Raw genomic sequence first — 60,948 nt, 5'->3', positions numbered from 1 at the left:
CTTTCCTAGTCCTGAAGCCCTTCGGGCAGAGGTGATTAGTTACCAAGAAGGCCACTTTCCATTAATAGAGTGCAGGTACTGCTGCCATGGGGAGCTGTGGGGCTTTGGATAGAAAACAGGAAAATGTCTGAGCCAGCATGAAAGCCAGAGACTACTTTCATAAGGAAAGGTGGGTCAGGGCGGAGTTCAACCTTGTCCTTATGGAACACTGTGTACTGGGGCTCTGACATGAGGGCCCTGAGCTCAGACACCACTTTCCAGGAGAGCTGAAAGATTAAAGTGGGGGACATAAACACCCAAAGTACCAGCTTAAGGTCCAAGTCAGGCCTGTAGTGAAGGTAATCCATGCCTTTAAGACAGTGCTCCACCGTGGATGGAAGGCTGAGAGAGCTGCCAGGTGGGCCATCTGCCAGGGAAGAAATGAGATCCTGCTGCTTCACAGGAACAAGGTGATCCCACACCTGGAGGACAGAGACAGACACAGGTATGAGGTCAAGCAGGTGACACCAGCAGCATATCCACGTAGCCAAGTATGGACTGTTTAAAGTTGCCCCCACTGGAACAGTGATACCTTTAAACAGCCCCAATAATGGCTTTCACAAGGTCGGTCACAGGCCTTCAAGCTACTCCAAACCTGCGCATGTGCCAGGGGTTGCTGACCCCTATCTTTAGATACTTGTAAAGGTTATTGACAGCCACAGCCTTGGTGTTGGTGGGTTTGCTAGTTCTCCTAGTGTCTGAGTATGTTGTCATGATAAATGCAAGTAACATAGTAAGCATTCACCTCTTCAAACAAAACAAAAAAGCAGTCAAGTAGCATTTTAAAGACCAACAAAATAATTTGAGGTGAGCTTTCATGGGACAGATCCACTTCTTCAGACCATAGCCATACCAGAACAGACTCGATATTTAAGGCACAGAGAACCAAAAACAGTAGTCAAAGCTGACAAATCAGAAAAAAAGTTATCAAGGTGAGCAAATCAGAGAGCAGAGGGGTGGGAGAGGGAGGAGAGTCAAGAATTAGATTAAGCCAAGTATGCCAAAGAGCCCCTATAATGTCGCAGAAAATTTGCATCCTGGTTCAACCACGTGTTAATGTGTCAAATTTGAATATGAAGGAGAGTTCAGCAGTTTCTCTTTCTAAAGCAGAGTGAAAATTCTTCTTCAATAAGACACAAACTCTTAAGTCATTAACAGCATGGCACATTCCATTGAAATGTAGACTAACTGGTTTGTGGATCAGGAATGTTTTGATGTCTAGTTTCTGCCCATTAACTTTGTCTGAGAGAGTTTGAAGTCTATCCAATATACAAAGCATGTGGGCATATATGATAGTTGAGGAACGTGAGAATGTGCCCATGATTCTGTGAATAACCTGGTTAGGTCCAGTGATAGTATCACCAGAATAGATATGTGGAAAAAGCTGGCAGTGGACTTTGTTGCAAGAAGTCCCAGGACTGGTGTTTCTGTGATATAGATTGTGGCTATTGGTTAAGAACATAAGAATGGCCATACTGGGTCAGACCAAAGGTCCATCCAGCCCAGTATCCCGTCTGCCGACAGCGGCCAATGCCAGGTGCCCCAGAGAAGGAGAACAGAAGACAATGATCAAGTGACTTATCTCCTGCCCTTGTACTGAAGGCTGGGGCACCATACTTTATCCCTGGCTAATAGCCATTTATGGACCTAACCTGCAAAAATTTATCGAGCTCTTTTTTTAAACCCTAATAGAGTCCTGGCCTTCACAGCCTCCTCCGGCAAGGAGTTCCACAGGTTGACTGTGCGCTGTGTGAAGAAAAATTTCCTTTTATTAGTTTTGAACCTACTACCCATCAATTTCATTTGGTGTCCCCTAGTTCTTGTATTATGGGAAAAGGTAAATAATTTTTCTATATTCACTTTCTCCACACCATTCATGATTTTATATACCTCTATCATATCACCCCTTAATCGCCTCTTTTCCAGACTGAAAAGTCCCAATCTCTCTAGCCTCTCCCCATATGGGACCTGTTCCAAACCCCTAATCATCATAGTCGCCCTTTTCTGAACCTTTTCTGATGCCAATATATCTTTTTTGAGATGAGGAGACCACATCTGCACGCAGTACTCAAGATGTGGGCGTACCATAGTTTTATATAGGGGAAGTATGGTATCTTTTGTCTTATTATCGATCCCTTTTTTAATAATTCCTAACATCCTATTTGCTTTACTAACTGCCGCTGCACGCTGCGTGGATGTCTTCAGAGAACTATCCACTATAACTCCAAGATCCCTTTCCTGATCTGTCGTAGCTAAATTTGACCCCATCATGTTGTACGTGTAATTTGGGTTATTTTTTCCAATGTGCATTACCTTACACTTGCCCACATTAAATTTCATTTGCCATTTTGCTGCCCAATCACTCAGTTTGCTGAGATCTTTTTGTAGTTCTTCACAATCCCTTTTGGTTTTGACTGTCCTGAACAACTTGGTGTCATCTGCAAACTTTGCCACCTCACTGCTTACCTCATTTTCTAGATCATTGATGAACAAGTTGAACAGGATCGGTCCCAGGACTGACCCCTGGGGAACACCACTAGTTACCCTCCTCCATTGTGAAAATTTACCATTTATTCCCACCCTTTTTCTGTCTTTTTAACCAATTCCCGATCCATGAAAGGAGCTTTCCTCCTATCCCATGACCACCTAATTTACATAAAAGCCTTTGTGGGACCGTCTCAAAGGCTTTCTGGAAATCTAGGTATATTATGTCCACTGGGTGCCCCTTGTCCACATGTTTATTAACCCCTTCAAAGAATTCTAATAGATTAGTTAGACACGACTTCCCTCTGCAGAAACCATGCTGACTTTTGCCCAACAATTCGTGCTCTTCTACATGCCTTGCAATTTTATTCTTTACTCTTGTTTCTACTAATTTGCCTGGTACTGATGTTAGACTTATCGGTCTAGAATTGCCAGGGTCTCCTCTGGAGCCTTTTTTAAATATTGGCGTTATATTGACCGTCTTCCAGTCATTGGGTACCGAAGTGGATTTAAAGGATAGGTTACAAACCACTGTTAATAACTCCGCAATTTCACATTTGAGTTCTTTCAGAACCCTTGGGTGAATACCGTCTGGTCCTGGAGACTTGTTACTATTCAGCTTATCAATTAACTCCAAAACCTCCTCTAATGTCACTTCAATCTGGGAGAGTTCCTCAGATTTGTCACCTAAAAAGGCTGGCTCAGATTTAGGAACCTCTGTAACATCCTCAGAATCCTCATATGGTTGGGAGGTTGTCTGTAGGAGAGATCAGGCACGTCACCTAGGGCCTTCTGGAGTGTGGCATCCTGATTAAGGATAGGTTGTAAGTCTTTAATAATTCGTTGCAGTGGTTACCTACACATTTCTAGGTTCCATCCTGCAGACGTAACTAGATCCATTGTTTACAGTCAAGCCCTTAGGTACAATCACACTTGCTCTGATCCAACTGACAGAGACCAAAAACTACAAGATCTCTACCAAATATTCATAAACCTGAATTACCCACCAGGAGAAATGGAAGAAAAAAAAACAAAACAAAACCCAAATCGACAGGGCCAGATGAATACCCAGAGACCAGCTACTCCAAGATCGGCCCAAAAAAGCCAAGAACAGAACACCACTGGTCATCATCTACAGCCCCCAACTCAAACCACTGCAACAAATTATTAAAGACCTACAACTTATCCTTAATCAGGATGCCACACTCCAGAAGGCCCTGGGTGACAGGCCTGTTCTCTCCTACAGACAACCTCCCAGCCATATGAGGATTCTAACCAATAGCCACAGTTTATACTGCAGTAATACCAGTCCTGGGACTTTTCCTTGCAACAAAGCCCACTGCCAGCGTTGTCCACATCTAATCTGGTGATACCATCACTAGACCTAACCAGGTTAGTCACAGAATTATGGGCATATTCTCATGCTCCTCAACTAACATTAGATATGCCATCATGTGCCAACAGTGCCCACATGCTTTGTATATTGGACAGACTTCAAACTCTCTGACAAAGAGTTAATGGGCACAAAACAGACATCAAAACATTCCTGATCCACAAACCAGTTAGTCTACATTTCAATGGAGTGTGCCATGCTGTTAATGACTTTAGAGTTTGCGTCTTACTGAAGAAGAATTTTCACTCTGCTTTAGAAAAAGAGGCTGCTGAACTCTTTTTCGTATTCAAATTCGACTAACACGTGGTTGAACCGGGATGCAAATTTTCTGCGACATTATAGGGGGTCTTTGGCACACTTGGCTTAATCTAATTCTTGACTCTCCTCCCTCCCCCACCCCTCAGCTCTCTGATTTTGCTCACCTTGATAACTTTTTTTCTGATTTGTCAGCTTTGACTACTGTTTTTGGTTCTCTGTGCCTTAAATATTGAGTCTGTTCTGGTATGGCTATGATCTGAAGTGGGTCTGTCCCATGAAAGCTCATCACCTAACAATTTATTGTTATAGTCTTTTTAAAGTGCTACTTGACGACTACTCTTTTTTTGTTTTGATAGTGTATAGACTAGCACAACTCCCTCTCTGTTACTCTTCAAACAAGAATGAACTGTTTGTAATCCATGCCCATGTCCCCAATCTTGCTGTTTCTGGCACAAGCAGGAGTGCAACAAAAAGTACCTATATTACAAGAGAATTTGAGGAACTGCCTAGGCAATCAGGAAGCCAGTGAGAGAGGCATTATTTAGGGGTAGGAATGTTTGACTGGGTGTGGTGTTTTTTTTTTTTGTTTTTTTTTTTTTTGCTTCACTTGTGGGGAGTTGTATTCAGAACCTGGCATCCACTGTAATGCAAATCTTTTCTCATGAGCCATCTTCTATTCCAGATACAGAAATTCCCTTAGGGGAGGGAGAAGCAGAAACATTCCTAATCAGATTTAATTTGTGCTGAAAGATGGCTTGTTCTGTATATGGTGCAATATCGGGAGCGATACTTTCCAAGTGACTGATCCTGTGTCTGTGGTGCTTGTAGCCCACAGACACAAGTGGGTGTTGTGCTGTCAAGGTGCTCCTAGCCAGAATTCTTCATGGAACAGATGGCTGTCAGAGGATCCCTTTGGTCTGGGAAATCCATATCAATTTACAGGAAGGCAGCTGATTCTCCTGCAGCACACTTCTGCTTGAGCGCATGTTCCCCTGAGACTGGCAGCAGGAGAAACCACAATATAGAAACTTGGGAGACTGAATTTACCATTATTTGCCTACACTTAGTGCCAAAACGATGTGGGAATGCAGTGCTGCTCCACTGACTTCTGTGACCGACCTTGTGAAAGCCATTATGGGGGCCTGTTTGAAGGTATCGCTGTTCCAGTGGGTGCAACTTTAAAATCCCTCCCACTGTGTTATTAACCCAGTCACTTGGGATCACACCTTTCCTCTGCTCTGTAATGCTGCACCTTGTTTCCTAAGTGCTTCAGATTCTGGTGGTTTTTTGTAGTAGGTGCATAACAGCATGGAGCAGAACAGAGAGGAATGGAGGAGAGGGAAACGAAAGAGAAGGAAAATGGGAGAGGGAGGGATGTTAAAAGCATGTTCTTTGGCCCCTGCTTTATTTACTGGACACCATCCAGGAGCTGCAGTAAATAAAGAAGGATTAATTTTCTTAATATTGCTCTCCATAGCATGCCAATGACTCTCAAATATTCTTTAATCTATTTTCACAGCTTCCATGGATGAGATTAAAGCTTTACTTTTTAAAGTGTTCAGTAAGTTTGTACATGGCCTGAGTTTTTCGGAGAACTTTTGATAATGCTTTGTACGGTCTAACAATTTACTGTCACAACATCTTTGAGTGAGGAAGTAGGCATTAGACTTCTCTTTCAGATGGAGACATGCAAGGGGGACGACAGCTTCCAGGGGCCCCTGGGCAAGGTACGTATGGGGGACCCTGGCTCTGTACCACTGGAAGGGATGGGGCCTCAAGCAGAAGTGGCAGGGCCAGCAGCAGCCAACCCTCACAGCTGTCTGGACCACAGTGCTGGGTCCTCCCCCTTCCCCCGAGAGCAGAGCTCTGGCAGCAATTTTAAGTGTCCAGGGTTCTGTCCACCATCCCTGCTGCAATGGCAGCTAGGAGCCCCAGGCCCCTCTGAATTGCTGGGCCCCAGGGCACCTGCCGCCCCTTTGCTCCCCCTGCTAGCAGACCTGGGGACATGGAAATAAAAAGGTGAAATGAAATGAATTCGTCAATACCATCCAGTGAGTCAGTGGAAAAACCCAGCACAAGATCTCAAGCTCATCAGAATCCTAATCCTGTACTCGTGTTGTCAGAGCTGCTGTTTATTTCAGTTTCAGTTGAGAGCTTGGCTTGTGCAGATCCTATCTGATTCCATATGAGCCAATAGAAAATGAACACACAAGGAGTAGCCATCAGCAAAAGCTTTGGTTTAAGAGTCTTGCCTAACATCATGTAACAATTTATTAGGTTGTCTGTCTGGATCTGGGCAAGTTTTGTTAGTCTTTAAAGTGCTACTTGACTGCTTTTTTTGTTTTGATAGTATATAGACTAGCACGGCTCCCTCTTTTGTTACTATTCATCATGTAACAAGTCTAGAAAGATGGAACTTGGTTCTCCGTAAGGCCTAGTAGCATGCAGCTTCCTTAAACCATGAACATATTCTTCCTCCTGCCATTCCCTGTTTCATTCTCTGCAGCAATAGAGAATGAGATGAAGTTACTGTAGAGATTAAAAAAAAAAAAAACTGGTTCAATATACAATCCTGTTTCTCAACCTTGGCAACCTCCATGCTGAGAATGAGTGACTCAGGAGTCCTGTGGTCATGTCACTCAAGCCAATATCAACGCATACATGCAAGGTGGAGAGAACTAAGGTTCTTCTTCGAGTGGTCCCAGTGCGTGCTCCACCTTGGGTGTCGGGCTCGCCCCGGCGCTGCAAATTGGAGACTTTCAAGCCATAACTCATCGGGTTGCGCATGCGTGCTAGTCCCTCATGCACTTTTGGTCACATGCACAATCTGGTTCATGCCAGTTCCTCTCAACCACCAATGGCTGCAGATGGAATTTGCTTTTAGCTCCAATGCCTAAGACAGATAAATACATTATTAGTTCCATATCAATTTTTCGTTAAGTTTGTTTGCTTATAAACTGTTAAACTTCTTCTGTATATAGCTTAAAAAAAAAAAAAAAAAAAAAAAAAGGGGAGAGGAGGCAGCTGCCTTCCATGCCCTGCCACCTCCTCAGACTGTTGAATTTTATCTGTATATCCTAGCTATCAGTAGCTGTTAAGTACCCCGCTAAGGTTGAAAGTATCTGAGAAATGTCTTCACTGGGGTTTAAGAAATGTGACTTGTGCTGCGAAGTTATGCCTGCCTCCGATGGCCATAGCAAGCGTATTTGCTGTTAGAGACCCGTGTCCCACAAAAATATCCTCACTGTTCCAGATTGACGGCCAGAGCAAGGAAGGACAGGGAGATGAGGCTAAAAATGATCCTATTTGACAAGGCTCTTCAGCCTGAGTCATTGGAGGTGCCCCAGGAGGAAGGGCCGTCAGGCCCCGTAAGGGGAAGGCAACTTCTGTGACCTCCTCAATCCTTTCCTGTCTGATCTGATTTGTAGGTTTTCCTCTTTCGATAAGTGCTGTAGATAATGGGCCACTTCCACCTTGCTGAATAGACCTTGTCAGCTCTGGCCCACCCTCTTACTGGGACCCCACTCTTTAAATACCCCTCTGAAACCACCACCCCCCGACTCATGTCATGAAGCGGGTCTTTGCCCACGAAATCTTATGCTCCGAAATATCTGTTAGTCTATAAGGTACTAAAGACTTTTTGTTATCCGTGAGGCTGTAATCAAACCCTTCCCCACCATCCCCTCAATGAGGCGTGATCACTGGGGAATGGTCCAGGAATGGCCAAAAATTTTTTTCCCTGCCACAGGACACCTGGGCAGGACACTCGGTGGCTTCCCCTGCTTTGTAGTGCTCCCCTTCCCCCAAAAAGCAGGCAATTGCTTACACCTTACCATGTCCACAAAGAAATGTGCTGGGAAAGTGGTGACAAGCGATGTATTGTGCAATGCACACTTGCTGTCCCATCCTTAATAAGCCATGAGTGTCCTTCAAAAAGTTAACTTTCCCAATACTAGACACAGGGACCTATTCATTGCACTTCAAAGCACATTATATGAATTGTGTCTTAATTTTGACCTTCGTTTTCCAGACCCAGTGTCCAATGTAGCAGAGACAAACTGAAGACAAAAGAAATGCAAACAAGGCCTTGTTCTGCGGCATATGGAAAAGACTGGGGCAGAGCACACCAAGTTGACAAAGGACGCTGATCAGTAGCATCATAGCACAGCTGAGTGGTGTCACTGTTGGAGTTTAAATGCTTGACCTCCAAGCACCAGTAAGCAGCAAAGTCTAGTGAGGCTGATGCAAAGCTTATATCGGCAGTCACAGAGTAAGTAGACATCCTGTGCTCCCTGCTACAGCTGCAGAGGAACTCCCACCCCAGCACTGCAGCAGCTGAGACCTGCTGGCCAGAGCCCCCAGAGGAGAGGTTGCCCACCCCTGCTCATCACGGTCCCCACACATGGGGAGGGAGAAAGGCTAGCCTGCTGCTCCAGCCCCAAAGGCCACTGCAAAAGGCTATTGGAGCACTCCTGAAGGCCTCTTTCCCCTGTGACTTAAACCTCTCGTTGCCACAAAATAAAAATCATTCCTTTGCGGGGGGAGAGAGAAACACAAATCAAGCCCAGCAGCTGAGGGAGGCCTGAAGGCACAGCTGCCCGCTGCGACTCTTTTTGGTCTGCAACAGATGCACGGCTGAGAGACCTAGGTAGCTTGGGGGCATGCAGCGGGGAGGGGGGGAGGAAACAAATCCAACCAGGTGGTTGTAGGAGGGCTGAAGGCACAGCTGCCCACCACATGCATTCTACTTACTGCAATTTAGCCCCCTCCCACCAAGTAAAGCATTAATTCATTAAGATGTGATATGGTTTATTGGTATTATGTCAGAAACACATGGGTAGCATGTGCATTACAGATAATTCATTAAGCTATTTTTTACAGCATCCCTTATTGCCGCACAGCTACTGGTGCATGGTTGTGTAGGTGGCTGCAAGTAAGCCCTGCCTAAGGCTTCTGCTTTGGAATTTCAGATTGATGGGAAGGTCTCCTGCCTGAATTCCCAAATGTTTTTCAAAATAGCGCACACTGTAATCACAGTGGGGCCGTTACCTTTGGGAAAGTCCAACTGTATCAATAAACATCTGAACCTCACTTTTAAACAGCCAAAGCTGCATTCCAGCACCACTCTGCACCTGCTGAATCTGTGATTAAAGTTTTCCTTGCTGTAGTCCAGGGCTCCTGTGTAGGGCTTCATAAGGCAAGGGAGCAGGGTCACCCAATACAAGAATAGGCATCTCCACATCACCAATCTTGATTTTTCTGATTAGGGGTGGGGAAGTCCCATCTAGGAGCTTTCTGTGCAGTCCAGAATTTTGGAATGTGTGCATGTCGGGAATCATCCCTGATCAGCCAATGTTCATGTCAGTAAAACAACCTTTGTGATCTACCAACCCTTGCATGACCATGGAGACGTACCCCCTTTTCATTTATATAGCCAAGGCCAGGGGGTCTGGGGCCATGATGGGGATGTGTGCCATTTATTGCCCCACCACAGTTAGGAAACCCCTGGGTAGCAGAGCCATCCACTATGGCCTGTACATCTCCCAGGGTCACAGTCTTCCTGAGGATATGCAGAGAGATTGCATGGGCCACCTGCATCACCATGGACCCCACTGTAGATCTGCCCACCCCAAAGTGATTTGCCTTTGACAGGTAACTGTCAGACATTGCAAACTTCCACAGCACGATTGCCACATGCTTTTGAACCGTTAAATCTGGCCTCTTTCTTGTGTTGCTCCACTTCAGGGCGGGGGCCAGCACATTCCAAAGTTCCATAAAAGTGGACTTGCGCATGCAAAAGTTCTGCACCCATTGCTGGTCATCCCAGGACTCCAAAATGACTTGGTCCCACTAGTGTGTTCTGGTCCCAAACCATGAGTCCAAAACTGCCACTCCACTGTCAGCAATGCATTCAGGGCAGCCAGCGGCTGTGAGGTCTTGGACCGCAGGCGGGAGATTTGCTCTTTCAAAACAGCAGCAGCAGCACGATTATCACTGAGCTTTGTAATTGAAGGAAAAATTGGGAGACAGCCAGTGCAGTTGCTGAAATGCTGTGTGCTATGACTTGGAGCATTCATGGACCCATGCTCGCGCTGGAATACAGCAGCAGGCAATGGTGCTGTCTCCAGTTTGTTTTTTGCATGGTTACTGGTGACTTCTGGGACGGTGCTTGGAATTCTGGGATTCAAACATGAAACATCCACAGCAATCGGGACTAAGGAAATGTGGGCTACGTACGCACAATGCACTGCTCACGCTGTCAAATTTGCACGGGGCAATGGGGACATGGGGCGGCGACATGGAAAAAAGGTGGGTCAGATTTCAAGAAGCTTTGTAGACAATTAGTTCGAGTTCATAATACTGAGGTTAAATAATCAAAGTTATTGACATCAAATTGCTCGTAGTGTAGATGCAGCCTCAGTGTTAAGGATTGTGAAGGGCACAGTCTCGGAGAGTGAGCCATGTTAGTTTGTAGCCTTGCAAATAGGATACCCAGCAGCATTTCCACTGCTGTACTCTGAGTGGTGCTGTAACTGCCAGCACTTTACATCTGCCAGTGTAGACATGGCCCAACATAACAGCACAAATACATATGCTAACAAATGTAAATAAGCCCTTTGTTTGTTTGTTTGCATGTATGTTGTAGTTAAAGGCATATAAAGAACTAATGTCCTCACTAGCCCTGTTCTTCCTCTGCAGAGAATAGCACAGCCTCACAATTCCCAAGCCCTGGAAGGGTGGGCTACCCCTAACTCTTTCCAGTAACCGGCACCCCCATAAAATCCCTTGCTGGTACTGCATACTGGTGTTTACCACCCTGTGATGGGGTTCAGAGGTCCCCATGCACTGCACCCCATCTGCTGGCAGGAGTGATTCTCACTCAGCAGGTACAACAGGAGGTTTATTAGGCAACAGATGCCCAGTTTCTTACAGAAGCGTCAGTACAGCAGTCGGAGACAGTCATTCCAACCCATCGTGGGGAGAGGAGCCTGAGGGGTGCCCCTCTGGGGTGTAGCTTTTGGCTGGCTCCTTCCAGCTCCCTCTCCCCCCTCGCCTCTAACTGCTGCCCCTGATTCAAAAGCAGCTCGGCTCCACCCTTCTCTTTGTTCAGGGCTGAGGTGTTACCTGCCAGCCTAGGTTATAGCCCCAGGGTCATCCTTAGCCACTGGGAGCTGCTCTGCTTGTCTCACACACATCCAGCCTGACTCTTACACATGCACTCCCCCCACTCCATCACACACCCTACTTGCACTCCTTCTGTCTAGACCTAAACCATGGGTGTCCAACCTTTTGGCTTGCCTGGGCCGCATTGAATGAAGAGGAATTGTCTTGGGCCGCATATAAAATATATAATATAGTTAATGTATATAAATCACATAATAATGTTAAAAGTTTATGATCTTGTGGGGCTGCGTTACTAGCTGTCCAGGGCCGCATGCGGCCCATGGGCTGTGGGTTGGACACGCCTGACCTAAACTCTATATCTGGGTGTGACCTGTGGTTCTTATTGAGGCTGAGTTGTAAACAACCTTGTAAGTATCCCACTTAAGATGTTTCATTACACAATCTGAAGCTTAATGACACACTAAGGCTGTGTCTACACGTGCCCCAAACTTCGAAATGGCCATGCAAATGGCCATTTTGAAGTTTACTAATGAAGCGCTGAAATGCATATTCAGCGCTTCATTAGCATGCGGGCGGCAGCAGCGCTTCGAAATTGACGCGCCTTGCCGCCGTGCGGCGCGTCCAGACGGGGCTCCTTTTCGAAAGGACCCCGCCTACTTCGAAGTCCCCATATTCCCATGAGCTCATAAATATAAGAAGGAAGAAACAACGTGGTGTTTGGCTAGTTTTGTTTTGGATGCTAGAGTCAGGAGTTGGGGAAGGAAATGGTAATATCATGTCTGTTCCACAACTTGTTGTTGTTGTTGTTGTTTGTTAAAGATGAGGGTAGGCCCTGTTAGCAAATTTGTAGCCCATTTTTTTTTTTCTATAGCATCATAGTTGCGTAAGTCATGGGCCAAATAAACACAGAAGTTGTATCCCTACCCAATTTACAAGGCCCTCTGCCTGGAAACATTGTTGAAATGTGGAATTCTGATTTTGTGTAGAGGACATGACTGCGTGCCTTTACCACATCATTTTTTTGCTAATTGCCCTTGTACTTTAAACTGAGTTACATGCAAGCATCGCTGGTAACGTGCTCTGATGCTAGCTTCTGATTGTGCACACACCTGGAGAGCAAGTGTTTCCCTTTAAAAAGTTGATGGGTTTCTTTAGTTTGTCTCCTACTATACTCGTATTGTTTAATTGGTTTGGAGTGAATTATTATATACACTTGGTTCCAATGTGTTTTGCCCTGGAGGAAGCTGTTGAAAGCAGAGCAGTTTTTCCTGTGTAAGCAAGCGAGCCCTGCCCAAGTCCTTCTCTCCTTTGCTCTCTTCATCTTCTCCTGTCTCAAGTTATTTAGAAACAAAAGCTGGCAACGCATCCTGAAATGAGGATGTTCTGAGATTTCAGTAAAATGGGATCAAAGGGAAAGATCTTGAAGAGCTTCCTATCCCACTTTTCTAGGTATTTTAGTGTCTTTGCACTGAGGTTTTCTTGTCTTCCACATTAATGTTAAGGTTATTTATAAATTAGAAAAAATTAGCTGTGCCCTTTTGTTGCTTTGCTGTCCTATTTTTCACACACACAAGCATAGATCTTGTCTGTGCTAACCCTGTTTTTCTTGAAGACTGTTGCCAACTGAAGAAACAGTAGGATTATGTTACATCAGATAACAAGCAACTGAAACATAATTAATCTACTCAGACTTGTTATAACTCCTCGGTTTGGCTTTTGACTCTCTTGAAGCTACTTTGCAATGCCCCAATCAGGGCACAGATTTCAACCCGATTTAAATGAATGTTTAGTTTAACAGGTTGGGTTGGCTGGTATAGTACTTGCTACCTGCCCTTCTTTCACATCTGCAGGTAGGAAGTATGGTCAGACAGCAGCTATGTCCACCTCATCCCCACTTGCCATATTGGCACTTAAGGGACTATTCTCTCCTCGTGCAATTTAGAGAACCCCTTAGGCTGCTCTTAAATTGTACTTCAGGACTTGACCCTGTGTTGGGTAGTACCAAGATCACAGTGGTGTAAAAGTGGCTGTGAACTGAGGTTTGTGAATGCAAGCACCATTATTAAAGCGTGCAGCAGTGAGATGTGAGCATCTGATGTGTTGGGCCTTTACATACAGTGTGCATTTGTATCATCAGTCTTACCTCAGTGTCTGGGAAATCATGGAGGGGATCCTAAAAGGAGTCCATTCTGGAGCACTTGGAAGGGGGCAAGTGATCAAAAGTAGCCAACATGGATTCACCAAGGGCAAGTCCTGCCTGACCAATCTGATTAGCTTCTATGATGAGGTCACAAGCTCTGTGGACATGGGGAAGTCAATGGATGTGATATACCTTGACTTCAGCAAGGCTTTTGTTACAGTCTCCCACAACATTCTTGTCCATAAGTTAAGGAAATATGGATTGGATCCATGGATTATAAGATGGATAGAAAGCTGACTTGACAGTTGGGCCCAACAGGTAGCGGTCAATGGCTCAATATCTGGATGGCGGTCGGTTTCAAGCAGAGTGCCGCAAGGCTCGGTTCTGGGGGCCAGTGTTGTTCAACATCTTTATTAATGACTTGGATAAGGGACTAGATTGCACCCTCAGCCAGTTTGCTAGTGGGAGAGGTAGATATGTTGGAGGGTAGAGCCAGGATCCAGAGTGACCTGGATAAATTGGAGGACTGGGCCAAAAGAAACCTGATGCAGTTCAGCAAGGAGAAGTGTAGAGTCCTGCACTTGGGATGGAAGAGTCCCAAGCATTGTTATAGGTTGGGGACTGACTGGCTAAGCAGCAGTACAGAAGAAAGAGACCTAGGGGTTATGGTGGATGAAAGGCTGGATATGAGTAAACAGCGTAATGGCAAATTAGGGTGCACGAGAAGAAGCATTTCGAGCAGATCTAGAGAAGTGGTTGTTCCCCTCTGTTCGGCATTGGTAAGGCCACATCTGGAATATTGTGTCCAGTTTTGGGCCCCCCAGTATAAAAAGGATGTGGATTTGCTGGAGCAGGTTCAGCGAAGGGCAACCAAAATGACTGAGGGACTGGAGCACAAGACCTATGAGGATAGGCTGAAGGATTTGGACTTGTTTAGTTTACAGAAGAAAAGGCTTAGGGGTGATTTAATAGCAACCTTCAACTTCCTGAAGGGGAGCTCCAAAGAGAAGGGTGAGAAACTGTTCTCAGTGGTGTCAGGTGGCAGAACAAGGAGTAATGGTCTGAAGTTACAGAGCAGGGGGTGTAGGTTGGATATTAGGAAAAACTACTTCCCCAAGAGGGTGTTGAAGCATTGGAATGCGTTGCCTAGAGAATTGATGGAATCTCCATCCCTAGAGATTTTAAAGTCTGGGCTTGACAAGGTCCTGGCTGGGATGAGTTAGTGGGGGTTGATCCTGCTTGAAGCAGGGGCTGGACAAGATGACCTCCTGAGGTCCCTTCCAGCCCTCGGATTCTATGGTTCTGTGATTATGATCGCCTAGTGTAAGCATGAGAAGAAAAATAACACTGGATTTGTGCATGTAAATGCAAGGGTTTAATTCTACACTGTAAGCTGCTTGGCACTGGTCATAGTGCGCTACCCTAAAATTAAACTGTCAAATATATATGGGTCGTGCCCAGTGTTCCCTATAATATTTTCCATCCATAGGCAGAATAAATTTTGTTGTGTGTGTGTCAAGGCATATGCAGATGGGCACCACCAGTAGGAATACGTGCGACCCACTGTGGATGACTGTGAACACTCTGTTAATCAGCTGGGTGGAACCTGATAATATCCCCCAGCTCTCTTCTATGTGTGGGCACAACACTGGCGTACATAAGAACCCTCAGGTTGTGGTGTTGACATCTTTGCTGCTCTTTACCCAAGTGCTTCCTTAGTTCACTAGGAACGTGTGATGGGTGGATGGATTATGGATTTGCTTTTGCAGGTCTGCAGAACTGGTTTTCCATTGGCCTGAACGTGGTTGCAATGTTTCTTTCCAATTCTTAGAGGTCTGGCAGGCAGCTTAAAGACAATACTGATCTGTTTTGCTTGACAACATTGAAGGTGCGTCTACAACAGAGCACTATTTCGAAGTAGCAGGCACAACTTCAAAATAGCGTGCGACGTGTCTACACACGCCATGCGCTACTTCAACGTTGAAATCAAAGTTAGGCACAGAGACATTGAAACCACTATTCCTTTGAGAAGATGGGAATAGCGCTCTAGGATGTGTGTAGCCGATCCATGTCCCACTACTTCAAAATAGCGGGGTCCACCATGGTGGCAATCAGCTGGGATGTGGAGCCACACTGTGCAGCCCCTGAGGGGCTCCATGATCTCCACGGACAGCAGCTCTTAAAACTCCACAGACCCAGAAACCCCGTAGCAGGAAGCTGAGACCATATGGGCAGCAGTTGTGCCACGAGGTGCCCCTGCACTGGCCAAACAGAGGTGATGGCAGCCAACCAGCCCCCTGAGTGCTCCTAGAGCTGCCCCTCTGAGCCATCAAAGGGTTCTCAAGCCTCCAGCCGGGGTGGGCAGGAAGCTGGCCCCCTCATAGAATCATAGAACAATAGACGTGAAAGAGACCTAAAAAAGCATTGAGTCCAGCCCCCTGCCCTAAGCAGGACCAAACCCATGAGATCAGCCCAGCCAGGGCTTTCTGGAGGCAAGATTTAAACACCTCCAGAGACGGAGACTCCACTACTTCCCTGGGTAGACCATTCCAATGCTTCACCACCCTCCTAGTGAAAAGGTTTTTCCTAATGTTCAACCTGGACTTTCCCAACCGCAACTTGAGACCATTGTTCTGTGTTCTGCCATCTGTGACCACTGTGAACAGCCTCTCTCCAGCCTCTTCGCAACCTCCCTTCAGTAAGTTGAAGGCTGTTATCATGTCCCGCTTCAGTCTTCTCTTCTGCAGACTAAACAGTCCCAATTCCCTCAACCTTTCCTCATGTGTCATGTGCTCCAGCCCCCTAATTATTCTGGTCGCCCTCCGCTGGACCCTCTCCAGTGTATCCACATCCTTCCTATAACTGGGGGCCCAGAACTGGACACAGAACTCCAGATGCGGCCTCACCAAAGCCGAATAAAGAGGAATAATCACTTCTCTGGATCTACTGGCAACGCTCCTCTTGATGCAACCTAATATGCCATTAGCTTTCTTGGCTACAATGGCACACTGTTGACTCATGTCCAGCTTCTCGTCCACTACAGCTTCCAGGTCCTTCTCTGCAGAACTACTACCAAGCCAGTCGGACCCCAGCCTGTAACAATGCTTGGGATTCTTCCGGCCCAAATGCAGGACTCTGTACTTGTCCTTATTGAACTTCATCAGATTTCTTGCAGCCCAGTCTTCCAATTTGTCTAAGTCAGTGTGGACCCTATCCCTGCCCTCCAGCATATCTACCTCTCCCGCTAGCTTAGTGTCATCTGCAGACTTGCTGAGGGTGCAATCCAACCCCTCATCCAGGTCATTGATAAAGATGTTGAACAGAACAGGACCCAGAACCAAACCTTGGGGCTCTCCACTAGAAACCGACCGCCATCCCGACATTGAGACATTGCCCACTACCTGCTGGGCCCAATCTTCTAGCCAGCTTTCTATCCATCTTATCGTCCATTTATCCAATCCACATTCCTTTCACTTGCTGACAAGAATATTGTGGGAGACCATATCAAAAGCTTTGCTAAAGTCAAGATAAATCACATCCACTGATTTTTCCCCTATCCACAGAGCCAGTTATCTGATCATAGAAACTAATCAGATTGGTCAGGCATGACTTGCCCTTCATGAATCCATGCTGACCATTCCTGATCACTTTCCCCTCCTCCAAGTGCCTCAAAATAACTTCCTTGAGGAGCCCCTCCATGATTTTTCCAGGCACTGATGTAAGACTGACCGGTGTATAGTTCCCTGGATCATCCTTCTTCCCATTTTTAAAGATGGGCACTACATTTGCCTTTTTCCAGTCATCCAGGATCTCTCCTGATCTCCACGACTTTTCAGAGATAACGGCCAAGGGCTCGTCAACAACATACGCCAACTGCCTCAGAACCCTCAGATGAATTAGGTCTGGGCCCATGGATTTATGTACGTTTAGCTTTTTTAGATAGCTCCTAACCTGTTCTTTCCCCACCAAAGGCTGTCTACCTTCATCCCACAGTGCACCCCTTGTCGCATTAGTCTGGGAGCTGTCCTTGTCCGTGAAAACAGAGGCAAAGAAAGCATTAAGTACTTCAGCTTTCCCTGCATCATCTGTCACTGGGTTACCTCCCTCATCCAGTGGGGGCCCCACACCCTCTCTGATCACCTTCTTCTTGCTAACATGCCTGTAGGAACTTTTCTTGTTATCCTTCACAGTCCTCGCAAGTCGCAATTCCAGTTGCACTTTCTCCTGACTGACTGACGCTGAGCTCCGTGACCTGCTGGGGCTCTGAGGTGAGGAGGAGGTGCTCCATGTGCAGCGGGGAGCAAGCAGTGGAACGTGGATGCATTCACCCAGCTGGCCAAGGACCTGACCACCTGGGGTCACCCTGCCCGCACTCCTGACCATGTCAGTACTAAGGTAAAGGAGTTACGGCAGGGTTATGCCTGGGCACGGGACTTGGCCAGCCGGTCGGGGACTGCCCTTGCCCCTTGCCCCTAGTACCAGGAGCTCAGGGCCATCCTGGACCCCCAGGACATCACCCAGCTGTACTCGACACCATGGCCGAGGAACCCCAGCAGGATGTGAAGCCAGACTCAGGACTGGAGGCCAGCACTGCACCCCCAGGCCCAGAGCCAGAGCCACAGCCACAGCCAGAGCCAGCCAGGGAACCATCCGAGTGGCCCAGCGAGGAGGGAGAACTGGTGATGGACCTCCCCTTCCACAGCTCCCACTGGGCATGTGCCCGACGGGCGTCCCCTGACTGCAGCAGTGGGACCCTTAGGTATGTACCACGTGGGCCACACACCCATGGGGCATGGGGAAGGGTTACCATATATGACCAGAGGCCCTCCACACCCCCCAGCAGACCCTGGCTCACCAGGGCCCAGGCAGACCACAGCCCTGGGACAGCAGCATGGCCCCCCAGTGCCCATCAGCACCCGCACTTGCAGACAGTGCCGCGCCCACCCCCCGGGAGGAGCGGTGGGGTGGGGGGTGAACCACATGAAGGGGCCACCCACAGGGACAACCACAGTCATGGATGGGGGATGGGATGGGGACCCGACTCACATAGGGGGCATGGGACATGGGGCAGGGCTCGGTACTCATGGCCTTCATCTATCTTCCCCTTTGTTGCCACAGGTGCACCATCTGAGGGCCAGGACAGCATGGCGCCATCCGTTGTTCTGGCCAGCGCTGCGCCCCACCCACCGCCCCAGTCCACTGACCACAACCACCCAGGGGCACTGTTGGCACCACGATGGGCCCATCCCCCACTGTGGCCGGGGCAAACCAGCATGGACCCCGAGATGGCCACCACCCCCTGGTGCCAAGCAGACATCTTGGAGTGGTGGCTGCTTTTCAAGGAGTGGGAGGCCACGTGGTGCCGGGAAGCCTGGGGGGGTCCTTTATGGCCACCTTTAAGAGGGTAGCTGCCTCCTGTGAGGAGCTAGTGGCCTGGCTTGCCGCACCCCTGCTGCCCCACCTGCCAGCTCCTGCAGGGCAGAAGCCTGCTGGGGCCAATCACTGGGCTGAGGATCTGTCTGGCTGTACCTCCCAGTCCTCCCAGCTCCTAATCAGCCTCACTGGGAACCCCGGAAAAGGGGGGGGCCTGTGACCTGGACCCAGTGGGGGTTGCACCCATGCACCCCTGCCTTGGAGTGATGGGCCGACTGCTGGCCTATCCACGTGCCCCCCCACGTATGTATTTATCTCTCCCCCGCACCCCCGTGTATAGTTTGAGATAATTGTTGCTCTGAAATTATGGTCACCCAGTTCAATTAGTTACCAATAATTCACAGGTTCATTTTTCCCAAACCCCTGTGTGACATGTGCTTGTGGAGGAGGCAGCGTGCGGGTGGTGGGGGTAGTGGCCAGGGCAGCACTCACTGGGGCCTCTCATCAAAATATTGCTGCAGGGCCTCACAGACCCAGACCCGCTCCTGGTGAGCCAGGCGGCTAGAGGCAGCGGCCGGCTGGGGGTAGCCCATTCTGGTCTTGACCACCCACCCCCGCCCAAAGGCCTCTCCCTTGCTCTCCACAAGGTTGGGTAACATGCAGCATGTGCCCACAATCTGGGGAACATTGGGAAAGCCAATTTCCAGGTGGGTCAGAAGGCAGCGCCACTGGCCCTTGAGGTGCCCAAAGGCCTGCTCAACTAAGTGCTGGGCGTGGGTCTGCTGGGCATTAAAGTGCTCCTGGCTGGCAGTGAGGTGGCCCATGTAGGGGTGCATGAGCCAGGGCTATTGAACGTATGCCACATCTGCCACGAGGCAGAGGGGCATGGTGGTGTGCCCCAGCAGGATCGCCCTCTGGGGGATTTAGGTCCCTGCCTCCAGCCAGCAGCACAGGCCCAAGTTCCGGAACATGCGAGCGTCGTTGATGCAGTCGGGCCAGCCCACATACACATCCTGGAACTGGCCCCGGCCCTGGCTGTCCACCATGGCCTGCAGGACCACCGAGTGGTAGCCCGTCCTGTTTATGAAGCATCCACCACTGTGCTCCAGGGCACGGATAGGGATGTGGGTCCCATTGAGGGCCCCAAAGCAATTTGCAAACCCCATGGCAGCAAAGCCTGCAATGGCCATGTCCAGGTCCCCGACTCAGCTGACCCTCTGGAGCAGCAGGGCATTGAGCACCCGCATCACCTGTGGGGAGAGGACATAGGCTGGTACTCCCGGCCCCCGCCGGGCTCTCTCCCCGGCCCCCCAGTGGGTGTGTGCCCAGGCCTCCTTACCTCCATCACGCCAGCCCCAACTGTGGCCTTGCCCACACCAAACTGGTGGCCCACAGAGCACTAGCTGTCTGGAGTGGCCAGCTTCCAGAAAGTAATTGCGACCTTCTTCTCCACCATGAGGGTGCACCACATCCAGGTGCCTGGTGCCTCAGAGCAGGGGTCAGCCATTGGCAGGTATCCAGAATGTCTGCTGCCGCATGTGGAAATTCTGCAGCCACTGGTCATCATCCCACTCCCCCATGACCAGGAGGTCCCACCACTCAATGCTGGTGGGGTGGCTCCCGAGCCGGCAGAGCACCTGGGGGCAGTGGGGTCGGGCAAGAGGGCCTTATGGTCTGGGGGCGTTCCCTTCTGCCGCTGGGGAGGGCTCCCCTTCCAGGAGTTGCTGGGCAGCCACCCATGCAGCGCTTAGCAGGGCGCCTGCTCCTTGAGTGGTGGCTGCAGGATATCGAGCTGCTGCTGCTGCTGCTCCTGCTCTGGGTCCCTGGCTGTGGGCACTCTGTCTGCAGGGCTTGGAGCAGCTCCACAGGCCTCGTGCTGTGCAGGCCTTGTGCGTTTGGCAGGGGCCCCTTAAAGGAGCGGCTTGCTGGTGCCCTGGAAGTGCTTCTCCACCCTGTGACCCTGGCCACGCGCTGTTGTGGCCCCTTTTTTCAAAAGCGTCCACTTGTGTGTGTGTGTGCGTGTGTGTGTGTGGGCATTCCCGTTTGCTGTCCACGTGTGTGTGTGTGTGTGCGTGCGTGCGTGTGTGTGTGGGCATTCCCGTTTGCTGTCCGTTTGACAAGCTGTGTCGCTATTTCGACGGTGCACGTCGACGGCACCAGTCCTTGCAGCTGTGGCGACACTGTGTCAAAGTACTGGATTCTGCTGGCGCTACGTCGACGTAGTACTCTCGTGTAGGTGTAGCCTTAATGTGGTACCGTAACTTACTATGCAAATATGAAGGTAGCAGCACAGCACAAAATTACAGAAATTAAGTGTCCTGGCAAACATGCTCCATTTTATATTAATCTGTAAAATATGATAAATGTGTCCTAAACTCCTTGGCTGGGTCTACACGTGCCCCTTCCTTTCGAAAGGGGCATGTTAATGAGCAGGTTTGAAATATGCTAATAAGGCACTGCAATGAATATGCAGTGCTTCATTAGCATAATGGTGGCTGCGGCGATTCGAAAGTGCGGCTTTTCTGGAAGAAGGGCTTTTGAAAACTCGGGGGGGGGGTCCTTTCGGAAGGTCCCATTTCCACGGGTGGCGCGCAATTCGAAAAGCCGCACTTTCCAATCGCCGTGGCCACAATTATGCTAACGAGGCACCTCATTAGCATATCAAACCTGCTCATTAACATGCCCCTTTCGAAAGGAAGGAGCACGTGTAGACCCAGCCCTTGAGTTTCCCCAGGTTGTTTCTGTGGGATACATAATTCACAATATCACTGGCAATATAAGGAAATTATATTTATTTGAAACTGTTCTGTAATAGTTTAATTGCTAACAAATTGAGATTAGATCTCAATCAGGCTGTAACTGTAATTAACACCTATGAGAAAAGCCAATGTTCTGACCAATCTTGAGGCCAAGATTCAATATATAAAGTCAGTAAAACACTAAAGCAAATATACTCCCCATTTCTCGCTTGAGGCAGGAGACAAGTATCAGAGAGGTAGCCGTGTTAGTCTGTATCTTAGAGAACAAGAAGTCCTGTGGCACCTTGTGGATTAACAGATATTTTGGAGCATAAGCTTTTGTGGGCAAATCATGCGATGAAGCAGGTCTTTGCCCATGAAAGCTTATGCTCCAAAATATTTGTTAGTCTACAAGGTGCCACAGGACTTCTTGTTATTCTTGTTTCACACTCCATACCAGGCAACCAAAAATGCAAGAAGAGCCATTTTTTCCCCATTTGGTTAAAAACTCAGTAATTCAAGAGCCACACTGCATGTGAATACGAGATGATCCTTAATAAATAACATCAAACCATACTTTTTGTGACCCCTATTTTAAGAACAGTGTGCACACAATGATTTGTAATGCAATACATGTTTATTGCAGGAAGTTCACACACTTTTTACTTATTCTATTTCTTCACACTTTATCAAAACCAAAAAGCAGTCCGGTAGCAATTTAAAGACTGACAAAATAATTTATTAGGTGGTGAACTTTCGTGGGACAGACCCACTTCTTCAGACCATAGCCAGACCAGAACAGACTCAATATTTAAGGCACAGAGAACCAAAAGTAGTAATCAAGGTTGATGAATCAGAAAAATGTGTGTGTTTGCACCACTACCTTCCTGACTTCCTTTCCCAAACCCTCTCTCTCCCTCTCTGGAGGATGACAGGTGGAGTTATATGAGAGCCCACAGTTATTGATGATGATGATGATGTTCATTTTTGGTTTTTTAGAGGTTCACTTTTTATTGAAAATAACCAGGAGGTTTGTTTTTCACGTGATAGTTACACTCATCCCTCACTATACAAGCACAATTGGTTCCCAAATTTCTGCCTGTAGGTGAAAACTAAGAGCGACACTAAATTCCCATTAAAATACATGTAAAAGTCTCCAATTCGTTCCAAGGGCTTGTAACTTGACATCGACCAGTTGAGTTTAGGTACTTTTCTGATGTATTTGAATAGTTTGGCACCAGAAATAGGATGTAGTTTATGTATGTAGAGTAGAGATTCGCAACCTATGGGCTGGGACCCAAACATGGGTCCCATTAATTTGTTAAAGGTCGCCAGTTGGGCAGGTCCGAGCTGCATGTGGTTGTTAAAGAAGCCATTTGCAGTTTCTTAACACTGCTGCCTCAGGCGGATATAGGTCAATAGCAAAAGCTGCTGGAGATGGCAGCTCTCTCTATCACTAGGGATAGCAATTACCTTTTGCCTCAGTGCTGAAACCTTAACACTGAGTTAATTGGTTTTAAATGACTGTTACCTGTTGGGAGCAGGACAGCTGGGGGAGCCACCCAGCCTAGCAGCCCTGATGAAGAGGCTGTGTGGGGGGCAGGAGGGGAGGGGAAGAGGAGTGTCTAAGGCTGGGGCCATTTAGGGAGATGCAGGGGCCGGGGGTCTAAGACTGGGATGTCCGGGGTTGCTGGTGGCAGTTTGGGGTTGCTGGGCAGTGTAAGCCTGGGGGCAGTGTGGGCTACAGGAGGACTCTAAGGCTGAGGGCAGTTTGGAGCTGTTGAGGGGCTCTAAGGCTGGGGGCTGGTTTGGGGGTTAAAACCTTGGTGCAGGGTTAAAACCTGGCCAAGGATAAGGTCTATGGGCGGGGTTGGGGGTGGGGGTGGAACTAATACAGTAAACCCTGGAGTTATGCAGGGGTTGCTGGAACAACCCCTGCATAACTTGAATTTTCCTGCAAAGGGAGAGAAGCCACAAACTACCAGGGCTGGTCAGTTTCCTGGCTCCCAGCATGGCAGGAGCTGGGAACCAGGGGCAGGCTGGTTCCAGTCTTCCTATGGCTTGTGGGGCTGGGAAACTGATCAGCTCATGGCTGGTCAGTTTCACGTTCCCACCAGTGCAGGGGAAGGAACCAGACTAAGAGCCTTCTCCCTTTCTCTCCCCAGCTGCAGGGGTGTCAGATAGCTGCATGTCTGACGGAAGGGAGGGAGAAGGCTCCAGCCACATGGCTGTGGGTCTCCTGCCCCCTGTCAGGGACCCTGCAGGTGGAGCAGAGCCATCCACAGGGGCTACTGTTTTCCCTGTGCCCTGGCCAGGGACCCCACAGCTGGCTTCACTCCACTCATTTAGTGAGCAAAGGTTAGTATGTGTGCCCCTCATTTTAGTGAGTACTCATAAGTAAAATACTTGTTAAAGGAGGGATGAGTGTATAGTGTCAGGAGCCCCAAAGAAGTCCTTCAAGATTCGCATGTGGCTCTGGAGCCACAGGTTGCAGTCCTCTAGTCTATACTATATGTTGTTGCATTTGTTCTAGAATAAGAATCAAAAGTAGAGAGGAAAAAAAAGAAACACAAATAGAGATACTTGAGATTAGATAAGGAAATACTGTGCAAGCAAGAGAAGTCACCGTTATTGTAGGAGCAGAGAAATGAGCTATTGTTCTCTTATTTTTAGGAGAATTTTCCTGCCTTGCATTTCACAAGGACCTTCAGAATGAAAATGTACTAACTTATAGTCACTGTTATCACTGTGCAGGGGAAAATGCTTTTAATGTTAGTGCAGAAAAGCAGGCTTGACCCCAGGAGCTGAGACATCACAACTATTGAAACAGAATCACTGATCCAGGGCTACATTAATCATCTCAAACCCTTTAACGTAGGAAAACTTGTCACAAGAGAAGTCCACGTGCAGCTGCACCACACCACTTCTGTGGGGAGTAAATTCAAAGTAAATCTGTGATCGTTCCCTGGGGGCCAGTGCCGCCACACTAAAACAAAGAAAACATCAGTGAGTTCAAGCTTAAGTAGGAAACTTTCCTATTCTGTATCCCAGAGGGGCCCAAGGAAGAATCTCAAGTGGAAGGGAACAGCAAAGCCACCTACAAAATGTCACATCAAAGAGAGTTTGGAATGCTGAAGGGCAGCCCTGTTTCTGGGGTCTTAAGTGGGTGCAAGACTCTTCTGTGGTCAGGAAACAATAAATGCTTTACCACCTTGATTTACAAATGGAGTGCTACTGCGCAACTCGATTGGGATGTGGCACAGCGTTGTCAACTGTTCAGGTTTGAGATTGCTCTTTTGGGTCCTCAGAATAGACACAAACTCACATTTTAAAGATCATTCATTTGCCTTGTACCTGTTATTACTGATACCCCTTCTGGCAACATCATCATTGGCTAGTAACTGATTGGGTGGGGTTGGTTTTCTCTTTCCTCTGAACTGGACTGGTAATTAAGAGGTAATGGTTTTCCAGGGATGACCTGAGCTATTTCATTTTCCAGAGCCCTATAGTTAAGTGAAGGGACTGTTCTGGTTCCCACAGATAGCATAAGCCAGACGGCCATGTTAAAACATGCTGCTACACCCACCATGAAATGTTCACCTTCATGGCTTCTTCACTTGAGTTAAAAAAAAAAAGCCCAGCAAAATGATACTTAATGGGGCACTCTGCTCACATGATTTAAAAACGGCATATTTTGCCCCAGCTTTCCATTCCCTGAGATGTATTTATTTTAAGAGACCAGTGCTATTCTGCTTGATTTTCTCTACTGTGTCTTGGACTCTTCATTGTAGTATCAGCAGCTCCCATATATTCAAAAGTAGAAATATAAAGCTCTATTCCAGGTGCCTCACTGAAGCCTCACCCACCATACTACTACTGTCAATGTTTTAAAACAAAAAGTCAGGAATAATAAATTTCGCCTGAACATGGGAAATCTCCCAAAGTTTTACTGCTTTTTTACGTCTTCCACTAAAGATTTCTCATTGCCTGAAAATCAAATGTTCAAGACCTGATGGCACGCTGAGAAGAGACCCAGCAGATCTGGAAATTAATGAGTATTTCCTAAGACTTGCAGTTTAATGCTTAGGTTAAAATGCCTATTGAAGATGGAATGAATGTAAGTGTTCCAAGTCTTGCTCACAAGAAACCAAGTTCAGGACTCATTGTTAGTCTTATCAAAAGCCATGAATAGATTATGCCCCTTTACTTACCCTATCTTGACCTCTCGATTCATCAGTTTTACAAGCACCACACAGTCCTTCACAGGCTCAGGGAGAGGATTGGCATAAGAGATCTCTACAGTAACAGGCTTGTTCACCACAACCTGTGCAGGAATCTAAATGGGGGAAGAGGCAGGAGGAGAAACATTCCTGGTAATTCACAATTCTTATGCCCTTTTGTGCCCGCTTGCAGGACATTTACACGTGAGCCGTGGCTACACGTGCCCCAAACTTTGAAATGGCCACGCAAATGGCCATCTGCTCATGGGAATAAGGGGACTTCGCAGTAGGCGGGGTCCTTTTGAAAAGGAGTCCTGTCTGGATGAGCCGCGCGGCGGCGAGGCGCGTCAGTTTCGAAGTGCCGCGGCCGCCCGCATGCTAATGAAGCGCTGAATATGCATTTCAGCTCTTCATTAGTAAACTTCGAAATGGCCATTTGCGTGGCCATTTCAAAGTTTGGGGCACGTGTAGACGTAGCTGTGAACAGCCAAAGATACAGTGAACCCCCAACTTACACCTAGGTTGCCTTCCCGGGCAACCATGTGGAAAGCCAAATTTTGCGCAAGTTGGGGGAGCCAGGAAACTGACCAGTGCTGCTGCACTGGTCAGTTTCCTGGCTCCTGGGACTGGTGGGGAGCTGCAAACCAGGTGGGAACCAGGAACTGACCAAGGCTGCAGTGGTGGTCAGTTTCCCGGCTCCCAGGACTGGCAGGGAATTGCGAACGAGGCCGCAGCCTGGCTTCTGGCTCCCCACCACTCGTTATTTTGATTTGCATTAATCCAAGTAACATGCAAATCGAAACTGCATACATAGGGGTTTTACTGTATTAACCTTCCTAGGAGGTGTCCACAAAAACAAGGAATCCTGTAGTACCTTAAAGACTACCAGATTTATTTCTGCATGAGCTTCAGTGAGGAAAAGCCCATGTCATCTGATGCATCTGACCAAGTGGGGTTTTGCCCATGAAAGTGTATCCCTAGATAAATCTGTTAGACTGTAAAGTGCCACAAGACTCCTCATTTTCGCAGATACAAACACAGCTCCCCTCTGACGCTTGAATGAGAAGGGGTGGCAGACATAAAGCAGTTGTGGATGGAGCGTACTTCTCTCTTAAGGGCTGGATGGGCTATAGGTAGAATAATGGAATTTAGCTCCTGGTTGATATGCTTCGCCCCTTCCTCTGCCTTTCCTTGGTGCTGAAGTTGGGCTAGTCTGAGCTATGTAGTTTAGCTGAGGCAGGGAAATATATACATCTAAAATATTTGAGACTCAGGTTTATTCAAGCATGTCATATTAAATTGGTTTGTTCTTTAGTTTACTGTCTGTTTTTTCTGACCTGTACTACAGTGAGCACTTAACATGCTCTTGGTAGTGATTAAAGATGTAAAACAGTATAAATCACCTTAACGTTAGCATGAATTCAGGCCACAAGCCTGTAGTTCAGGACAGGGCAATGCCATTTGCGAATAGTCAGAACACTTTACAGTACAAATGGGAAAATTATAACGAATTCACACAAATGATCTGGTGGCACTTGACTTGGAAAGTGACTTCATGGGAATAGTGCATAGGCCAGTTTGTACCATAACAGAGAAAATGCACAATAAACAAACCAAGGCTACGTCTACATGTGAAGCCTACATCGAAGTAGCTTATTTCGATGTAGCGACATCGAAATAGGCTATTTCGATGAATAACGTCTACACGTCCTCCAGGGCTGGCAACGTAGACGTTCAACATCGACGTTGCGCAGCACCACATCGAAATAGGCGCTGCGAGGGAACATCTACACGCCAAAGTAGCATACATCGAAATAAGGGTGCCAGGCACAGCTGCAGACAGGGTTACAGGGCGGACTCAACAGCAAGCCGCTCCCTTAAAGGGCCCCTCCCAGACATAGTTGCACTAAACAACACAAGATCCATAGAGCTGACAACTGGTTGCAGACCCTGTGCATGCAGCATGGATCCCCAGCTGCAGCAGCAGCAGCCAGAAGCCCTGGGCTAAGGGCTGCTGCACACGGTGACCATAGAGCCCCGCAGGGGCTGGAGAGAGAGCGTCTCTCAACCCCTCAGCTGATGGCCACCATGGCAGACCCCGCTATTTCGATGTTGCAGGACGCGGATCGTCTACGTAGGGCGCTATTCCCATCTCCTCATGGGGTTAGCGGCTTCGACATCTCGCCGCCTAACGTCGATGTTAACATCGAAATAGCGCCCAACACGTGTAGCCGTGACGGGTGCTATTTCGAAGTTAGTGCCGCTACTTTGAAGTAGCATGCACGTGTAGACACGGCTCAAGAGACGTTTCAAGAGCAGTCTCTGATTTTTGCATTCACAGCTTGACACCTTCAAGGTTTTCAAGTTGGGCAGCAAGAACTCAGTGGCCACTTTTGGGAAACTTGGTCTGGATTTTCCCACTTGATCCCAGAATTCCCAGCCTTTGGGCTGAGCTCTGGCCTGAGCACTCTGAGGAGACCACTTCCATTTGCTTCTCATTCGGGGCGGAAGGGAAACAGCTCTCTACCTTGACGAAGAGCTTTGGAGGCTCTAAAGTGATGGTCTTCTCCACCAGCAGCTTCATGTCCTGCGTGCGCATGACTCCTTCACACAAGGCGGTCACTAAGATCTTCTTATCATCAGTAAGGGACTTCTTGTATTTGGCATAAGAAATCGTTACTGGAATCCGTTTCTCTAAAATGCAAATGTTGGGGAAGTGTCAGATTTCACAGATGCCCCAGGTGACTGTCTCTAGTCTTCATGGTAATATGTGTTTATGGGATGGCACAGGCAGAGAAAGTTTGGTTCCATGTGAATCTCTTACCAGCAACTCCCTGCTCTGCATCGCTCCTTGGAGGCTGTTGCAGACAGTTCTACTGTCTGACACGAATTCTGCTTTGCTTCAATTTAACCTCATTGCCTTCAACAGAAGGCATATTGGTGTAACAGAAAGTGAATTCGATCCTCTAACTTTCATTATATATCTGTTATTTTTCTGACAACTTGCTAGGTAAGACAGGTCTCGCTAGGTCTATGCCTCTGTATATCCTTTTCTTGATTTTATCCCTGCTAACTAAGTGAAAGATTGGTTCAGTTATCACAAAGACCCTTGTAGAGTAACCCAATCCTCTTCCTCATTATCTCATTCTTTTAAAGTCTTTCTGAAATGTATGGAAAAGGAATAGCTTCTCCCTCTGCAGCCCTCTGGGACTGAGAAGTTCTGTATATTTTCAGCTTCATAGACACAGAGAGCACTAGAACCGGAAGGGACCTCAAGAGGTCATTAAGTCCAGTCCCCTGCCCTCATGGTAGGATCAAGCACCATCTATATCATTTATATAATTAAACTTGTTTTATAAGTCTTAACCTTGTTAAGAAGACATGGAGCTTTGCTTTTATTGCAAGTATACCCTCCTCCATTAAATTCTCTAAAGTAATCCCTGTTGACTGAAAAGGAGAGAGAACGTCACCTAGTCTTGCAATACTTTGTATACGGTGAGTAATTCCTTTCTGGATATCTTTTTTTTTTAACTATAATTGTCACCCTAATAAAGGGTGAGCAAGAAAATTTTGTTCCTGAGCAATTTTGCGAGGCCAGCACTACTGACATATATATGCATTTGGTGACTCTTCCTCCTATCTATCTAACTGTGAATAGTTATTTGTTAGTTTAAGAACATGGTTTTGTTGCTGTTCAATCAGATGAAAAGTTACCTTCTTTAGAACCAAGATCAACAGAGGTGGCTTCTTGAAGAATCTCTGCCACTGCTCTCCTTGTGTACAGGATAGTTGATGCACTTAGGTTCACCTTTACAGGCTTATATTCATCAGACAGATTGGTGAGAATTAAGATGAGGTTGACATCGTTGCCAAACACAGGGATTTCAACCAACTTGAATACCCCAGAAATCTCAGGTCTTCTAACTGTTTCTGAAGACGCATCATTACGAACTTCAGAGAGTCTTTCTGTGACATTTGCTCCACGTGCCTTGGCAAAGGCCTTCTTATACACTGCTCTTTCCTCAGGAGAGCCTGGTTAAAAGGGAAATGTCGGTGAGTTTCAAGCTGTGACTCTATTACGCAATCCCCAGGCTAAGGTTATAAACAGGGTACTGTATACCAGCTGTACACTACCCAGCAACATGAGATATTAATAGATGCCTCTTCTAGGCTACATCTACCCTAGCACTCTACATCGAAGTCGCCTATTTCGACGTCAGCATCGAGACAGGCGACTTCAACGCGTACCGTCTACATGTCCTCCAGGGCTGGTGCTGTCGACATTCAACGTCGAAGTAGCGACGGAGATCGTCGAAAGGAGCCGCCCCAAAAGGAAATGCAGAGCGTCCACACACACAAGTGCTCCCCTTCGAAATAAGGGGCCAGCAAAGCCCCTAGCCGCTCCCTTAAAGGGCCCCTCCCAGACACACTTGGCCTGCACAGCATGAGATCCACAGAGCTGACAACCGGTCGCAGACCCTGTGCATGCAGCATGGAACCCCAGCTGCAGCAGCAGCAGCCAGAAGCCCTGGGCTAAGGGCTTCTGCATGCGGTGACCATAGAGCCCCACAGGGGCTGGACAGAGCATCTGTCAACCCTTCAGCTGATGGCTGCCATGGAGGACCCCGCTATTTTGAAGTAGCAGGACGCGGATCATCTACACACGCCCTACTTCGACATTCAACGTCAAAGTAGGGCGCTAGTCCCATCTTCGGATAGGAATAGCGATTTCGATGTCTAGCCACCTAATGTTGATTTCAACGTCGAAATAGCACACGGCACGTGGAGACACAACGCGTGCTATTTCGACGTTGTGCTGGCTACTTCGAAGTAGCCGGCTAGTGTTGACATACCCATAGTGTAGTTCCTTGGATCTGGGATTTGTGATACAGTGAAATTATGTCACTAAAGTGAATTATGGTGTCTTGCTGTTAGCTGCAGGTCCATAGAGTTCCTTTTATCCCGTCTTTCACTACAGCAATAGGACTTTTTTCTGTAACTCTGTATTCCTTGCTGAGAACCAATGTCTGCACTATTTGTGGTAGATTAAAAATATGTGGCGCAAAACTTCCAAAAAGTGGGCACTGATTTTACGTGCCTAATTCAGGATGCTTTAATCTGAGTATCTGTGGGTCCCATTGACTCGAGTTTATGCTTTTGGTGCTCAGTACTTATGAAAGTCAGATGCCAAATATGTCACATTGGGTATCCAGAGCCTGAAGTGCCCGGTGCAATGGCCACGTCAGAAAATGTGTCTGAAAATCACAGATGTCATAGCATCAGCATCAGCATCATTTAAAACCAAAGGTCAGGAAGGTAGCCATTTAGCTCAGCACTGCATATCCTACCAGACTGAGGGCTTGTCCTATGAGCATTTCAGGCCATGAACAAAATTAACTCTATTCCCTCACAAATAAGCTTATTGTCATATTCCAGAGACATCATGCAGACAATTAACATTATTATACAAGCTATGTGGGGGATTAGTTATATGCTCAGATTTTAAACTTGTTTCCATTTAGCTTAATACAGTGTTAACAGGAGTGTTGTGGGCGAGACATGAGAAATCATTCTTCCACTCTACTCTGTGCTGATTAGGCCTCATTTGGAGTATCCTGTCCAGTTCTGGGCACTACATTTCAAGGAATATGTGGAGAAACTGGAGAAGGTCCAGAGGAGAACAAGAAGAATGATTAAAGATCTAGAGAACATGAGAGACGAGGGAGGACTGCACGATGTCGGTTTGTTTAATTTAGAAAAGAGAAGACTGAGAGGGGATGTGATAGAGGTTTACAAGTACCCAAAAGAGTGTTACAAGGAGGAGGGAGTAAAATTGTTCTCCTCAGCCTCTGAGGATAGGATAAGAATCAATGGGCTTAAACTGCAGCGAGGGAGGTTTAGGTTGGACATTAGGCAACACTTCCTAACTGTCAGGGTGGTCAAACACTGGAATAAATTGCCTAGGGAGGTTGTGGAATCCCCATCACTGGACAGATTTAAGAGCAGGTTAGACAAACATCTATCTGTAATTGTTTAGCTGGTTGTTGATTGTGCCATGAGGGCAGGGGACTGGACGCGATGACCTCTCAAGGTCCCTTCCATCTCTAGTGTGCTATGATTCTGTAATCCTTGAAAATCTCAGTAGCTCTGTCAGTGAAAATACTCGACTGTTTGCTGGGGGAAGCAAGACTGCTTTCTGTTTCCAGAAGTCAAGGAGGTTTGCAGCAGCATGGAGCGCAGAAAATCCTGGGGCTCTTGTCTGGAGTAGCTTTGATGCCATCTCTCCACTGGGGAAAATCTGTGCTGGTGACCTGTGTGTGCTGTTATTGTTTATGTGTATTGTAGCACAAGTCCAGAGGCCTCAGTCAGGATCAGACCCCACTTATGCAGTACAAACACATTGCTAAGACAATCCCTCTCCTAAAACACTTAATAGTTGTATTTAAAAGAAGATGAAATAAGAGGGCACAGCAAACATTTGGAGGGAATAAGATGGGAAGTGGGATAGGAACATGTGATTACACAGACTAGCTAGGCCACAGGTTAGAAAACATCATTTTGTGGGGGCCGGGGATGTTAAAAATGTTTAAATACGTCTTGACACCCACTATGACAGTGGTGTCCATTACGCTTCCCATTCACCATATGCGGCGAGCTGGACAGCAAGATGTGGCGAATGGAATGCTGCCCACTCTGTGCATGGGCCCCACCAATTGGTGGGACAAGCACCCAGCGGCACCCAGCACATCGCCAGCTGTGGGGCCCAGCGTGGGTCATGCAGCTTCAGTCACAGGGCCCGGCTCAGCTCCAGCTGCAGCGGTGAGGATGCTTCAGCCCTGGTGATGGGATGGCTCCAGCTGTGGCAGCTCCTCCAGCCCTGGGCCAGCTCTCGCCCCAATGGCATGGCTGCTCCAGCCCCGGCAACAGGGTAGCTCCAGTAATGGGGCAGCTCCAGCCACAGCGGCACGGCTCCTTCAGCCTCCGGGTGGCTCCAGCCATAGCGGCGTGGTACCTCCAGCCCCGGGGTGGCTCCAGGCACAGTGGCTCCTCCAGCTGCAGAGAGAAAGCTCTTTTGTGTGTGTGTGTGTGTGTGTGTGTGTGTGTGCGCGCGCGTGCACGTGCGCACCTGGCTGCTGGAGGGTTGTGCCTTGCTCGGGGGGGGGACGGACAGCACATGGCTGAGGCGGGGGTGCTGTGGCATTCGGGGGAATTTGTTTTGGACACCACTGCACTATGAACCTCCCCATCCCTCTATCAGGCTGGAACCACAAGGTGGTGACAGGATAATCAAGAGTGAATGTGCACAGGAGTGGGTGGGGAAATGAGTCAGTGACTAGTGGTAGATAGGCAAGGAGGGATAATTCATCTCTTCGGTAAGCAGAGCATGGTGGGATCTTGCTGGTGATATCTTTCTGCTGAGGAAAGGGAGAAAAGAGGCTAGTGGTGAAATTATGTGGGGCAAAGTGATTGAGGAACTGAGATTAGCATTTACCCATCTGAATTGCTTACTCTTAAACTTTGCTCACTGGAAATGAGACAATGGAATTGGCCCAGTTGTAAAGCAGAGTAACGAGCAGAGCCGAGCAATGCTCCAGTGGAACGCTCAGAATTTAAAGATGTACCTAGTGCACATGGGTCTGCTACGATCATTGGACTTTGATTTTCAGATGATTTCAAATGCTGTTTTGCTTTAGGTGGGAAAATGTATGTGTTAACGCTATGAAACTCTGTAGTGCAGGATATGGGTCAGTGCATTTCCCACTAAAGATCCTATTCAACACACGTACCAAGAATGTGGTACCCATTGTTTTATCAAGCAAGACCAAAAACAGTAATGCCAGAAATACGGTTCCAAACAAAGCGAAGAACTGATAAAACCAAAGCATGGCACCAGTTCTAACACTCCAATGCTGAGAGCCCCAAGAGAAAATTAATTGTGATAGTTTTCTCTTACCTTCCGGATACTTATAATTGTAAGTGACATCCACACGGGCATTACTACCCAGAGCTTTAGTGCTGATGGCCTTGCCAATTGTCTCAGTGTCACAATACACTTTTCTCCTAGTTCCATCTTGGTATACAATCCATTTGGTGCAGTCTGCATTCACCTCCGTAAACACAAATAGGGAATCATAGTCCAAGTCCACATCACCTTCTTTGATGGCTTTGACTGAAGCAGGACCACACTGGAATATTCCTAGGGCATGAAAAAGAACCAGCAAGCTTCTTAGGTACTTGGAGCCTCAGCAGAGGGATGTGATCTTATAAGAGGAACTTTATCGGTTACCGTTGCTTTGCTCTTGTGGAGTTGAATCTAGAACCTGCCATCCATTGTATGGTGTGCCCAAGTCTCTTCGAGTGAGCCAAACTTCATTCCAGACATGATAATCCCTGAAGGTAGGAATGAACAGAGATGCAGTTCAAAAGAAGGGCAGAAACCCAGCCCATCAGTTTAATGATGGGGATATGGAGAGATCCTTTGGAGGACCTACATATTGCTCCTCTGGGCACAAGAATGGTGTGTGATGTGTTTAAGCTGTTGCTGAGATGTAACAAGGAGTCTCTTGGGACTCTAACAGAGAATGATGGCTTCTCTAAGAAAAAGTGCCAGTACTTGGGGCTCAGCCTTTATAAAAACATCCAGAGTGATTTAGATACCTGGAGGAGCCCTGTGACTACTAGGAGTAGGTAAGAAGGTATCTGTGGCTCACTTAGGGAGTCTCTAGCTGGCAGCATAAGCTGAAAGGTACCTCTCAATTAAGAAAACTCAGCATACCTTGGCCCAGAAGGGACTGTAATGGAAATCTGTGGGAAGAAGGAGACACCTGTAGAACTAGAAGGTGAAACCTGGCCTAGGAGCTTGGAAATAGTGACCATAATATAATTAACAGAGAGAAAGCCGTGCTAGTCTATATGCTATCAAAACAAAAAAGCAGTCAAGTAGCACTTTAAAGACTAACAAAATAATTGATTCGGTGAGCTTTCCTGGGACAGACCCACTTCTTCAGACCATAGCCATACCAGAACAGACTCAATATTTAAGGCATAGAGAGCCAAAAATAGTAATCAAGGTGGACAAATCAGAAAAAAAATGATCCAGGTGAGCAAATCAGAGAGTAGAGGTGCAGAAGACGGGGTGGGGGAGTCAAGAATTAGATTAAGCCAAGTATGCAAAGGAGCCCCTATAATGACCCGGAAAATTCCCATCCCGGTTCAAACTACATGTTAATGTGTCGAATTTGAATATAAAAGAGAGTTCAGCAGCCTCTCTTTCAAGAGTGTTGTGAAAATTCCTCTTCAGTAAGAAGCAAACTTCTAAGTCATTAACAGAATGGCCCACTCCATTAAAATGCTGGCTGACCGGTTTGTGGATCGGGAGTGTTTTTATGTCTGTTTTGTGCCCATTAACTCCTTGTCTAAGCAAGTTTGAAGTCTGTCCAATATACAAAGCATCTGGGCACTGTTGGCACATGATGGCATATATGATGTTAGTTGAGGAACATGAGAATGTGCCTGTGATTCTGTGAGTAACCTGGTTAGGTCCACTGGTGGTGTCACCAGAATAGATATGTGGACAAAGCTGGCAGTGGGCTTTGTTGCAAGGAAAAGTTCCAGGACTGGTGTTCCTGAGGTATAGGCTGTAGTTGTGGGTGAGAATCCTCATAGGTTGGGAGGTTGTCTGAGGGGAGAGAACAGGCCTGTCACCTAGGGCCTTCTGGAGTGTGGCATCGGTTGTAGGTCTTTAATAGTGCATTGCAGTGGTTTGAGTTGGGGGCTGTAGGTAATGACCAGTGGTGTTCTGTTCTTGGCTTTTTTGGGGCCTATCTTGGAGTAGCTGGCCTCTGGGTATTCGTCTGGCCCTGTCGATTTGTTTTTTTATTTCTCCTGGTGGGTAGTTCAGGTTTATGAATATTTGGTAAAGATCTTGTAGTTTTTGGTCTCTGTCAGTTGGATTAGAGCAAATGCGATTGTACCTAAGGGCTTGACTGTAAACAATGGATCTAGTCACGTGTGCAGGATGGAAGCTAGAAGGGTGTAGGTCTAGAAAATGACAGGTATGGAGAAAGTGAATAAAGAAAAGTTACTTATTTGTTCCCATAACACAGGAATTAAGGGCCACCAAATTAAATTACTAGGTAGAAGGTTTAAAACAAATGACTATTTTTTCTCACGTTGCATAGTCAGCCTGTGGAACTCTTTGCTAGAGGATGTTGTGAAGAACAGACTTTAACAGTGTTTAAAAAAGAAGTAGGTAAATTCATGGAGATTAGGTCCATCAATATTTATTAGCCAGGACGTGGAGGAATGCTGTCCCTAGCCTCTGTTTGTCAGCAGCTGGTAATGGTGACAGGGGATGGATCACTTGACTACCTGTTCTGTTTATTTCCTCTGTGAGACTCGTTATTGGCCGCTGTTGGAAGGCAGGATAATAGGCTAGGTGGACCTTTGGTCTGACTCATTATGGTCATTCTTATGTTCCTAGACCCAAAAATCTAGTGAAGGAGATTGAATATCTGATGACAAGAGACCATTACAGCAGCAAATTGGATATGAGCATGAGAGAATGCACATTTCCTTCAGATCTGCTGCTGTTATGCTTTGTTTTTGGGAGCAAAGGCCAGAATGGTGTTGCTTGTTTTGGTAATTGATGCCCTATCACTAGGTTTTGGTGAGATGCAGAAGCTTTTATATTTACCATGAGGAGTCTCTGCTGATGTTAAGGCTCTTTCCAGCAGAGTCATAGTATTTATCTATACTCAAGTTTCCATCTGAATCGTGGGCAGAATTGAAGTTTGTAATCAAACGAGTTGGAATTCCCAAACATCTCAAGACTGAAACACAAAAATATACAGAAATGTTGCAATTGTCATAAACGCTAAACACCCTGTTTCTCAGCTGCTCCAGACTGATCAGTTTCACTAGCTGTGACTCATCAGAATTTTTACAGCTTTTGAAGCACTATTGACTAGTGTAGAATGAGTCATTTGCGCTACGTCTACACTAGCACACTATGTTGAAGTAGCCAATTTTGAAGTAAGGACATCAAAATAAGCTACTTCGATGCATATCGTCTACATGTCCTCCAGGGCTGGTGTCAGATGTTCAACGTCGAAGTAGTGATGGGGAACATCAAAAGGAGCTGCCCCAGAAGGAAATGTGGAGCGTCCACACACACAAGTGCTCCCCGTCGAAATAAGGGGCCAGCAAAGCCCCTAGTCGCTCCCTTAAAGGGCCCCTCGGAGACACACTTGCCCTGCACAGCACAAGATCCACAGAGCCGACAACCGGTTGCAGACCCTGTGCATGTAGCACGGACCCGCAGCTGCAGCAGCAGCAGCAGCAGCAGCCAGAAGCCCTGGGCTATGGGCTGCTGCACGCAGTGACCACGGAGCCCTGCAGGGGCTGGACAGAGCATCTCTCAACCCCTCAGCTGATGGCCGCCATGGAGGACCCTGCTATTTTGAAGTAGCGGGACGCAGATTGTCTACAAATGCCCTATTTCGACGTTGAACGTTGAAGTAGGGCGCTATTCCTATCTTCGGATGGGAATAGCGATTTTGACGTCTCACCGCCTAACGTCGATTTCAATGTCGAAATAGCACACGGCACGTGTAGGCGCGACGCGTGCTATTTCGACATTGTGCCGGCTACTTCGAAGTAGCTGGCTAGTGTAAACGCACCCTTGGTGTTTCATAGGGTATTTCTACACTGGAGGTAGAAGGCACAAACTGGAGCTCAAAAAGGCATACCCATGTTCCAATCAAGCCAGTATGCCAACAGAAGTCCAGATGAGGTGGTGCCAGGGGCTATGTGCCCTAAGTAGGTAGTTTGGGTCTTATTTGTATTATATTTAGGTTGGCTAGTCCCTTCCTGATGCTTGCACTGCTGGGGCTCAATTTCTACTTTTAATACACTAACTTTATCAGAGCTAGCATAGTTATATTTAATTAAGTTGGAATTTACCCCTTCCCACTCTAATGTAAACATGTCCTCATGAAGTGATGGAGCTACAGGCACCCACATTTCACCAGAGCTCTCTGTTCTAAGGTGTACCTGTGCACATCACTCCTGCAAAAACCCAGCACTGGCCATACTGGACAGGCCTATAATTTGCTTGACACCACGTCCTGAGGATCACCACACTCCCATTCCATCTGGATGGGTTTTGGTGCTCAGCAAAATTGTCATCCCAGCGTCCCTCCAACACTCCATTATCATTATCATTCCCGTTGATCTAAAACATGAGAAACACAGAATTAACCAAAGGAAGAGCCCTGCCTCAAGTTCTTCAAACACATTGTTCATACCTAGAAGATCCTGTTGGACTTTGCTAAGTTCCACTATGCAGCCAATGCTTTTTGCTGCTTGATGTGTTTGAAACCAACAGCAAATAACCCATTACGCACCATGGAACTGATCACCCGACCCACATATTTAGGATCTCCTCTGTGGGACACATCGGTGACGGGGTCTTTATGATAGTATAGGCTCATATCCAGCATAGTAAGGCAGATGTCTAGAATGCCATCTTGAAACTGCAACCAAAAAAGACAAAGCCGTGTAAGGAGTTAAATTGTCAAACAGAATTCAAAGATACATTCCCCAGAAGCTTCCTCTTTCTGAGAAATGCCAACAAAAAGATGTACTGGGACTGTACGTACACAATCGCATCTGCCGTGCTGGTTGTGTAAGGGGAGATAACTGAGAGGGCTACGTATGGACACCTGACTGCAGCAGTCTGATATAATCAAAATCGGCCAAAGTTATCCTCTATCTATCGGAGTTACATCAAGGATGAGCTGGTATGGTATAACCATATTGCTCCAAAGGCAAATAAAACAGGGCTTGTACTGATCATATTTGTGTTACGGTAGCTCCTAAGGGCTCTAGATGTGGATAAGAACCCCACAGTGTTTGGCACTACCTGAAACATGTAACACAGGGAATGTCCTTGCCTCACAGACCTTACAAACTGAGGCAAGCAAACTGACAAAGCCCAAGGGAACAAAATGTTAGGAAGAACAAGCTTTTGTGTGGTGCACTTCAGGGAGGGCAACGTTATTCTCCTCCTGAGCAAGTGTGACCCAAGGCTACTCCTGGTTAGAAACTCAGGGTGTAATCCTTTGCAATGAGTGAAAGGCTAATTCCCCAGCACACTAGCTTCATTTGCATCAAATAACCTGCACCCCATTCCTTTTTTACCCTGCTCAAGTGAGTGAGTGAAGAATGAGTGGCTAAGAAAATATGGCTATAAGAACCCCTCACCCTCATTTTGATGATGAGGTGCTTATCTATGTGCCTTTCTTTCAGGCATTACGTCTCCCTGGCCATGACGCTGAGCAGACTCATTGATACTAGACTGGGGCTCCTTTGCCCTCCTAAAAGAAAACCTGAAGTAAAGGATTGACCATAAAACTATGGTCCAAAGCATAAAATATCCTTGGAGATAAAGCAAACTCTGAACTTCTAAACTTCTGCTATCCTGAGTTACCTCATCCTGTCCTACGCAGACAGGTATGGACACCAAAGAGTCAAATGTGCATAAGAGAACATGAAATTAAAGGTGGGATAAGAACCTGGGTTCTCAAGTGAATCTCCTATACTTTATAAAATTGCAGAACTACTAACTGTAGTAGCATCACTGAAATCTGCTTGGGTACCGAAGGACTAGCTAATGTGATTCCAATGCCCCAGAAGAGATCTTGCAGATGATACAAGATTATTCAATTAAATCCAAAGAAGAATGTGAAGATCTTTCGAAGGGATCCCTCAGAACTAGCTGACTGGGCAACAAAGTGGCAGATAAAATTCAGTGCTGATAATTGCAACGCAATGCATATTAGAAAACATAATCCAAATATAATACAAAATGATGGAGTCTAAATTAGCTGTTACCACCCAACAAAGAGCTTTTGGAGTTCTCTGAAAGCATCCACTCAGTGTACAACAGTGGTCAAAAAAGCTAACAGAATGTTATGAACCTTTTGGAAATGGATAAATATTAAATCAATAAATATAAGCATGCCAAATAAATCCATGTTACATTTGCACTTTTAATGCTGCATGCAGTTCTTGTTGCCCCATCTCAAAGCAAATAGAATTGGAAAAGATACAGAGAAAAACAACAACAAAAATATTAAGGGCATGGAACACTACCTATAACACAAGAGATTAAAAAGTCTGGGTCTCTTCAATTTAGAAAAGAGATAAGGGGGAAGACTATGATAGAGATCTAGAACGTCATGAATGGTGTGGAGACCACGAGTAAGAAAGTACAGTTTATCCCCTAAAATAACAAGAACTAGCGGTCACCTGATGAAATTAATAGGTGGCAGGTTTAAAACAAAGGAAAGGAATTATTTCTTCCCACAACACATAGAGGCAGCATTTGGAACTCATTAACAGGGGATGTTGTGAAGGACAAAAGTATAATAGGGTTCAAAAAAGAATTAGATACATTCATGGAGGGTATGTCCATCAATAGTTATTAGGCAAGATGATCAGGGATGCAAGCAACCTCATGATTTTGGCATCCCTAAGCCTCTGACTGCCAGATGCTGGGACTGGACAAAAAGGATTTGATTTCTGGAAGAGTGTCCTATTCTGTTCATTCCCTCTGAACTATCTGACATTGGCTGCTGTCAGATGAGAGGATACTGGGCTAGCTGGACCACTGGTTTGTCCCAGTATGGCTGTTCTTATGTTCTCACCTGCCCATAGTACCATCCTCTAGCATTAATATAGTTGGCATTTCCAATAAAGATGATTCCATTTTCATCCAGAACATATTCCTGCCTTGCATCTTCATTAGCTATGTAGACATCATCACCTGAAAACCAAAAGTTAGATATGCTGTTGCACCTATAATTGAAGATATTGTGTGAGGGTTCCATTTAGGTTATTGATTATCAGATAACCAAGTTCAATCAATTTATTAATCAATGGTTTTACATCAGAGATTAACCAGCACTCCCTACAAAAAGGATTATACTTTACCTGGTAGAGGGAGAGAATTTGCAGCTCACTCATGTTCCAACTTTCTCTCAACTTTGGAGTTTTAAGTTTCCTTGTTTACAATATATGATTTGCCCATTTACATTATCCAGTCATATGGTAATATCACATTTGTGCTTAACATTTCCTGTACACAGGTAAGATCCATGTTCTTTGCATACATTTCCAATCTATGGGCAGTGTGAAACTTATTTATGAGTAATTTTCTATTGATTCTTTTAGCATAACTATGCAAAGCTTCACTCCATTGTGCAGGCCCATATGCAGGGGAGACGTGAATGCACCCCGCCATGTCCAGTTTCTCTCCTTTCCACCCTGCTGCGCTGTGCCGGGTGAGCCTGCAGGGCATGGTGGCAGAATCCAAGGCACCTTGGGAGCTGTAGTTCCTTGGCCAGCTGCCTTCCTAGACAGCTGACTGTGGAGCAGGGAAGGGACTACATTTCCCAGAATGCTCTTGGCTTCAGGGAGGGTGCTGAGGGAATATTGTTTTTTCACTGAGGATGGTACAGAAAGATTCCAGAAGGTAATTTCTATACAACCATTATTACTGAGCACATTTTACTATGTGTGGAAGATCACCAGCCATTACAAGAGCCTGGTGGACTCATAGAGTGTGACCCAGCATCCAGGCAGGCAGCTGGGGTTTGTTAAGAATCAGTCTGCAGCAAAACGGCCAGTCAGATACCTGCTGCCAGTTAAGGCCTCCTGACTCACTGTAAAAGGCATTTCCCCCCACCCCACCCCAGGAAGAAGTGGGGGAAAGGGGAAAGGGAGTGGACCAGGAAGGGAGGCTGAAGAACTGAGGTTTTGGAACAGAGAAGCAGCTCAGCCAGGTACAGAGGGGGAAGGTGCTAGAGAGAAGCAGCCAAGGAAAAGGCTGCTACGTTTGGGGCAGGGGAAAAGCCCCATCAGCTGCCTCCCGTCTTGGTACATGTATGTGTTTCCAACTGGTACTTGTAGGTGCAGATAGTTGATGGCTTTTCTTAAAGCTTCTGGATACATGTAATCGTAGGACAATCTAAGCCTTCTGCTTTTTTTTTTTGTTACTTTTCAGTCCTCATGGTTGTAAAGAAAAAGCTTAAAAATATGCCCAAAGGACTCCAATATTAGAATGCAAATAATTTAAAAAAAAATATTTTGAAGATCTCATGATTAAGCCAGTTTCATCCATACTGAAGTGGAAGGAAGCGACTCCTGACTTTTGAATAGTTGAGGTTCACTTGTTTCTTAAGCTTTTTTCATCACTCTAGACCCCTGATTATTTTTGGTAACTTTTCTGACCTCCTCATTTTTCAATGTGTTGTTGTGTGTAGGCTACAGTTAAATGCAACAGCATTCCAGCTATAATTGTGCTAGAGCAACAGGTAGAGTGATTATGACCTTTCTGTCCTGTCATGTGATGCCTTTGCATGTGGGGAGAGGATGGGGAACGTGTGTGTGCATGCATATGCATATGAAGGGTTGAGGTTTGGCTGCAAAATAAACAAACAAAAGTGCAACAATTATCTTATTTGATGTCCACTATAATCTTAGGCATTTTTCCATCATTATTATTTCCCAACTCCTTTGCCCCCTTCCCAACGGCCCCCAATTGAAAATATGTACGACATAAATTAAATTTCCCTGTGTTTTTGCTGTCTAATATTGTTAAATGTCTATAAGATTTTGTGTCTTAATATTTTGCTGCTTTAAATAACTGTTGGAGAGTTGCCTTCCAAATACTGATTTATTTAAATGTGTGAAATATAAAGGCCATCTCTCCTTTCATTAGAAGTATCCTTAACATAACTTAAAAAACTCATAAGAAGTTCCCTTCATTTCATTATGACTTGTGACAAAGTCCCTTGTCAGCCCCTGTGGGTCCCTGCGCCTCCTGGCGGATCTGTGCTGCCTCAGAGACTCACGGAGGCCCCCCTTTTGCCCAGGCCCTTCCAAAGGCAGGGTCTCCGCTTAGCGAGCCATCCTCATCACAGGCAGGACCAGGACAGGCAGAATAACACCAGTCCCCTTGCAGGCCCGCGCCTGCTCCAGTACAGTGAGCCCTCGGGGGAAGGGTGGGGGGAGTCCAGACCCACTCTCTACCCTGGACTCCAGCCCAGGGTCCCTATGAGAACAAGAGGCAACCGGCAGGGCCTTCACCCCTGCCCCAAAGTAGTAGCCTCACCCTGGGCCACTTCGCCCACCACTTCCCCGTGGTACCTTTTCGCTGTGTTCCTGGTCCTGCTCCTGCTCCTGCTCCTCTGGTGCACCTCCCAAAACCTTCCCCCTGCTACCAGACGGGGAGCCTTTTATAGGGAGCACAGGGCCCATCTGACCAATGAAAGCCTGGGCCTAGACAGGGAGCAGAGACGCACTGGCCCACCACCCAGTACACCGTCCTTCTAGAAGGCTCCGGAAGTCCCAGGTAAGGGTCTACCACCGGGTTTACCACAGACTAAGCAGCAATCCCTTCTCCCTCCAGCAATCCCACGGCAAACCAGGGAAATTCAGTGTAGACATAGCATCTGCGTCCTAAATATTCATTAATCATTAAGGTGCCTTGCAAGGCTTTGTGCTATTTATTAATTTTTTTTCCTCTTGACTCATTCATTGGAATGACCTTTGACTCAGAGCCCTAATTACTGATGTGGTGGCTGCTGCCCTTTAATTAGAGGAGGAAGCTGCAGTCATTTCACTTGATCCTCTCTCTTTATATTCAGGGCTTGGCTTGGGTGGTTAGGGGTAATACCCTTAAAATTAGGAGCTTAAAACTCAAGACTTAAAACTTTATACAGCTCCATCATCACTTATTTGCCAAGACCAGAGCTCAGGGCTTGGCATCTCCTCGCCACGGTGAGGCTACAGAGCTGAAAAATTAAGGAAGCAGAGTTGCGATTTCCCAAACCCTCTGTGATGAAAGTGGAGAATTGGGAAAGCACAGGGCTCATAGCCTCCTTCATGTCAGCACCACTCGGGTGATGTGGGAATTGTGGATAGCCCAGCCTTCACCTTGCCAGCACCCTCTGAAAAATTTAGGAATTACTTACATCTAGGAGTGACTGAAGGTATTAACTTCTGCAAGAGATCCCAGTGCCTCTAACTCATGCCTAGGCAGGTACTAGCACTTTCCCCATCGATTTTGGACAGCTCTCTTGGCTGAGGAAATCCAAGGATCTCAGTCCCCTGGATGCATCCTATCGGGCCACCTCTCACAACTGGCTGTTTCGTTGGCACAACTAGAACTTGACACTCAGAGGCTGGAGACTGTTTATAGTCAAATATCGGAGGGGTAGCCGTGTTAGTCTGGATCTGTGGCAGCAACGAAGGGTCCTGTGGCACCTTATAGACTAACAGAAAAGTTTAGAGCATGAGCTTTCGTGAGTTAACTCACTTCTTCAGATGCATCTGAAGAAGTGAGTTAACTCACGAAAGCTCATGCTCTAAACTTTTCTGTTAGTTTATAGTCAAACTAAATCTTTTTTTTTTAAGCTGAATTTGCTTCCTATGGCAAACTTAAAAGAGCAGGGTTAAGTGGTGAGGTCGCACTGCACGTCATGAGAACAAGAAAATGCAATGAATACCCACAGAAGTAAATATCTCAGGTCCTACCTGGACACCAAGGGTTAAAGAGCAGAACAAAGTACCCCAGGAATCTGGAGGAGATCTTATTGCCGGAGATGATCTGGAGACTCAGTCTGTAACGACCAATTGCTGCATTGGCTGGGCTGCATATTGAGAAGTTCGTGTAGTCGGACCCGCTAGGTTCTTGAACTGCAGTCCAGCCACTGAGCTCCACGTCAGAGAGGCTGAAGACAGCCTTAGTGTGATGGGCCTCTGAAGGGGCTGGCCCTGCCGAAAGAAAAGGGGACAGCGGCATTTACTAAGAATGGATACTTGCTTGTGGGTCACAGGCAGAGATGGGCGCTGATAACGGCTCTCGTAAATGCAGTGAGCGGGTTAGAGACATAGGCTTATGCAAATGTGACCTGTGAGGAGGAAGAGTCTGCCTGTGAGCAAGCAGATTGAGCTGAGGGGAGTGAAAGGGGAAAAGCTGAATCCTCTGTCAGGAGGATTATCTAGAGGAGTTACCTATTTCTGCGACAAATCTTAAGTCCTCCCCACTCTCCCTTGACCTGTTGAACCACAAGGCGATAGCGAAGGCTTGTCCTCTCCTTATGGGCAGCTCTTTACAGGCATGTCTGTCAGTATGGTGTGCTCTAGTGTTGACATTATACTGCCAGCTAATTTGTGTTGGTGTTAGATCTGTAAAATAAGAGAGAAGAGATGAAAAATAGTATACTTAATTCCCAGAGGCAGAAGCTAGTCAATGGCATCGGGAGCCCCCTGAGGCTGACAAGTACAGAAGCAAGGACTTTGCTGCTGGAGGTAGGTTGGATTGAAGGGAAGACTGTTAGGTACCTTACTTAAGCCAGTAAGGTCGACAAGGGCTTGAAGAACTTGTTTTGTTGGGTTCTCTTACAATCATGTCACCTGCTACAGTGAGCATCCACGTGTCATGTAATGAAGTCGTTAAAAGAAAAACACTGCTATGTCATTATCATTGTTCCATGTAAAGTACTTTACAAAGGTGGGTAGGTGGCATTTCAGAATAGGGAGCAGAAGGAACACTTATGAGGTCTAAATGTATATTTAGTCATGAGCTAAAAGTGTAAAAAAAGATAACTGTGTTTTGGGTAAAAAGGGAGACAGGAAAATGGACTATGAACATTTAAAATGTAGGCTATGTGTCACTACCAAGTTTTGTCCATCAAAATTGCCTTTTGGCAAGAAAACAATGGGTATTTATACTGCAATGTGGCTTTTGTTGGGGAAAATTCCCAGTCTTGACAACAAAATAATTCCACCAGAGAAAGAGAGAGAGAGATAGAGATGGATGCTTCATTGTAGTCAAAGAGCCAGTGTGGATACCGCTGTTTGTTTTTCTAGAAGCCCATTCTGTTGATGTAATTCCTCAATATCTGCCTTCATCTGCTCAGTGTTTTCATCTCTGCTGCCCTGCAGGCATGCACCTCTCCTCTTTCAAAGCTCCTGGAACTATTTAACAGCTGAGTGAGCTGCTCCATTTGGGGAAAAAACAAAGAGCAAATCATTGCTGCTGTGCTGCCTTGACATTCTTGATTTCAGTGAAAGCAGTCCAGTAACATTTTAAAGACTAACAAAATAATTTAAGTGGCAAGCTTTCAAGTTCACCACCTAATAAATTGTTTTGCTAGTCTTTAAAGTGTTACTGGACTGCTTTTTTGTTCTGATAGAATACAGACTAACACGGCTATCTCTCTGTCACTTGATTTCAGAGAAGTCACAAAGCTACTCATGATGCTGCTCCCAGCAGCTGAGGAGGCAGAGAGAACTTGGAGGGAATACTAAAATGCTCACGGATCAGCTTGGCCTTACCACAACTGCACTGTGGGATCCATACCCACAGTGCATTGCTCACGCTGTCCATGATGACAAGTATCAGAGAGGTAGCCGTGTTAGTCTGTATCTTCGAGAACAAGAAGTCCAGTGGCACCTTATAGACTAACAGATATTTTGGAGCATAATCTTTAGTGGGCAAAGACCCGCTTCATCAGCTGCATGAGCGAGGGAGGGGAGGTTCAGGGGGTATTTAAAGAGTGGGGTCCCATTAAAAGGGAGGGCCAGAGCTGACAAGGTTTATTCAGTCAGAGTGTAAATGGCCTATTATCAGTAGTATACATCAAGAGAGGAGAAACAACAAGTCAGATCAATTGGGAAGGATGTGGCCCATTGTTAGATTCTAATGTGGAGGTGTGAACTTCCAGCACAGAGAAACTGCTTTTGTAAGGGGCCAGAGCCACTCCCAGTCTGTTTAACCCTTGGTTGATGGAATCAATTTGCAAATGAATTGCAGCTCAGAGATTTCGCTCTCCATTTTATTTTTTGAAAATTTTTTGTTGTAGGACGGCTACTTTTAAATCTGTTATTGAGTGTCCAGGGAGACTGAAATGTTCTCCTGCAGGTTTGTGTATGTTGCCATTCCTGATGTCTGATTCATGTTCATCCCCCCTGACTGATCTGACTTGTTTTTTCTCCTCTCTTGATGTATACTACTGATAATGGGCCATTTCCACCCTGACTGAGTAGACCTTGTCAGCTCTGACCCTCCCTTTTACATGAACCCCACTCTTTAAATACCCCTCTGAAACCCCCACCCCCCACTCATGCATCTGATGAAGTGGGTCTTTCCCACAAAAGCTTATGCTCCAAAATATCTATTAGACTGTAAGGTGCCAAAGGACTTCTGGTTGTCCTCGAAGATACAGACTAACACGGCTACCTCTCTGATACTTGTCACCCTGCAAGGCACTGCATTTATCTGTATTGAATGGAAATCCATCAACCTCATGAAAAAACTAGCACAGATACCGACAGACATCATCTTCCTCTCCAAATGCAAACAGGAGGACATCATACCAAAAGGGCTAAAGGTGAAAAACCCACTGAAATCAAATACTGCACAGATTATAGTAAGAGATTGTGCCACACACTGTCTAAGAAACTGAGTAACCACCTGATCAGTATCCTGTACAGCAAACAGGAAAACATCAAAAAAGAGCTCTCAAATCTGGAGACCCTCATAAAAAAACAAACTTCCACACAAACCTCCGCATGGCTAGACTTTATTAAAACAAGACAGAAGATTTACAATGCACATTTCTCTTCTCTACAGAAGAAAAATGACTGTAAACTATCTAAATTCCTACTTTCCGAGTGGGGCCACAAGAGGGGTACGTTAACTCACCCAGCAATATTGTCAATCTCTCCAACTACACACTCAGTCCGGCAGAAGAATCTACCCTTTCTCGGGGACTCTCTTTCTGCCCCTCCACCACCACAAACTTGATAAGTTCTGTGGTGATCTACTTTCGCTGTCTCCAACTCAGGGAATACTTCCAACATAACACTGAACAGCGCACTGACCCACAGGTACCCTCCTACCTACGGTACAAGAAAAAGAATTCCTCATGGACTCCCACTGATGGTCGAAATGACAAACTGGACCTATACATAGAATGCTTCCGCCGGCGTGCACAGGCAGAAATTGTGGAAAATTGGCATCACTTACTCCATAACCTCAGCTGTGCAGAACGCAATGCCATCAACAGCCTCAGAAACAGCTCTGACATTGTCATCCAAGAGGCCGCCAAAGGAGGTGCTGTTGTCATCATGAATAAGACAGACTACCAAAAGGAGGCTGCCAGGCAACTCTCCAATATCACATTCTACAAGCCGCTATCCCAGGAGCCCACTGAGGAATACACAAAGAAACTACAGCATCTGCTCAAGGTCCCCCCTATAAAAACACAGGAACTGATCTACACAGACATACCCCTTGAACTCAAACCAGGTTTATTCTACCTTCTACCCAAGATCCATAAACCTGTGAAACCCGGACGACCCATCATCTCAGGCTTTGGCACCCTCACTACTGGATTGTCTGGATATGTGGACTCTCTACTTAGCGTTCTTCAAGATATCACTAACTTCCTCAGGAAACAACAATCCATTCGTGACCTTCCTGAAAACACCATCCTGGCCACCATGGATATAGAGGCCCTTCACACCAATATCGCGAATGAAGATGGACTCCAAGCTGTTAGGAACATTATCCCTGGTAAGACCGAGGAACAAATGGTAGCGGATCTTTGTGACCTTGTCCTCACCCACAAGTATTTCAGATTTGAGGACAATTTATACCTTCGAATCAATGGCACTTCTACAGGCACCCGCATGGCCCCACAGAATGCCAACGTTTTTATGGCTGACCTGGAACAACACTTCCTCAGTTCTTGTCCCTTAGCGTCCCTCCTCTACCTGCGCTACATTGATGGGATCTTCATCATCTAGACTCATGTTAGAATCTGACAATGGGCCACATCCCACCTGACTGATCTGACTTGTTTTTTCTCCTCCCTTGATGTACACTACTGATACTGGGCCATTTCCACCCTGACTGAAGAGACCTTGTCAGCTCTGGCCCTCCCTTTTATGGGGACCCCACTCTTTAAATACTTCTCAAACACCCCTCCCACCCCCACTCATGCATGTGATGAAGTGGGTCTTTGCCCACAAAAACTTATGCTCCAAAATATCTGTTAGTCTATAAGGTGCCACAGGACGTCTTGCTGTCCATTATGGTGCCCCTGGGTTGGATATGATCTATTGACAGAAAGAGTAATCTCTGGTGTTTTTTTTTTTGTTGGCTTTTTGGATGTCAGCATAAGTTTTTTTCGACAAAACTTGGTAGTGCAGATGTAATTGAGGAGAGGTTTCATGGGGAATAGCAAGGAGTAATGGATTACATAAAGAAGCTATGAAGAATTTAGAGCATAATTTAGTGTGAATAGTTGGAAAAACTTGTAAGTTAGGCTCTAGAATGCTCAACTGAAGGAAACCTTTTTTAAAGTCGGATTGGGCAGATTTATTTAATCTTTCTGATTAGAAATGAAGTCCTCTTTTTAGGGGCCTTGAATAGTCAGTTACACTAATGCAAAGTAGGTGTAAAATGTTACCATTCAGATTTGTAGTATTTTTATCACTTTGCACTTGTAGAAGGTGGAGGGCAGTGGTGAGTCGAAGCCCTAGGTTCTACATACAATCGACACACACAAATGTACTCTAGGACAGCTAGCACTGAACAAAGTTCTTAGCGCATCATTGTAAACCCCTTTGTGAGTGCTGTCTGCAAGATGTCATCCTTTAAGAACCGGAGCCTGCCGCAGGGTCCCTGGCCAGGGTGCATGGAGACCCGCAGCCCTGCTGCTGGCTCAGCTCCAACTGCAAGGTCCCTGGCCCGGGGGGAGGGGATGGTGGGGAGAGCCCCAATCTCGCCTGGCCCGCTCCCAACACTCCCCCTATGGCAACTCCCTGTGCACCCCCTGCCCCGCCCACCCCAGTCCCAAATTCCCCCAGCCCACAGCTCCCCAAGCAACCCCTCCCAGCCCTCTCCCAACACCCACCCCATCCTGTTCCGAACCCCCCAGCCTGCTGCACTCCCCCCAGTACCTTTGCTGCAGCTTGGAGGAACAGGCCTTCACCTCCTCCACTGGAGCCTCCTGCAGGTTTTAACCCTCCCTCCTGTTCCTGACCCCAAACTGCCCCCAGGCTTTAACACACCCTGAACCCCAGGTTCGCTTACTTTTCAAAAGCAGCACCACCTGCTGCCACTCTGAGCACTTGGAACCAATCAGAGACTTTTACACGTATTTTAATGGGAATTTAGTGTCTTTCTTACAAGTTTTCGCCTATGGCCAGAAAGTTGGGAACCAATTGTGCTTCTATGGTGAGGGATGAGTACACAAGTGATAATAATAACCACAGAGAGGTAGCCGTGTTAGTCAGTATCTTCACCATAATAACCAAAAACATTTAAAAGTGGAATATTGAGTCTGTTCTGGTCTGGCTATGGTCTGAAGAAGTGGGTCTGTCCCACGAAAGCTCACCTAATTAACTATTTTGCTAGTGTTTAAAGTGCTACTTGACTGCTTTTTATTTAAAAGTGGAGCACTGTTGTAAATTATGAAGCAAACTACCCTCTGAAAGAAGCAATCTGTGCAGACACTTCCGGTACATACACTGGGGGAGGGATAGCTCAGTGGTTTGAGCATTGGCCTGCTAAACCTGGGGTTGAGAGTCCAGTCCTTATGGAGGCCATTTAGGGATTGGGGCAAATAGATGTCAGGGCTGGTGCTTGGCCCTGCCAAGAGGGCAGAGGACTGGACTAGATGATGTCCCAAGGTCCCTTCCAGTTCTGGGAGATGACGTCTTAAGCGGACATTCTCAAGGAAGTCATTAAGACACTGATGAGCACTCAGATTACACAGTGAACTCACCTGCCATTCTCTTTCTGGGCGTAGGAGCTGTGTGTATCTTCTTCTTATTTCCTTATTTCCTTCTACTTATTTCATCCACGTTAATAATAATAATGATCAGCGTCTGCTTCTGTCATCTGAAATTCAAAGAGAGGTGGGTGAGGTGCTTGACAGTTGTAAATGATGCTGATAAGCTTCTAAAAACAAATAGCCAGTTTGTATAATTGATATCAGTTTAATGCCACCTTTCCTGTGTAATGTGGGGTGTAGCTGTGGGAAGAGAATCCCTAGGTATGCCACAAATAAATCAGGCTGAGGCATGAGGAAATAGTGAGCATGGGAGTATGAGCCTTATGGAAAAGAGGGGCACTTCTTGCTAGAAGACTGAGTTCTTTCTTTGGTTTAGCAGCAGCAGCAGCAATATATGTACTGGTTGCAAAAAGCTATTTTCTCTATCCAGTGCTAAATTTTCATCTGGAACAAGTTTATAACTATTTGCTGCTCTGTCTGTAGAGCACCTGCTCAGGGAATAATTAAAAATTCTCACTTCAGTTTTCTCTCATATTGATTTGGACAGCAACCATCACAACAACATGCAATTACTTCTAGATGCAGAAAATGCAGTGTGTTTTGTGGGGAAATGGCTCCTGTCAGCACCGATAGCCTTTTTTCTGCTCTTATTAAAGGCTTACCGAGAAAGCTGTCTGCTTTTTTCAGTTTCAAAAATTAAAAGCTAGGAAAAGAGAGAACAAATCACAGTAATTATTTTCCTAAGGTGATAACTGAATGACAAGGTTAGACCTTGTTAAAATGATTTCCCACTATTTTCAGGAAATCTCCTTGTTTAAGTAGAATCATTGCTGAGAATCTCCTGTAGTGGAAGCTGCTAACGATTTCCTAGTGAAAACAAAAGCAGTCAAGTAGCACTTTAAAGACTAGCAAAATGGTTTATTAGGTGAGCTTTCGTGGGACAGACCCACTTCTTCAGACCATAGCCAGACCAGAACAGACTCAATATTTAAGGCACAGAGAACCAAAACCAGTAAGCAAGAAGGACAAATCAGAAAAAAATGATCAAGGTGAGCAAATCAGAGAGTGGAGGGGTGTGGGGGGAAGGTCAAGAATTAGATTAAGCCAAGAATGCAGATGAGCCCCTATAGTGACCCAGAAAATTCCTATCCCGGCTCAAACCACGTGTTAATGCGCCGAATTTGAATATAAAAGACAGTTCAGCTGTTTTTTCTTTGAATAGCGGTGCGAAAATTTTTCTGCCCATAGCAGTTCCACTAATCTGGAGGTATAAATTGTCCCCAAAATGGAAAGAATTGTGTGTGAGAACAAAGTTACAGAGGTCAGACACCAGACTGGCTGTGGTGGCATCAGGGATGGTATTCCTGATTGCTTGTAATCCGTATTTATGTTCCAAAACATATATGTTCCAATTTATACCTCCAGATTAGTGGAACTGACATGGGCACCCGCATGGCCCCACAATATGCTATATATTTATGGCTGACCTGGAACAACAATTCCTCAGCTCTCGTCCCCTATTACCCCTCCTCTACTTAAGAGACATTGATGACATCGTTATGATTTGGACCCATGGTACAGAGGCTCTAGAAGAATTCCACAGAGACACTAACAATCCACACCCCACCATCAATTTATGCCTCGATTACAACATGCAAGAGATACATTTCCTGGACACTACAGTACTAATCAAGGATGGCCTGATCAGTACCACACTGTACCGAAAACCTACTGATCGCTATACTTATCTACACCCTTCTAGTTTCCATCCTGCACACGTGACTAGATCCATTGTTTACAGTCAAGCTCTTAGGTACAATCACATTTGCTCTGATCCAACTGACAGAGACCAAAAACTACAAGAACTTTACCAAATATTCATAAACCTGAATTACCCACCAGGAGAAGTGAAAAAACAAATCAACAGGGCCAGACGCATACCCAGAGACCAGCTACTCCAAGATCAGCCCAAAAAAGCCAAGAACAGAACACCACTGGTCATCACCTACAGCCCCCAACTCAGACCACTGCAACGAATTATTAAAGACCTACAACCTATCCTTAATCAGGATGCCACACTCCAGAAGGCCCTGGGTGACATGCCTGTTCTCTCCTACAGACAACCTCCCAACCTCATGAGGATCCTCACTAACAGCCACAGTCTATACCCCAGGAACACCAGTCCTGGAACCTTTCCCTGCAACAAAGCCCGCTGCCAGCTTTGTCCACATATCTTCTCTGGAAATATCATCACTGGACCTAACCAGGTTACTCACAGAATCACGGGCACTTTCTCATGCTCCTCTGCTAACATCATATATGCCATCATGTGCCAACAATGCCCAGATGCTTTGTATATTGGACGGACTTCTAACTCCCTTAGACAAAGGGTCAATGGGCACAAAACAGACATCAAAACACGCTAGATCCACAAACCAGTCAGTCAACATTTTAATGGAATGGGGCATTCTGTCAATGACCTCAAGGTATGTGTGTTACTGAAAAGGAATTATCGCACCGCTTTGGAATGAGAAACATCTGAGCCGGCTTTTATATTCAAATTCGGCACATTAACACATGGTTTAAATCGTGATGGGAACTTTCTGAGTCATTATAGGGGCTTGTCTGCATACTTGGCTCAATCTAATTCTTGACCTTCCCCCCACCCCTCCACTCTCTGGTTTGCTCACCTTGATTATCTTTTTCTGATTTGTCCTCCTTGCTTCCTGTTTTTGGTTCTCTGTACCTTAAATATTGAGTCTGTTCTGGTCTGGCTATGGACTGAAGAAGTGGGTCTGTCCCACGAAAGCTCACCTAATAAACCATTTTGCTAGTCTTTAAAGTGCTACTTGACTGCTTTTTGTTTTGATAGTGTATAGACTAGCACGGCTTCCTCTCTGTTACTATTTCCTTGTGGTAACTCCAGGCCGGGGTCAGTAACCTGCAGTTCTGGGGCTGCATGCGGGTCTTTAATGAGTCATTTATGGCTCTGGACACTGCTGCCGCTGACTCCTCTGCAGCTGTCTAGGAGATCCCCAGAAACGAACACACTGGGAAGGCGTGGCCAGGCTCCCCACTCTGCTGGCAGGTTGCTGACCCCAGGATGCGAAAGAAGTCCCAGGGTTCGTACATCCAAGCTGCATGCAGCTCTTTGAGTAATCCAGTGCTCTGAGCCGCGGGAGCGCTGTTCACTGCTGTGCGCACGAGTCCCCCGCCACCACTTCAAGGGAGAAGCGTGTGGCAGTGGCAGTGGCGGCAGCTCATGTGAGTCACCAGCAGTGCATTACGGGGGGGGGAGAGGCTCGGGGTGCCTGGCTCTGAAGGAGGGGAAGGGGGATTGGGTTAAAGTGCTGCAGGGGAGGCTGGAGGTACTTAGTTGGTTTTGAAAACGGGGTACTTCATTAAAAAAAAAGTTGAGAAACACAGGTATGGAGGGTTGATGTGAACTTTGTGCAGTGTTTTTCTTTTCTTCATTTGCTGTCCAGCCCAGGGGTGAAAGTAACTTAAAATTTCTAACTGCTACAAATCATTGTGTGCGCGCTGCTCTTACAATAGGAGTTACGAAAAGTATAGATTGACATTACTTATTAAAGACTGTCTTGTATTCACATGCATTGCAGCTCTTGAAGTATTGATTTTGTAACCAAATTTGAAAAAAATGGCTCTTCTTGCTATTTTGGTTGCAGACCCCTTCCCCACACTGATTATGTAGATTAGAATTCACAAGGTCTAGATCAAATTTGAATAGAAAGGAAATCAGGAGGCTTCAAAACTTGAAGGCAGCCTTTTTGTTTGTTTGTTTGTTTATTGGTACTTTAACCTTAGAGAAGAAATAATATTCATAGAAGCTTCAACTACTATTTGAACCTTTCTGCTTCATCCCCCAAAAGAACCAACTTTCAGCATTCATTGTGGCCCCCGGGCTTTATTCATGAAGAGGAACATTGTCCACCTTCCACATGAAAAACATTGAAACTGTTGTGACTCTTCTGTATCTCCACTGACATTTTGATTTCAAAGATCCCTCCTTTTGTTGTAAGTGGTTGGAGTTCAGGTTCTCCAGACTGCTCCTGGGAAATCTCTTGAGCTCATCTGATTGCTGTTCAGGGAGTTCAACCTCTTTTTCCCCTCCCTGTTTGAGATTCAGCCTCCTTTGCATCTACAAGGCACAGACTCTGACACTTACCTATATCCAAAACACAACCTCAACGACAAATGGGTATAGACCAGTTCTAACTTTCAGGCACTCACTACTTGAAGTGCAGCATCTGAACTAGTTTTTCTACTGTTTCTGACATCTGACTCTTAAGTTTCAATCTTCGTGTGTGTTACTTATGCTGTTCATTGTCACATAACATTTTTTTGCATCAGTTCCATTCACCTCATTGACAACTGTGATGTTCAGCAAGACACAAAAAACCTTTTAAACAAAGAAAAATGGCCCCAATCACAAAGAGACAACACCCATCCCAAGCCTTCATTCACTCACCACTCGGAAGCGTTGGCAGTTGTTTCTGTAGTCCCTCTGGAGCAGGACTGTCTTCCTACTCCCAGTGTTCATTAAGTTTCAGGCATTTTCCCTACCTCAGCTCCACCCCTCTGATTATCAACAGTGGTTCAGAGTGGTTTGTTCCTGGCGCCCTCCCGTGGTGGTTTCGTGCACCTCTCTTCTTGTTTCATAAGTCAGGATTTCATCATAACGCTTCACTGCTGAGGTTGTAAATTTAACTCAGTTCATTATAAACTCAGGTCTTCATTTTTCTTTCCTTTCTCTGCAGCTCTAGCCCTAATAAGGAGAATCATAACGTTTCAGTCTTTCTCCGTGTTCATTTCCGTACTCTTTGGGTCTAGACACTCAAGTATAACACTTGTAAAAACAAAAAGATTAAAACTAAACCGCACTTCTGCCTTACTTGACCTTTTGTCGCACTCCTGAGCAATTTGTAACTTACGCTGGCAAAAGTGCTTGCGCAGACTTTGTGTTTTTTACATCCCTTACCCTGTGGGGCTACCAGCCTTGCCAGGTCCCCAGAAGGGGTAGGTCCTCAGGCACAAGGAGTGGGGCTGGGGGCAGAAGAGGCAGGGCCAGGAGCAGCCAGCCCTATATGCCACTCCAGCCTGTGATGTGTCCCGCTCCCTGTGCCTAGGACCACCCAGAGCATGCAGCACGACACTCTTGCCTTGATTTAAAGGACCTGGGTCTCCATCCTCTTCCATGGCCAGGAGTTCCAGGCCCTTTTGTATTACTGAGCTGCAGGGCAGTTGCTCCCTTCCCCTCAGGGGCAGACCTGCCCTGAACAATGTGAGTTATACCAACGAAAGTGCTGATACAGACTTAGCCAAACTGATCCGTAGAGTACATAGGTGTCTCCACCACTTTGTGACTCCAGCTCTCCTTCAAGTGCGTACTTTCTCCAGTATCCACTCCCTCTCTCTGGTCGGTACTTAGAGCATCTCTGAATATTGCCTCTCTCTTTTCTGGTTCTTTCTGGCCTGTCCAATCAAACTAGGTATTTATCACTCTTCAGGGTTGAGCCTGATCTTAATCTGTTCCAACCTTCCTTTATTTTTGTCACTTGATCCTGTGTAAATCACAGTGGAAATACCCCAGACCATACTGCACCCTTTTTCTGTCCTAACCCGGTCTGCAGAAAGCAGCATGCTATAATGTGCTCTTCTGTGAGTATGGGTCACAGATGTCTTGGGTTAAGATTCTTGATAGTGGAGTGCACAGCCAGAAGTACTGGCGCAGAAAATCTATTGTGGTCAATGCTTCAGTTAATGTTTTGTATAGCTTTAACTTCTTTATCCTCACAATGGTCTAATGAGAGAGAGATGCTCATAGTATTTACAGACTAGGAGAACTGAGTCCCAGGGAGGCTCAGTAACTTGCCTGGAGTTACACAGCCAGTCTGTGGCAGAACTGGGAAAAAAGCAAAGACTTCCTGATTTCCAACCTTGTGCTTTTAATCGTAAAATACGCAGTTCCTGGTAAGGATGGAAGTCTGTGTTAATGCCTTTTGCATCGACTGTTCTTCCTGCCTGCCATTGTGTCTTTCTCCTCTTCTGTAACTATGACACACATGAACTCATCTAGAGAGGGTCCTGGTAGCGCCATCTTTCAGAGTAAGTCTGGCTTTGATTTTTCACTAATCTCTTAGTTTGTTGTCAGGGGTGAGTGTCCAGCTCTTTGGCTCTCAAACGTCCTTGAAATTCCCATTACAGCTCATAGCCTATGTCTACACTAGAGAGTTTTGTTGCTAAAACCCTAGTTTTGTCAACAGAATTCATGTGTTTTGTCGACAGCATTCTGCCTGTCTGCCATGAGGCAGAACACTTTTGTTGACAGAACGGTCCTCTGTGGTGCTGGCCGGGGGGGACTCCCTGTCCACAGCAATCACAGCTCTATGCTGTCACCTCCAGCCACTCTTAAAGCTGTAGGAAGCCCTGGAAGCCCCGTGGCAGGAATTTGAGAGTGTGTGAGCAGCAGAGGCACCATGTTGTCTGCCAACACACCCTCTCACCACTCTCAGACAGTGAGATGATGGCACAGGCCATCAGACACCCCCGGACCATCTTGAGACTTGTCTGAGGGGTCCCAGGACCCACCCCGGGGGGCAATGTAGCGAGCCCCGCTTCTGGTCCAACCCTGAGCTCCAACACCTCCTGGACCTCTGGACCAAGGAGGCCATGCTGCTTAACCCCTCAGCCAAGCTCAGGAATGCCCTGGGCTACAACCACCTGACTGCAGCCCTGGTGGAGTGTGGGCACTCTGCCTGCACCCTGGAGCACGTATGGGCCAAAGTAAAAGAGCTCTGCCAGGGCTACCTGTGGGCCCACGATTTGCAGCAGAGGTCAGGGACAACCTGTCCATTCTGTGATGAGCTGCACTAGTTCCTGTGGGGCAAGGACAGTGCCCCCAGCTGCAAGACTGTCAACACAGCCGAGGAGGCCCACCCACACCAGAGCTGGAGCAGCCAGGACCCACATTGGAGCCCTACGTGGAGTCGGAGTCAGACCCCAAGTCCAGCCGGGAACCCTGGTAATTGCCCTAGACTCAGGCCCTTTGAGCATGGCAATGTCCAGGGCATCTCCATACTTCTGCAGGGGACTGTCTTCTGAGTACCCCATGAGTCACACACCCCAGGGCATTAAGGGGGGCCCACATACCCCTGGCACAGCTGAAAGTGGGCCAGCCACACGGGTGAAGGGAGGGGTTGTGGTGGGGACAGGATAGGGCTGTGGGCCTGAGGCCTCTGGTAGGGGTACCATGGGATCCACATCCCATCCACGTGGGCCTGGTGGATGGGAGCTGTGCCCAGCTGTTCATAGCCATGTCCAGCATTGGCCCCCACCCTGAGAGGAAGGTCTCCTCCCTCCCCTCCACAAGATTGTGGAGAGCACAACAGACAGCCATGACGTGAGGGACATTGTGGCTTCTCCACATCCAGCTGGGTCAGGAGGCACCAAAAATGTGCCTTGAGGTGCCCGAAGGCACACGCCACTTGGTTCTGTGCCCAGTTGAGGCAGGTGTTGAAGAGGTCCTGGGCTGAGTCCAGATGGCTGGTGTAGGGACTCATCCCCCACCATGCACAATAGCATGTTTACAACCGCAGTGGCCAGCTCCCGGCAGGGGATGTAGGTGCCCACTTCCATCCTCTAGAACAGGCCAGAGTTGCAGAACACCCTTGTGTCATGTGCCCTACCTGACTGCCCAATGTAAATGTCCGGGAACCATCCCTAGTGGTCCACCAGAACCTGCAGCACAGTGGAGTAGTAGCTCTTGAAGTTGATTAACCTGGCCATGCTGTGGTCTGGGGCATGGATGGGAATGTGGGTCCTGCTGATTGCTCCACAGCAGCTGGGGAAGCCCAGGGCGGTGAAGCCCACTGTGACCACATCCAGGTCTGCAACGCAGACGACCCTCTGGAGCAGGGTGGTGTTGATGGCCATCGCTGCCTGCAAAGTGGGGGAGACCAAATACGCATGTGAGGGACTGAGGGAAGGATTTCCTGGGCCCCGGGGGCTCCCCTGCCCCCATCCGTCCTCTCTCCCTGAGCTCTCCAGGTGCCCTTCCTGAGTGGCCACGTGCCCCCAGCAGTGGGTCTGTGTGAGGGTGTCTTGGGGGAAGCCCCCTCCCTGGAGGACTGTAACATCTCACACCCCAGCCCCACTCCCTGAGGGTCCCCTTTGGACGGGACCTCCATCCCTATCCCTCCCTTTCCTCATGCAGGGCTTGCAGGCCAGGAATGCATCACCTGAATGAGGACAGCCACGATGGTACACTTCCCCACACTGAATTGGTTGCCCACCAACCGTTAACGGTTGGGGGTGGTGAGCTTCCATACAGCCATGGCAACCTGCTTCTCCAGGGGGATGGCAGGCCATATCTGGGTGTCCTGTCAGCAGGGGGTGGGGGCGAGCCAGGTGCAGAGCGCCAAGAAAGTGGTCTTCCCCATTCAGAAGTTCTGGAGCCACTGCTGGTTGTTCTACTGTCCCATGATCAGGCCAGTCTGCCAGTAGGAACTGGTAGTGTAACTCCAGACCTGTGTGGTCCCCTGAGGGGGTGAGTGCAGGTGGTGGACTGGGGGTCCTTGGGTCCAGCATCAGGAGCATCGACCCAGAGGTCTTGAAGGATAGCCATCAGCAACATGGGCAGCAGCTCAAGCAGCAGAGAATGGATCCAGGGCAAGGCCAAAGGCTGCTCTGGCACCATGGCCAACTGGAAAGAAGGAACTCTGTCTCAGAAAGTATGTGAGCTCTGTGGTAGCGATGCTATCCCTCAGTGAGGTAGACAAGACTCAGAACTGGTAGATAATGTGGGTGCCAGGGAGTCCCTTTAAGGGCACGTCTGCCCAGGGCTCCTGGAAGGGTTTGCTGTCTATGCAACCCTGTCTTCTGGGGTTCTGGGGCCAGTTCTGTCAAGAAAGTGGCCAAGGTGGTTGACAGAGTGATCCCCTTTTGTGTGTGGACACAATCTGTTGACAGAAGTTCTGTTGGAAGATATCTTCTGCCAGTGACTTCTGTGAACAGATTGCTGTAGTGTAGACATAGCCATAAAGGGTATGAGTTTCCTCCTGCTCATGCAAAACAGCAGTCATGCAGCACTTTAAAGACTAACAGAATGATTTATTAGGTGATGAGCTTTTGTGGAACAGACCCACTTCTTCAGATTTATATAATTTCCAGTCCAGACCAAGATAGATAGTACAGAGGTCCAAAAAAATTGCAGTAAAACCTGACAAAATACATGAACTGAAGGAGGTGGGTGGGGGAAGTAAGTGTCTTGCCTGAGATCATTCTGCACATCAAAGGAAGTGAAGCATCCTTGTAATACGTGAGATAATTGTTGTCTTTGTTCACACTAAGCGTTAATGTGTCAAATTTGAATATGAAGCCGAGTTTACAAATCTCCCTATGTAAGCAGGGCTGTTTGTGCAAGTACAACTTAATTGATGTTTTTGGTTGCATTGATGTAAGGGGTGAGTCAGGTCAGCATCTTGACAGCTGCTTCAGATTCACCCACTTTTTACTGTTGTTGGATCACTAAGGCATTGGCTACATAGAGATAAAAATTCCCTTAACAGGCTGAGGTCAGTTGACTTGAGCTCTAGAAAAATAATGGTGTAGATGCTTCGGACTTGGCTCTGGGACACTGCTTGGCTCGAGCCTGAGCCCAGAGGTTTGCACAGCAATTTTTTTTTGTCCTGGAGCCAGATGCTTGTGAGCTGAAGTCAGCTGATGTAGAGCAGCTGTACGTATTTTAGCCCTGCACAGCCCTAGCCTAACTGTGTTTCACCTAATCCAAGGATTCTCAACCTTTTTCTTGCTGAGGGACACACGGGCATTCTTTGAAAACTCCAGGCCCCAGGAGGGGACCCTTGGCCTAGGCACACTTTTACCTCTGGGAATGCGGGGAAGGAGCTGGTAGGGCTCAAGCCAGCACCACACAACAGGGACCAGAGAGGCACCACCTCTGCCCTCTGACTCACTCAGGAGGCTATCCATGTAAGTGAAATGGGGGAACTCAGTTCAAAAGCTTCAAAAACTGCCCAGGATGCAGGGATGTGTGGTGCTGGGTGTGATGAGTGGGGTGGACTTCCAGTGTGGCTCCCAGACTCAGCCCCCTGCTGCTTCCAGCTTTGGGAGAGGGGGAAGTTTGCCATCTTCAGCCTCTCCAAGCTCCTGCCTGGGGGATGAGGAGTGGCCCTGGCTACAAGGGGGAGGGGCAGGGGGCTGGGGGAGAACATGCTGGCTTCAGTCCCAACCTGCTTCCAGCTTCAGCAATGGAGCTCAGGCA

General features: G+C 47.0%; 1 protein-coding gene and 1 long non-coding RNA gene across 2 annotated transcripts; one reads left to right on the top strand and one right to left on the bottom strand.

The window, feature by feature from the left end:
• The first annotated feature begins 360 nt into the window (after positions 1–360).
• On the top strand, positions 361–20,237 carry LOC142022196 (uncharacterized). The gene is made up of 6 exons (XR_012647876.1): positions 361–484; positions 5,841–5,901; positions 8,205–8,444; positions 17,630–17,834; positions 17,949–18,198; positions 18,558–20,237. It is a non-coding gene; the product is annotated as an uncharacterized LOC142022196 (long non-coding RNA).
• Positions 20,238–23,978: 3,741 nt separating this feature from the next.
• On the bottom strand, positions 23,979–50,646 carry LOC142022366 (protein-glutamine gamma-glutamyltransferase 6-like). Its single transcript, XM_075012132.1, has 13 exons — positions 50,640–50,646; positions 44,854–45,027; positions 44,374–44,613; positions 40,482–40,600; positions 38,178–38,306; positions 37,825–38,005; positions 36,467–36,602; positions 34,058–34,161; positions 33,725–33,967; positions 29,485–29,802; positions 28,298–28,464; positions 25,762–25,886; positions 23,979–24,536 (listed from the first exon to the last, which is right to left on the bottom strand). The coding sequence occupies exons 1-13, from the start codon at positions 50,644–50,646 to the stop codon at positions 24,383–24,385; spliced, it is 2,097 nt and encodes a 698-aa protein (XP_074868233.1). The 3' UTR covers positions 23,979–24,382.
• Positions 50,647–60,948: the final 10,302 nt, after the last annotated feature.

Source organism: Carettochelys insculpta, chromosome 17 (genome assembly GCF_033958435.1).
Source record: "Carettochelys insculpta isolate YL-2023 chromosome 17, ASM3395843v1, whole genome shotgun sequence".
Lineage (NCBI taxonomy): Eukaryota > Metazoa > Chordata > Testudines > Carettochelyidae > Carettochelys > Carettochelys insculpta.
This window is presented reverse-complemented; position numbering and strand designations above follow the sequence as displayed.

Excerpts from the sequence above, each read along its gene's own strand:
- LOC142022366 (XM_075012132.1), bottom strand. Across the intron at positions 38,307-40,481 it reads GAGGATGGTACTATGGGCAG|TTTCAAGATGGCATTCTAGA; the intron begins GTGAGAACATAA and ends TTTTGGTTGCAG. Across the intron at positions 25,887-28,297 it reads CTCCAAAGCTCTTCGTCAAG|ATTCCTGCACAGGTTGTGGT; the intron begins GTAGAGAGCTGT and ends TCCCCCATTTAG.